The 72,089-nt window shown below is 44.2% G+C and overlaps 1 protein-coding gene across 1 annotated transcript; it reads left to right on the top strand.

Moving 5' to 3' along the window:
* Nucleotides 1-19,755: 19,755 nt before the first annotated feature.
* Nucleotides 19,756-61,954, top strand: DNAAF1 (dynein axonemal assembly factor 1). Its single transcript, XM_040409922.1, has 12 exons — nt 19,756-19,949; nt 21,618-21,705; nt 23,644-23,735; nt 27,496-27,717; nt 30,370-30,536; nt 35,473-35,594; nt 36,074-36,240; nt 38,108-38,419; nt 41,976-42,082; nt 46,334-46,408; nt 49,305-49,572; nt 61,823-61,954. Exons 1-12 carry the CDS (start codon nt 19,838-19,840, stop codon nt 61,927-61,929), a joined length of 1,839 nt encoding a protein of 612 aa, XP_040265856.1. The 5' UTR covers nt 19,756-19,837; the 3' UTR covers nt 61,930-61,954.
* Nucleotides 61,955-72,089: the final 10,135 nt, after the last annotated feature.

Below are 72,089 nucleotides of genomic sequence, written 5' to 3'. Positions count from 1 at the left end.
AATTATATATATTATCACTAGAACAGTGTATTATAGTATGGGGGGGGGCTACAGGGGGGAGCATTATATCTATTATCACTAGAACAGTGTATTATAGTATGGGGGGGGCTACAGGGGAGAGCATTATATCTATTATCACTAGAACAGTGTATTATAGTATGGGGGGCTACAGGGGGGAGAGCATTATATATATTATCACTAGAACAGTGTATTATAGTATGGGGGGGCTACAGAGGGGAGAGAATTATATATATTATCACTAGAACAGTGTATTATAGTATGGGGGGCTACAGGGGGGAGCATTATATCTATTATCACTAGAACAGTGTATTATAGTATGGGGGGCTACAGGGGGGAGAGCATTATATATATTATCACTAGAACAGTGTATTATAGTATGGGGGGGCTACAGGGGAGAGCATTATATATATTATCACTAGAACAGTGTATTATAGTATGGGGGGGCTACAGAGGGGAGAGAATTATATATATTATCACTAGAACAGTGTATTATAGTATGGGGGGCTACAGGGGAGAGCATTATATATATTATCACTAGAACAGTGTATTATAGTATGGGGGGGCTACAGGGGAGAGCATTATATCTATTATCACTAGAACAGTGTATTATAGTATGGGGGGGGCTACAGAGGGGAGAGAATTATATATATTATCACTAGAACAGTGTATTATAGTATGGGGGGCTACAGGGGAGAGCATTATATATATTATCACTAGAACAGTGTATTATAGTATGGGGGGGCTACAGAGGAGAGAGCATTATATATATTATCACTAGAACAGTGTATTATAGTATGGGGGGGCTACAGAGGAGAGAGCATTATATATATTATCACTAGAACAGTGTATTATAGTATGGGGGGGCTACAGGGGAGAGAGCATTATATATACTATCACTAGAACAGTGTATTATAGTATGGGGGGGATACAGGGGGGAGAGCATTATATCTATTATCACTAGAACAGTGTATTATAGTATGGGGGGGATACAGGGGAGAGAGCATTATATACACTACAGGAGGTGCATTGGGACACCACACGTCTGCTGTTTCTCTTTTAGTTGGAAACCTGTTGTAAGAGTCGGAATCCCTCCCCTGTCCTTTCTTGCCATGGCGACCAGACAGACACTGGAACCCATTCCTTTCATGCTTTAGATCCATTGGATGGGGCTATACTGTGAGTGGGTCCGCAGTATTCCTACTGTAAATAGTTGAAGGATGTGTCGACCTCAGTGAGCTGGACAGAGAAATTAGAAAAAGGGCAAACAGCAGGTGGCGCTATACAGATAGATTTCATTGGATAACTGCAATTACAAAAGTATTCAGATCCAGGGGCTGGTATGAAAACTGTAGAATATTTTCCGTGGGACAACCCCTTTAAGAGCTTTTATTAGCTCAAAACGCATCCGAATTTTCTATGTCTGCATGTGGTTTTAACAAGACTTTGACGTTACAGAAAGAAGATGTGCTGGGCTTTCTACATATTTTATCAGACATATAGGGCATATCCTATGAATGTCCAGATGGAAATACTCCTATAATTTTATTATCAGATTTTCAGTATTTTAAAGGGCATCTGTCAGCAGATCTGTCCCTATGACACCGGCTGACCTGTTACAGGTGCCCTTTATCAGCTGAAGGCATCTGTGTTGGTCCCATGTTCATATGTGTCCACATTGCTGAGAATAATGATGTTTTATTATATGCAAATTAGCCTCTAGGAGCAACGGGGGCGTTACCGTTACACCTAGAGGCTCTGCTCTCTCTGCAACTGCAGCTCCCTCTGCACTTTGATTGACAGGAGCAGTCGTGAAGTTTTCACTGCCTTGTCCTGTCAATCAAAGTAGAAAGGCCTCAGCAATTGCAGAGAGAGCACATACTCTAGGTGTAACAGCAACACATATTAAAACATCATTTTTCTCAGCAATGCGGGCACATATGAACATGGGACCAACACAGATCCCTTTAGCTGCCAAGCGCACATGTAACAGGTCAGCCAGTGCCATAGGTGCAAAACTGCTGACAGATGCCTTTTAAAATTCACAAACTTAGTTAAAAATAAAAATAAGCAAGTCCTGTTTTACCATTTACCTTTTTGCTTTGTTTTACAACAATATCCACGTCCGCAAACCAGAAAGGAAAAAATAAGAAACGCACAGACCATTTGATGCTGAAAACTGTTGTTAATAATGGTTTGTTTTTTAAACTTTCATTAAAAACCTCACAACAGAGGAAACCGTAGAACACAACCTGGTCATACATTTGTAAAACCTTACAAACAAGGCAAATAATAATAATAAAAAAAAACTGACTTCCACTGCTGCTCCTTCCAAGCGGACTACAAGTCCCATAACGATAAAATCTAGACTCTCTATACAGCACTAAGATAGTGCTCAGCAGCAGTAATAATAGGCAGTATGTATAGTCATGTATGTATAGGCAGTATGTATACAGTATGTATAGGCAGTATGTATAGTCATGTATGTATAGGCAGTATGTATACAGTATGTATAGGCAGTATGTATAGTCATGTATGTATAGGCAGTATGTATAGTCATGTATGTATAGGCAGTATGTATACAGTATGTATAGGCAGTATGTATAGTCATGTATGTATAGGCAGTATGTATACAGTATGTATAGGCAGTATGTATAGTCATGTATGTATAGGCAGTATGTATACAGTATGTATAGGCAGTATGTATAGTCATGTATGTATAGGCAGTATGTATACAGTATGTATAGGCAGTATGTATACAGTATGTATACAGTATCTATAGTCATATCTGCAGCACCCGCCACCTAATTCAGCATTTGGCGTGCATGTGGACAAACAGGCCAACGGCCGTTTCATGTGTCTCCATGCTTCCTCAAGGCCTTTAAGAAGGGTGGAGACACAAGAAACAGCCGTTGGCCTGTTCGCCCACATGCATGCTGACTGCTGAATAAAGGAGTATATAGAGAGTGGCGAGTGCCGCAGATTTCTTCTTCTGGATATTAATTCACAATCAAGGTAAAATGTCATCCAAGTGCAAAAGTCATTTTTTTCTGCAACCACTTTGGCTTCAGATGGCCGTGTGTGGTCTGGGAAAAAAGGTCTGTGAGATACCTGCATTTCCTGGATTGACAGTAGCTCACCTGACACGAACAGTGACTTCCTACCCAACCACCGGTCTACTATCCGCTATTCACAGCATGATGTGATCACAGTACAGTAGATCCGTGGTCTGGCAGGAACTCACAGCATAATAAATCACTACGATGCTGTGAGTTCGGGTCACACGAGCCGCAGTCGGTCCAAGAAATGCGAGCTTCAGATGGTTCTTTTTTCCTAAACCACAGCTAGAAAAAGGTATATATTTTAGGCTTTCTTTTTTTTTTTTTTTTTTTAACTTAAACCGGCAACATGCCTCAAAAAAGGCTTCATGCCTTGGAGAGGAAACATATACATCTAAAATACAGTAGGATAGTTGTCTTTAGAGGTGCTGGAATAATTGTCCGGATGAGGACCGGACATAGGTACTGCCTTGTTCTTGTGCTGGATAGACTCCTGGAAAAAAATTCTCTGAAGCTCCACGAAAGCCTTGAGGATTTGGTGGCGGGACAGGGGAAACAGACTGCAAACGGAATAACTGTGGTGTTGCTCGAGTGTGTGTGTACGGTGCTGTGTATGGAGGACACGTGGATTGTTGGGTACGTAGAGTACTTTGGAAGTGTGAGTGTGTCTGAAGGCCTGGGATGTATGGGTGCTGGACTGAAGGAGCTGAATGGCTTAGTAGATCGCGGAGCGCGGCATTTACCCTGTCACGAAATATCAGCCTCTTACTGATCGACAGTTGTTTCATCATGGGTACCAGTGAATTGCAGAAGTCAATGCAATCGTCGGGATAATCCCTCTTCCCTAGCAATTGCTGGAATTTCATTTCCATCTTAAACCACATGGTTGCCTGGCCTTCTTCCAATCTACGGATGGCATCTATATAGATGTCGCCCTCTTTGCTTTGTTCATGATGACGTTTACGTCCAGCTCTCTCCTGTTTCAGACTCGCCACCATGGCTTCTGTTACTGGCAGATACGGATGAGTGGTAGAGATGGATGAGGAGGCAAGTGGGCATGGAGAAGCTTTGTCCCCTTTGGCTGCTGGACCTGCACCTTGCCCCTGAGACATGGTTGTTGAAGGCGCTTCTTGGGACCCTTGAGGACCACGTTGTTCTGTAAAGAGGATAAAAATATTAACGCAACTACATTTTTATAAAAAATTTTAACTTACATTTTTAATACTAAGGCCTCATGCACACGACCGTTGTTGTGTTCCGTGTCCGTTGTTCCGTTTTTCCGTGATTTTTTTTGCGGACCCATTGACTTTCAATAAGTCGGTTGAAAACTCGGATAATGCACCATTTGTCATCCGCGTATGTGATTCCAGGCCGTCAAAAAAATATGACCTGTCCTATTTTTTTCCCGGACAACGGTTCGCGGACCCATTCAAGTCAATAGGTCCGTGAAAAAACACGAAGGCACACAAGATTGTCATCCGCGACCGTTTTTTTCCTATCATTTGCAAGGCAAACTTGACTTCGATTTTTTTTTCACTTTTCATGTCTGGTGATCCTCCAAAAATCAAGGAAGACACACGGAAACAAAAGCGGAAACGGATCACGGAACAACGGAACAGCTTTTTGCGGACCACAAAAAAATAGTGGTGTGCATGAGGCCTAACCGAAACACTAAACTCCTTTTTCTTTCTTTTTTTTTTAACTTTAACCGGCAACATGCCTTTTGGTTTGGTGAAACGATTTTTAGCAATGCGTCTATATAAAAAATCTGTAAAACAAAACAATGAAGAAAAAAAACTAAAACAATCACATACTTGCTAAGCAGGGCTTGCGAATGCCCGCTATAACGGTAGTTGGTCTTGCAAGTGGGTGCAAATCCACCTGGGGCACAGGATTGCTCATTCAAGTCTCAAAAAATCTGTCCAGCATCAATCTCCACCTTGTTTGTATTTCCTTTCCTGTAAGGAAACAGATGAATACAATTAGTGAAGGGAATATGTCGCCACATGAATGGCAGAAAAAAAGTCTGCAAAAAGTTTCACATATTTTTAAAGCAAAGTGCATGTTCACTAAGGAGTTGGCATCTGAATTCCATAGATACCAATGTTACAAAACCCTGCAGGACACAATAGTGTGGTACAGTATAATGGCTATTCTGTCCTTAAAAAAAAAAAATTAAGTGTAGCAATGGAAAACAATGAGTCCAAAAAGACATATTCAGCCTCATTCACACGTCCGCGTTTCACGGTGTTCTCCACGGACAGCACACGTCCCCATTCATTTTATTGTGTGTATTCAGACATCAGTGTTATAGCACGGTCCATGGGTCAGTGTTTTTAGCACGGATGCATGCTCTATTTTGAGCGTGTTCGCGGATCCATCACGTCCATTATAGTCTATGGGTCCGTGACAGCAAAAACCGGACACACGGACCCAACACGGATCCTTCCCAGACAGCTTCACGGATGCATCACTGACCACCTGCTCACGGATTTGAGCACGGACACGGACGTGTGAATGAGGCTTTATAGACACCATTTACAGGGCATCTGTCGGCAGATTTGTACCTATGAAACTGGCTGTCCTGTTACATGTGCGCTTAGCAGCTGAAGGCGCCTGTGTGGGGGTCCCATGTTCGTATGTGCCCACATTAATGAGAAAAATGAAGTTTTAATATATGCAAATGAGCCTCTAGGAGCAATGGGGGCGTTGCCGTTACACCTATAGACTCTGCTCTCTCTGCAACTGACGCACCCTCTCCACCCTGATTGACAGGGCCAGGTGTGATAATGTACAGAAAACATGACAGTTGCAGAGAGAGCATAGCCTCTAGGTGTAACGGTAACGCCCCCGTTGCTCCTAGAGGCTCATTTGCATATAATAAAACATAATTTTTCTCAAAATTTTTCTGGAAGAGTAAAAATACTCCTCTTACCATTTTTGAGGAGTATTTTTAGCCAAAGTGAAAGTAAAGTATTACAAAGCAAAAAAAAAAAAAAAACTATACAAGTATGGTATCATTCTAGTGACCTGGAAAATGAAGGTAACAGGTCAATTTTACCATATAGGGAAAGCCGTACAACAAAACCCATAAATCTGTGGCAAAATTGTGTTGTTTTTTTTTTCCAATTCCACCTCATCTGGAATTTTTTTCCAGTTCCCCACTACATCATATGAAATATTAAATACTGCCATTAGAAAGTACGTGTCCCGCCCAAAAAAAAAAAAGCCCTCATAAGGCTTTGTGAATGGACAAATAACAATGGAAAACTGCAATGTCCTCTAAGGGTTAAAGTATTAAAACACACACAAAAAAAACTAATAAAAATGCGATATCTCTATAATTGTACTGACCCAGAGAATAAAGGGCACAAGTCAATTTTTACCGCCTAGGGAACACCGTAAAATCGAAACCCATAAAATTATGTCTAGATTGCATTTTTTGCAATTTGTAATATTAAATGGTGCCATTACAAAATACAAATTGTCCTGCAAAAAAAAGCCCTCATACAGCTATTTAAACATAAAAATAAAAAAGAAGTTATGGCTCCAGGAAGACAGGGACTAAAAAATAAAGATGAAAAATCACTGCGGCATTTTGGGGGGAATTATAGGGGTTGGATAACCCCTTTAAGGCCTCTTTTACACAGGCGTCATGGATTTGGGCCGGATAAGATGCGGGTGCACGATTTTTCCGCGCATTTTAATGCGTTTTGCACGCTCGTGAGAAAAATCGGCATGTTTGGTACCCAAACCCGAACTTCTTCACAGAAGTTCGGGTTTGGGATCGGTGTTGTGTAGATTGTATTATTTTCCCTTATAACATGCTTATAAGGGAAAATAATAGCATTCTTAATACAGAATGCTAAGTAAAATAGGGGGTTAAAAAAAAATAAAAAAATTTTTAACTCACCTTAATCCACTTGTTCGCGCAGCCCGACTTCTCTTCTTTCTTCAGGACCTGGGTGAAGGACCTTTGATGACATCACTGCGCTCATCACATGGTCCATCACATGATCCATCACTATGGTGATGGACCATGTGATGAGCGCAGTGATCACCACAGTTCCTTTTCCTCTTGCACAGCAAAGAAGAAGAAAGAAGAGAAGCCGGGCTGCGCGAACAAGTAGATTAAGGTGAGTTAATTTTTTTTTATTTTTTAACCCCTCCAGCCCTATTGTACTATGCATTCTGTATTAAGAATGCTATTATTTTCCCCTATAACCATGTTATAAGGGAAAATAATAATGATCGGCTCCCCATCCCGATCATCTTCTAGCAACCATGCGTGAAAATCGCACCGCATCCGCACTTGCTTGCGATTTTCACGCAGCCCTATTCACTTCTATGGGGCCTGCATTGCGTGAAAAACGCACAAAATAGAGCATGCTGCGATTTTCACACAACGCACAAGAGATGCGTGAAAATCATTGCTCATGTGCACAGCCCCATAGAAATGAATGGTGCCGGATTCAGTGCGGGTGCAATGCGTTCACCTCACGCATTGCATCCGCGCGGAAATCTCGCCCGTGTTAAAATGGCCTAACTGCCTAGATGCTGCAGCCGCTATTGACTGCAGCATCGAAGGGAGTAAAATGGTTTGGAGTTATCCCCTATCCGTGGCTCTTGTGGTGATCTGGAACGCTGTATCAGCGCAGTCTGTGTGGGGTGTCTTCAGTCCCTGCAGCCCGTACCATGATGAATGGCAGGGGCTGGACCGAGTGATAAAAAAAAATTTGACTATACAATTTTTTTTTTTTTAAACTATATCACCGGGCACAAAAAGGGTAAATTAATTGAATACATATGTTTAAAGGCTTAGCCCTGGTAGATATATTTAAAAGCTGTATCTAACCACCAGACAGCAGAAACACAGTGTGAACCCAGCCTAGGGCCTCATGCACACGACAGCGTTCTTTTCTGCAACTGACCCGCATTTTTTGCGAATCGGATTTGTGGATCCATTCATTTCACTGGGGCCTCAAAAAATGTGGACAGCACCCCGCGTGCTGTCCGAATCTGTATATCTGTGCATCTATTCTATTTTACAGACAAGAATAAGCAGTTTTACAATAAAGTGCCGGATGCACGCGGCTGGTATCCACTGTTTGCGGAGCGCAAAATGGATTTGGTCTTCTGCATGAGGCCTAAAAAAATAGAGGGGCAGATTTACTAATCTTGTCTAATTTTCAGAAAGGCAGTCTAAGGCCTCTTTCACAGGGGCGTTGCGGGAAAATGTGCGGGTGCATTGCGGGAAAACCCGCGATTTTTCTGCGCGAGTGCAAAACACTGTAATGCGTTTTGCACTCGCGTGAGAAAAATCACGCATGTTTGGTACCCAAACCCAAACTTCTTCACAGAAGTTCGGGCTTGGGATCGGTGTTCTGTAGATTGTATTCTGAATACGGAATGCAAAGTAAAATAGCGCTGGAGGGGTTAAAAACAAATAAAAAAAATTTGAGCTCACCTTAGTCCACTTGATAGCGCAGCCGGCATCTCCTTCTGTATTCTTTCTTTAGGACCTGGGTAAAGGACTTTTGATGACGTCACTCCGGTCATCACATGATCCATCACCATGGTAAAAGATCATGTGACGTACCATGTGATGACCGGAGTGACGTCATCAAAGGTCCTGTAACTGTATTTAATGCTCACCACAGGTCCTATTCAACAAAGGAGACAGAAGGAGATGCCGGCTACGCGATCAAGTGGACTAAGGTCAGTTAAATTATTATTTTATTTTTTTAACCCCTCCAGCTATTTTACTTTGCATTCTGTATTCAGAATGCTATTATTTTCCCTTATAACCATGTTATAAGGGGAAATAATAATGATCGGGTCTCCATCCCGATCGTCTCCTAGCAACCGTGCGTGAAAATCGCACCGCATCCGCACTTGCTTGCGGATGCATGCGATTTTCACGCAACCCCATTCACTTCTATGGGGCCTGCGTTGCGTGAAAAACGCAGAATATAGAACATGCTCCGATTTTCACGCAATGCATAAGTGATGCGTGAAAATCACCGCTCATGTGAACAGCCCCATAGAAATGAATGGGTCGGTATTCAGTGTGGGTGCAATGCCTTCAACTCACGTATCGCATCCGCGCGGAATACTCGCCCGTGTGAAAGGGGCCTAAAAATCCACCAGATTTATTACACTGGCTGATGCTGGATGATAAATTCTGCACACGGTACAGATTTGTATGCAGAAAATCCACAAAAAATCCACACCAAAACTGCACCCAAATTCGCACTATTTATTGCGGTTTTGGCGCATTTTTTGTTGCAGATTTTCTATTGATGGTGACAAACCCGTTGTGTGGAAAACCACTATACAGAAGGTACGGAATCACACAAAACAATTGACATGATGTCACAAGGGGTCAATATCCGCACGGAAGAAAAAAGCAAAGTGTACATGAGATTTGTCAAACCTCATTCACTTTGCCGGCACTATAATAAAATAAATCGGCATGGAAAAAAACGCACGTAATCCGCATCGTGTGCAGGTAGTCTTAGGGCTCATGCACACAAACGTATTTTTTTTCGTTGTCCGTTCCAGTGGGGGTTTTTTGCGGCCTGTATGAGGAACCATTCACTTCAATGGGGTCGCAAAAACGGAAATGACTCTGTGTACATTCCCGTGCCCACATGGCCGTTCCGCAGAACATGTCCTATTAGGGCTCATGCACAAGACCATTGCTTGGGTCCGCATCCGAGCTGCATTTTTTGCGGCTTGGATGAGCACCCATTCACTTCAATACGGCTACAAAAGATGCGGACAGCAGTCCGTGCGCTGTCCACATCCGCTGCTTCGTTCCATGGCCCCGCAAAAAAATAAAATAAAATAAATAGAACATGTCTTATTCTTGGCCATTTTGCAGACAAGAATAGGCATTTCTATCATAGGCCATTTGTTCCATTCCGCAAAATGTGAAATCTGCGGACTGCAAAACACGGCGCATTACGGACAAGGCTAGGATCATTCTATTAGGGGCCAGCCCTATTAGGGCAATGCACACGGCTGGTATCCCTGTGTTGCGGATCCGCAAAACATCCAACGGTGATGTGCATGAGCCATTACGGTCGTTTTTCTAGTCTAACTTTTTTCCACCTATTGTCTGGCGTATGGACTTGCATGAATTTTGTCAATTGTCAGCCTGTATTTTGGGGAAAAGCTTGAAAAAGTGCCTGATTAGCAGTTATCTATGCTAGTTAGTGACGTTTGGTGGATTTTTTTCCACCTATACCCATGTATATACGCGCTGGAATACGCACACTTTCCTATGCCTACACATAGGGTTACATATGGGTACATACAGTAAGTGTCCATGCAGGGGCGTAGCTATAGGGGGTGCAGAGGTAGCAGTCGCTACCGGGCCCAGGAGCCTGAGGGGGCCAAAGACCCTTGTGACACATAAGACACTGGCATTATAGAAAGTGCATACTGGTCAATTTACACCTCTGGCTGGAGGGAAGGGGTTAGGTTAAGAATTTGGCGAGAGGGGGTGCCCTTTCAATGTTTGCCTCAGGCAGCAGGAAGGATATGTGCTCCCCTGCCCCTTGCCAACAAGCACTGAGGGACGGGGGCCCAAGCTGAACTCTTGCACCAGGGCCCATGAGCTTTTAGCTACGCCCCTGTGTCCATGTATACTGTACATACCATAATCCTTGGTCAGGTCTCTGCATGCAGTTTTGGAAGCCAAAGAAAGGAGCGAATTCAAAAAAGAGGAGAAGTTTTATCTGTCCTTTCTACTTTCCCTCCTTTAATCCACTCCTGATTTTAGCTTCCAAAACTGCATGCAGAAACCTGATGGTGTGACCGTGCCCTAAAACATAGCTAAAAGACATTCAGTGGGAAAGCTGGGTGACCAGTGAGCTGAGTCTGAAGATGGTTGCAGCAGGTGCAGTCACATCTACCAATGCAAAGAAATGGGAGCAGACATGTAAAAAAAAAGTGGTGGGGGAGATATCTGCAGACAGAGGCATAAAAGAGCACTGGGGCTACTTACCTACTGAGGGCTGGACAGAGGCTCTGGGCTGCAGGGATCTTCTGGTGCAGAGATTCCAAGGAAATCCCCCACTTTCTGTGATGGCTAGACAGAATCCTGACTGCAGGCAGAGGACAGCCAGTGGTACAGAAGGGAGACCCCTAGTGGTACAGAAGGGAGACCCCTAGTGGTACAGAAGGGAGAACCATAGTGGTACAGAAGGGAGACCCCTAGTGGTACAGAAGGGAGAACCATAGTGGTACAGAAGGGAGACCCCTAGTGGTACAGAAGGGAGACCCCTAGTGGTACAGAAGGGAGAACCATAGTGGTACAGAAGGGAGACCCCTAGTGGCACAGAAGGGAGAACCATAGTGGTACAGAAGGGAGACCCCTAGTGGTACAGAAGGGAGACCCCTAGTGGTACAGAAGGGAGACCCCTAGTGGTACAGAAGGGAGACCCCTAGTGGCCCTCACTTTACAGTCATTTTGGTAAATGAAGTGTTTTGGAATTTTGACAGTGGTTATACTAGCTATTAAAAGGGTTTTCTGAGATTTTTGTACTGATGACCTATCCCCAGGATAGATCATCAGTGTCTGATCAATGGGGGTCCGACACCTGGGACCCCCCCCCCGATCAGCTGTTTAGTCTTTAGTCCGCCTTTAGTCTGTCTAGTCTAGCTTTATGCCACCTATCGGCTGGCGTACTGACTTGCAGAATTTTGTCAACCTGTTATTTGGGGAAAAGCTTGAAAAAAGTGCCTGATACTAGGGGTGGGCGATATGGCCTAAAATCTATATTGCGATATAATTTTAAGCATGTGCGATATGCAATATATATCGCGATATATTGTTTTCTATATTGGGGGGGTGTTTAAACTCCCTCCCCAGTATTAATCATTGGTGGCAGTGGCCACAGGGTCCCCCTCCCCCTCATTGGTGGCAGTGGGCAGTTCCGATCGGAGTCCCAGCAGTGTAATGCTGGGGCTCCGATCGGTTACCATGGCAGCCAGGAGTCACGCTACTGAAGTCCTGGCTGCCATGGTATGTTAGTGAGCAGCATTATACTCACGTGCGCCGTGGCCGCCAGTCGCTCCTTCTTCTCATAGGTCTGTGCGGCGCATTGCTAATGCTATAAGCATTAGCAATGCGGCCGCACAGACAGAAGAAGGAGCGACCGGCGGCCACGGCGCACGTGAGTATAATGCTGCTCACTAACATACCATGGCAGCCAGGACTTCAGTAGCGTGACTCCTGGCTGCCATGGTAACCGATCAGAGCCCCAGCATTACACTGCTGGGACTCCGATCGGAACTGCCCACTGCCACCAATGATGGGGCGGAGGGGGACCCTGTGGGATATGGCCGGCACATTCATTGGTGCCACAGTGGCCGCAGTCCCTCCCCTCCTCCTCCTACTCTGTCCTCATTGGTGTTCAGCGGCAGCCGCGCACAGTGGGGAGGGAGGGACTCCTTCTCCACTGTGCCGGCTCAGGAGAAAATGGTGCGCGCAGAGAGCGCGATCATATCGCGGTCCGGCGATATATAGGCGATATGGCTAAAATCCATATCGTGGCCCAAATTTATATCGCATATCGCCCACCCCTACCTGATACAATTGATTAGCAGTTATCTATGCTAGTTGGTGACGTTTGCTGAATCTTTTTTTTCCACCTACACACATGTACACACGCGCAGGAATGTGCATACTTTATTATGCCTACACATTGGATTACATATGTGTACATAAGTGTAATCTGCACGCACTGTACTGTATAGGTCTTTGGTCAGGTTCATGGCCGGTGTTCTGTCAGAAAACATTACCTCGTCAGATTCCCTTAGCCCACAGGACTTCCGGGGGTGTGCGCCTCCGCGCAAGCGCAGTACCACGGCACGGCGCCTCCGTGCAAGCGCAGTACCAGGGCATGGGTAAGGTAAAATTGCACTGAGTGTTGACCCATGGACGCGCACACGGACACCGCGCGTGCACTCTCAGGGGTAAGGAGATCTGACGGTCTTTTGTGACCCCTCCTACAGTATAATAACCCCTAGTGACCCCCAATATGGGGAATCATACTGAATGGGGGGCACTGGGGATCATTATACGGAATGTGGGGAGCACTACTCAGTATACTGTGTAAGGCTACTTTCACACTGGCGTTCTGGTTTCCGTTTGTGAGATCCGTTCAGCGCTCTCACAAGCGGTCAAAAACTGATCAGTTTTGCCCTAATGCATTCTGAATGGAAAAGGATCCGATCAGAATGCATGAGTTCAGTCTCCATTCCGCTCTGGAGGCGGACACCAAAACACTGCTTGCAGCGTTTTGGTGTCCGCGTGACGATGCGGAGGCAAACTGATCACTGACACACAATGTAAGTCAATGGGGACGGATCTGTTTTCTCTGACACAATAGAAAACGGATCCGTCCCCCATTGACTTTGCTATGTTAAAGATAATACAAACTGATCCGTTCTGAACGGATGCATGCGGTTGTATTATTGGTGCGGATCCGTCTGTGCAGATCCATGACGGATCCGCACCAAACGCGAGTGTGAAAGTAGCCTAAGGGGCACTCACAATATATTGGCCCCCTCACTCAGTATAATAACCCTGGCCCCCTCATAGTGTAATGACCCCCCAGTGGCCCCATAGTTATCATTGCTGGAGCACAGTCCTTTCATTCACTTACTGCAGCTCATCTCCCTGCACTCCGGCGCAGCAGTGAGACACACGTCATAACTAGTGATGAGCGGCAGGGGTCATATTCGAATTCGCAATATTTCGCGAATATTTCGTAGAATATTCGAGAATTCGAATATTCGTTAGGAGTAGTGTTGATTGCGAATTTTCGTAATGTGAATTTTCGTAATGAGAATCAATGAGATCGTGAAAACTCAGATCCGATGGTATATTCTAACCCCCAGGCATTCCCATGGTGACGGGGACGCTTGTCAGGGAGGAGTATGCCAAAGTGGAACAACTGTACAGATTTAAAAAATAAATAAAAAAAGACGAATATTCTAGAAAACGAATATATTTGTTTTTTCGAATATTCGTAATATTCTAAAACAAGAATATATAGCAATATAGCGAATATTCTAAAAAAAAATTATGTAGAGCAATTTAGCTAATATAGTGCTATAATGTTCTTTGTCTAATAGTTGTAATTTTTTTCTCATCTGAAGTTCAGATTGGAAAAAAAAATACAACTATAAAAAAAAAGAAAAAAGATTATAGCACTATATTAGCTAAATTGTTCTACATTAGTTTTTTTTCGAATATTCGCTATATTGCTATATATTCTTGTTTTTAAATATTACGAATATTCGAAAAAATGAATATATACGTTTTCTAGAATATTCGTCTTTTTTTCCATCTGAAGTCATGATTCCTCCCTGCTAAAGTTACGGCACATGTCGGGTCTTTAAAGATGGCTGCAACCAGGCACCCTCTACAAATGTCCACGATCTGCGGTAATGCTGACCTGGACATTTAACCACCCCGATGCTGTGGTCAAATGTCACCACGGCATCTGAGTGTGTTAAAAAACGGAAGCGCAGGCTTCCTGCTCAGACGCGCTTACCCTCAGCGGAGATCAGGGAAAGTACCCTGTTCTAAAAACGCAGCCTGTACTAGGCTTCCAGGCTCATTATTAGTATATCTCAGTTCAGGCCACTAGGTGGCAGCACTGAACTGTGATATAGTGATTTCTATACAGAATAGTGGAGTAATTTAATTATTCTGATGGTTGCAAGTTGTGGTCCACTTGGGGACCTAACAAAAAGTAATAAAAAAAAGTAAAAAAAAAGGTTTTGAAAATATATTTTAAAAAAATATTTAAAAAGTAAAATCACACCACTTTCCCCAAAATAAAAATAAACAAAAAAAATTATGGGCATCGCCGCCTGTGAATAAACCCATACTATTAAAATATTAAAAAAAAGTTAGCCCATATGGTGAAGGATATAACAGAAAGAAAATAAAAAAAGGCTGAATTGCCGTTTTTTCATCACTTTATCTCCCAAGAAAATTTAATAAAAAGTGATCAAGTCATACACACCCCAAAATGGTATTGTCAAAAAAGACTGATTTTCCCTCAAATGAGCCCCCACACATCTCCCTAGACATAACTATAAAAAAGTTATGGGGGTTACCGGGGAGCAGGGGTTCTGTTAGGCCTCTTTCACACGAGCGTGTCCGGATAAGGTCAAAACCCGCACAAACCCGCGCGAGTAGGTACCCAATTGCAGTCAGTTTTGACTGCGATTGCGTTCCGTTGTTCAGTTTCTATCGCCCGGGTGCAATGCGTTTTGCACGTGCGTGATAAAAAACTGACTGTGGTACCCAGACACGAACTTCTTCATTGAAGTTCAGGTTCAAGGTTGTGTAGATTGTATTATTTCCCCTTATAACATGGTTAAAAGGGAAAATAATAGCATTCTGAATACAGAATGCATAGTACAATAACGCTGGAGGGGTTAAAAAAATAAAAATTTAACTCACCTTAATCCACTTGTTCGCGCAGCCGGCATCTCTTCTGTCTTCTTCTTGGAGGAATAGGACCTTTGATGATGTCACTGTGTTCATCACATGGTCCATCACATGATCCATCACCATGGTGATGGATCATATGACGGACCATGTGATGAGCGTAGTGATGTCATCAAAGGTCCTTTTCCTCACAGATGAAGACAGAAGAGATGCCGGCTGCGCGAACAAGTGGATTAAGGTGAGTTAAAAAAAAATATTTTAACCCCTCCAGCGCTATTTTACTATGCATTCTGTATTCAGAATGCTATTATTTTCCCTTATAACCATGTTATAAGGGAAAATAAGAATGATCGAGTCCCCATCCCGATCGTCACCTAGCAACCGTGCGTGAAAATCGCACCGCATCCGCACTTGCTTGCGGATGCTTGCGATTTTCACGCAGCCCCATTCACTTCTATGGGGCCTGCGTTGCGTGAAAAACGCACAATATAGAGCATGCTGCGATCTTCACGCAACGCACAAGTGATGCGTGAAAATCACCGCTCATGTGAACAGCCCCATAGAAATGAATGGGTCCGGATTCAGTGCGGGTGCAATGCGTTCAACTCACGCATTGCACCCGCGCGGAAAACTCGCCCGTGTGAAAGGGGCCTTAGGGTTGCCACCTTTCCCAACAAAAAGTACTGGTTACACAAATTAAAAAGGTTGGAATGCGTACTTAAGTTTTAGGCTACGCTTTCACACTGGCGTTTTGGCTTTCCGTTTGTTAGATCTGTTCAGGGCTCTCAGAAGCGCTCCAAAACTGATCAGTTTTGCCCTAATGCACAGTAATACACTCGTATAGATCATACGAGTGTATTACTGTAGTGCAGCGGCGGCATGAAGCGCACGGCGTCATAGCAACCAATGACGCCGTGCGCTCCTGCTCTGAACAGGAATCCAGCCCGGCATACCATGGACCGCTCTCAGCCGTGTGCATTCGGCCTTAGTCACATAGTGTCCCTCTTCCTTCTAGTCTAAAGTTGGGAGGAATGCTAAAGCACTGATGAAATGACACCTGAGGTGCTGCTGTTACTATGGTATCACAGTTGGCCAGGGATGTCATGTGACCGCTCCTCTGAAGATGCTTGCTGTGATGCATGCTGGGATTTTTACTTTCACTTTGCAGCTGCTCCGCCCACACAGCCTCTCATTAATGGGAGCATGCTATGCTAACTGATATATAGTTCCTCTTGGCCTTAGTTATTGTCTGGGGCACTTTATTAGTTTTTATACTTATGGTGGCCAACCCCTTTACCGGTGTCAGACAGTATTGGGTATTTTGAAGTCCACAATGCCCAACCCTGCTTTGCCTCGTCAGGTCACCCCCTACACATGAGATAGCTGGTTCAGCCAACTTTGATTTTAGGTGTATTGCCACCATTTTACTGTTAGTAGGGTTCATGAGATTAGACAAACACGGTTGCTTTCTGGCAGAAACAGCGCCGCTCTTGGCAGCTGGTGGTATCCTGTATTGCAGATCAGTCCCATTTACTTCAGTACTAATGTAATGCAGCTACACAGTTACTGAATTTTTCTGAAGAGATTTCTCCCACATTACAGGGATAAGATATGAGAACTACAACTCCCAGCATGTCCAGGCTGTTATCAGTGGACATTACAGGGAGAGGGGTATAAGAGGAGAGAACTACAACTCCCAGCATGTCCAGACTGTTATCAGATCTGCAAAAACGCTTCTGTTCCAATAATACAACCGCATGCATCCGTCATGGATCCGGTTGTATTATGTCTTCTATAGCCAAGACGTTTTCTATTGTGCCAGAGAAAACGGATCCGCCCCCATTGACTTACATTGTGTGCCAGGACGGATCCGTTTGGCTCAGCTTCGTCAGATGGACACCAAAACGCTGCAAGCAGCCTCCAAAGCAGAATGGAGACGGAACGGAGGCCTTCTGAGCGGATCCTTTTCCATTCAGAATGCATTAAAGGGAATCTGTCACCTGCTTTTAGTATTTTAAGCTGTCACCATTGCCATGTTCAATAAAGTACCTTATTTCCTGCAGTCTTCTTCTTACTTTATTTCGTTTTGTCATTTTGATAAAAAAAAGCTCTTTTTCTGATATGCTAATGAGGCTCCAAAGTGCCCAGATGGGCGTTTTTTTTTTTCCTCTCTGGAGCCCAGTGACGCCCCCCTGCAGTGCCCAGCCCGCCTTGAAGAGGACCGTTCACCGATTATTACACTATGAACTAACTATACAGACATGTAGAGCGGCGCCCGGGGATCTCACTGCACTTACTATTATCCCCGGGCGCCGCTCCGTTCTCCCGCTATGCCCTCCGGTATCTCCGCTCACTAAGTTATAGTAGGCGGAGTCTGCCTTTGTTCTTCTGTAGCGCTGACCAATCGCATTGCAGAGCTCACAGCCTGAGAGAAAATAACCTCCCAGGCTGTGAGCTCTGCGCTGCGATTGGCCAGCGCTAGGGCAGACTCCGCCTACCATAACTTAGGGACTGGTATCTCCGCCTACTATAACTTAGTGAGCGGAGATACCGGAGGGCATAGCGGGAGAACGGAGCGGCGCCCGGGGATAATAGTAAGTGCAGTGAGATCCCCGGGCGCCGCTCTACATGTATGTATACTTAGTTCATAGTGTAATAATCGGTGAAAGGTCCTCTTTAATTTGAATCCCAAGAACGCCTCCTGATCCTGAAATAACAAAACATAAAACGGATTTTTTTCCCAAGGTCAAAACGCAAGAAGAACTATCTGCCGACCTGTAGAATTCGGGTAACTGGTCGGTTTTATTGCACTGAATGTCGTAAATAAAAAACCCATAAAACTGTGGAATTGCTTTTTCCCCCACTCTAATTGGTTTTTGTTTCCCGGTTCCCACTACATCATACGCAATATTACATGGTGGCGTTGGAAAGTACAACTTGTCCCACAAGAAACAAGCCCTCGTACGGCCATGTGAGCGGGAAAACAAAAAAGGCGGGGAGCACAAAGCGAAAAACGCAAACGCCTCCGGGTTAGGGCTAATGCACACAAACTTATTTTCTTTCCATGTACGTTCCGTTTTTTTTGCTGACCGTATACAGAACCATTAATTTCAATGGGTTCGCAAAAAGGATAGGACTGTTCTATTAGGGGCCAGATGTTCAGTTCGGCAAAATACAGAATGCACACGGACTTCATCCGTATTTTTTGCGGATCGCAAAATACATACGGTCATGTGCATGAGGCCTTCGGGCTCATGCACACGACCGTTGTTGTTTTGCGGTCTGTTTTTCACGGATCCGTTGCTCCGTATCTGAGGTTTTTTTTTCTCTGATTCAAGTCCTCTTCTGTTCCGTTATTCCACAAAACATATCCGTATGGTTTCCATATGTGATCCGTTTTTTGCGGATCGGAAACAGTAAATTATTAATCACCAAACACATGAGCAATATGGGCTGCACATCGCATTTCTACAGTATGAAGCCACGAAATACGGATGACGTGTTCCGTGTGCGTTCCGTATTTTTTGCTGACCCATTGACTTGAATGGGGCCTCGGACCGTGATTTGCGGACAATAATAGGACATGCACTACTTTTTTGCGGAAATGGAATGCACATGGAGTACCTTCCGTTGTTTTTGCGGACTCATTGAAGTGAATGGTTCCGCATACGGTCCGCAAAAAAAAAAACCTGAACGGAAGCGGAAAGAAAATACGTTTGTGTGCATTAGCCCTAATGGGTTCGCCAGGACTAGAAAAAGATGGCTGCCACCTTCCAAAAAACAGCCCCACACCTGTCCATGGGTTGCGCCTCCTACGGCAGCTCAGCTCCACTGAAGTGAAGGGGGATAAGCTGTAATACCACAGGCAACCTGTGGACAGGAGTGGGGCTGTTTTGAGTAGAAAGCCGCCATCTTTTCCTATACTGCTTTTCAGCTGTGACTGTCTTGCTGATACAGGACTGCTGGGGGCAAACCACTGACAATAACGTCTCCGTCTTGTCCCAGACTAGGAGCGACGCCCGGGCGCATGCGCCGCTGGCTGTGGGAGGAGTCTCCGCGCGGAGCCTCTTTTTGTCGTTACCAAGGGCTGTCGTTGCTAAGGAAGACACTGTGGCTCCGCGGTGGCTGATGGGATAGGCGTCGTTAGTTTCCATGGTAACGCCGGACGCGCAGAGTTTATCCGAATTAAACGCCGCTAAAAGTTTCTCCTATGTGCAGACTGTGAGGAGCAGATTTACCTACAAGTCATTTTGTCGGTTTCCGTTTTCGGGAGGGTAAAATGCAGCCACTGATAGAACAGTGTCCGGCCGCAGAAAAGCAAGAGGAGTGCAACCGGGAGAAGGACTGTACGGTCCCAGCAGTGACATGTACCGGAGATGTGACCCTGCCCGGTAAGTGACGGTTTGTATAAATGCACAGACATAGCACTGACCAATAGTGTCACTGTCAACCAATCAGATGGCTGCTTTCATTTTTAAAACGTCCAGACTGAAATGAAAGCTGGATTCTGATTGGTTGTTACACTGATACTGTTGGTTGGACTATTCTTGCTGTTTTTTTTGCCCCTGATCCATAAAAAAAAAATAAAAAAAAATAATAATAATCACTGGGGATTAAAGTTGGGTTGATTTTAAAGCAATTCGTGAAGGGGTCCTTGACATAATAACAGCATCTGCATCAGGAGGACCTGTCTGACTTGTTGCACCATTCATATAGGGGTCCTAGGTAGGGACACTTGTTTCCGTAATCAGTGGGGGTTCCAGGTGTTGGACCCCAGACATTATTCATTTATCAGCTATCATGTGAATGTATCCTTATTTTGTGGGTTCAGTCAGATTTTTTTTTACCATGAGGCAAAGGTGGCTACAGTTTGAGTTAATTTCCTCTGGATCAATCAGCCAGGTCTGAGAAGGGTTAAACACGTGTCTTTTTTTTTTTCCCATATGGCGGTTTTATCTTAGATTACACTGTAGCTCGTGTTATACACTGTACCAGCCCATTGAAAAAGTGTTGCAAACTTGGTTTATGAGGAATCTTATAGATTTCCTTCCACATGATTCATCATATAGCAGAGATCAACCGTATAAGAGCAGCTCCCTGACGTCTTCTAACACTGTACTGGTATAGAAAAGGGGTCTTCCTGGGAGTAAGATATTGATGACCTGCCCTCAGGACAGGTCATCACTATCAGATTGGTAAGATTACGACACCCGGCACCGATCAGCTGTTTGAAGAGGCTGCGGCCTCCTCGCAGCTTATGGTACATTGTATAGCGGCTGTGCTTGGTATTGCAGCTCAGGCCCATTCACTTGAATGGGACCGAGCTGCACTTTGGCTCCGTGACCGATGAACGTGATGTCAGTGTCCTAAAATAAGGCCGGAGCACTCACCGGTGCACCACGGTGTCTTCAAACAGCTGATCGGCAATGATGCTGGGGGTCAGACCCCCTCCATTCTGATATTGATGACCTACCCTGAGGATAGGTCATCAGTATTCTACTCCCAGAAAATCCCTTTAACCTCCACATTTAGGGAGACCAGAGGCTTGTGCAGGGAGACCAGAGGCTTGTGCAGGGAGACCAGAGGCTTGTGCAGGGAGACCAGAGGCTTGTGCAGGGAGACCAGAGGCTTGTGCAGTGAGACCAGAGGCTTGTGCAGTGAGACCAGAGGCTTGTGCAGTGAGACCAGAGGCTTGTGCAGTGAGACCAGAGGCTTGTGCAGGGAGACCAGAGGCTTGTGCAGGGAGACCAGAGGCAGGCTGAGAAGCCTCCCCATCATACAGTTATCTGGCGTCTTCAGCGTTCAGCTGAACATGGATTCTCCTTGGATACCCTCCATTAGAAGGTCGTCTTTACATACAGTTCTCTAATAAAAATGTACATATTCCCTTAAGAAATTGTATTACAGGACAGATATACTCACTGCCCCCGACACATTACAAAAATGAAATGACATATACTTTCACTGATATCCACGTCCGCTTTCTTGAAGAAATTTACAACTGTTTTTGCTTCTCATCAAAACTGTGTCATTTAATAATTCTTACTCATTTCTCAAAGGTGAAAACCCCATCTGTACTGAAAGTGGGGATCACAAAGACCTAATGAGCTCGGAAAGTACTCCGCAGGAGAAGGACAGTGGCCTCAGGTAACTATCTGTACATTTACCCCATACACTCCCTACTGCTGCATGCAGGATTAAAGGGGTATTCCCATCTCAGACAATCGGGGCATATCGCTAGGATATGCCCCATTGTCTGATGGGTGCGGGTCCCCCATCTATCTCATAAACTGAGCCGGCAAAGTGAAGGAGGGTGAACTGCGCATGCGCAGCCGCTCTCCAATCATTTCTATGGGGCCACTGAAAATAGCCAGCTGAATGGAAGCACTCAGGTATTTTCGGCGGCCCCATAGAAATGAATGGAGGCCTCCTTCACTTTACCAGCTCAGATTACAAGATAGATGCAGGTCCCATAGGTAGGACCTGCTCCTATCAGACGATGGGGCCATATCCTAGCGAGGTTCTAGAAGTACATTTAAAGTATTGCTATAGCATTACACAGATTTTCCCAGCAGCCAAATGGCTATTGAAACTATTTTAAATGTAGGATTTTATTTGAATAAATTTGTTCCAAGATTTAAACATAATTGTCTGATCATGGGGGGGGGGAAATCCATCTCCACTGGTCACAAATACGGAGTATGACTAGAGCTGCAGTTGAGCTTCCACTCCATTTACTCCTATACTCTGTTGTCCCATAGACATTGAATGGTCATGTATCACCTCTCCAATCACATAGGGGACTCAGAACCCTGTTCCCAGCAGTTGGACCCCCAGGGATCGTACATTTGTTACCTATCCTTTGCGTTCATGGACCAACACGGCCTTCATTCAGGACCCTCATCGGATAACCAGACCGGAGACTGGTTCCAAAGAGCAACTTTCTCCCTGGATAAACCGCCATGACCACACAGTGTATACACAGAACATTGATATAAAACAGATCGCTGTGTAAGGTCTCATGCACACGACCGTGTCCGTGTGCGTCCACGTTTTTTTGTATGGACCCATTGACTTCAATGGGTCTGTGATCTTCCTGCAGAACGGACATACAGATGCAGAAAGCACACGGATGGTTTGTGTGCTTTCCGCTTCCATAGGTCTGTTCTGCAAAGAGAATGTGTCCTATACTTGTCCTCAAAATGTGGAGCAAAAATTGCAGATGCGACATGGACTGCAAAATACATCCGGTTGCCTAAAGTCTCGTGCACATGACCCTAATTTTAGTCAACGTCCGATCTGCATTCTCTGCTTTTCACACACGGACCCATTCACTTATATAGGTCTGCCAAAAAATGCAGACAGCACACGGCCGCTATCCGCAGTTTGAAGACCACAATGTGTGCATGAGGCCTAATGCTTCAATTCCACCGCGGTGGTACTATGGGCAAACTGATCACTTCAGTATTGACTGGATCCACCAGTGATTTAATGCTTATCAGAGGCCTCCCAACAAGAGGATCAGGCATGTTGGACTTCAGCTGGGGATAAGATGCGGTAGAAATGTTTGGCTATAGCTCGTCCCATTCTCTCCATTGAAACAGACGTGCACACTTGGCTGAGCGTACACGTTTGGAGAATGGGAGTAGAGGGTGAAGACCGAGTGACCGGCTGACGGCTGCGCTATGTGTGGCTTTAGTTTGCAGGCCCTGCTTTCAAACAACCGCATGTGGTCCACGAAACATGGTCCTTGTGACCTCTGCATTTCCTGGACTAAGCGAGGCTTGTGCGAGTTGAACTCACTGCATCTTAGTGACTTATAATGCTGTGAGCTCCAGGTCTACCGACCTGCATGTAAGTGATGCTATAGGACAGTAGACTCGCCGCGGTACGGCGGGAACTCACATCATGGGTGACTACGATGCAGTGAGTTTGGCTCCGACAAGCCGCGGCCGGTCCAGGAATTGTGGCCATCCCAGGGACCATGTTTCACAAGCAACACAGCCGTAAACGTAGCTTTAGTTTTTTCTGATTGGATAATAATTACATAACGATTATTTTCTCATCCCTTTTGTCTTGTCCTAGGATAACCAAAAAGTACTTGAGAGAACTGTGCAAGCAGCAGAAATTGTATGTCACACCATATCTCAACGACACCTTGTACCTACACTACAAAGGTAATCCTAATCCTGTACAGTCGGGGGGGTTTATGTACAAACAGTCATAAAATAGCAGCAAGCAAGTCAACAAAAGAGGAATGAGGGCCCTGCTCGCAAGAGCTTACAGTCTACGAGGAGATAGGGGTGACACAAGGTAAGAAGTGCGAGTTTTATACAATGGTCCGGCCATCCTAACACAATAGGGGAGAAGATATAAGGCTGCCTGAGCCGTCACCAGCTGGTATCTGTAGTGCTTCTGAGTACATGGGGTGTGGTGGATACTGATGGATCAGGTTCAGAATGATGATGGGGGTTCGGGTGGATGGAGGAGAGTTAGATCAACGGATGTGATAGGCTAAACTAAAAAGATGGGTTTTTAGGAAGCACCTAAAACTGGATGTGGTTAATTGACCTTATTGCTTGGGGTAGGGCGTTCCAGAGAACTGGTGCAGCTCGGGAGAAGTCTTGGAGACGGAAGTGAGAGGTTCAGATTATGGCGGATGTCATTGCTGAACGGAGAGCATGGGTAGGACGGTAAGGAGGAGTTCTGTCCAAGCGGCTCCTTCATGGAACAAAATAAAGAGATGGAGGCAGCACCAATGAAGTAGTAGTGAAGGAAGAGTGTTCTTTTAAGCTAAAGTTTGGCAGTCCGAACACATGCAACGTTTTGGTGATACCGTAGCCTACCTGAAGCTTGAGGAAGGATAAGGTATAGCCGAAACATCACATGTGTTTGGACTGCCAAAAGATGGATTAAAAGAACAGTCTTCCTTCACTACTACTTCATTGGTACAGGTAGGGTGGTAGACAGAAATGAAGGAAGAGATGTAGGGGGTGCAGCACTGTGTAGAGCTTTGTGATTGAGAATGAGAAGGTTGAATTGAATCCTGTACTGTATGAGCAACCAGTGCAATAACTGGCACAGGGCTGAGGCATCGGAGTAGTGACTGGCACACGGCTGAGGCATCGGAGTAGTGACTGGCACACGGCTGAGGCATCGGAGTAGTGACTGGCACACGGCTGAGGCATCGGAGTAGTGACTGGCACACGGCTGAGGCATCGGAGTAGTGACTGGCACACGGCTGAGGCATCGGAGTAGTGACTGGCACACGGCTGAGGCATCGTAGTAGTGACTGGCACACGGCTGAGGCATCGTAGTAGTGACTGGCACAGGGCTAAGGGATCGGAGTAGTGACTGGCACAGGGCTGAGGCATCGGAGTAGTGACTGGCACAGGGCTGAGGCATCGGAGTAGTGACGGGCACAGGGCTGAGGCATCGGAGTAGTGACTGGCACAGGGCTGAGGCATCGGAGTAACGGACAGACAGATAGATTAGCCTGGCTGCTGCGTTCAGTATAGGTTGGGGGGGAAATTCTGGTGAGGGGGAGGGCAATTAGTAATTAGTTACAATCAAGACGGGAATGGATCAGGGCGACAATGAGAGTTTTTGTTATTTCCACAGTAAGAAAGGGGCAGGTTCTGGAAATATTTTTGAGGTGCAGGTGGCATGAGTGGGCAAGAAACTGAATATAGGGGTGAAGAAAAGATTAGTGTCAAACATAAGACTGAGACAACGTGCTGCCTAGGCGTGATGGAGGTGCCGCACACTGAGATGAGATATCGGGTTTAGGTTAGTAGATGGTGAAAGCACAAGATTCAGTCACTGGTGTTCTGTAATACAGCAGGGGTGAGGTCACCAGATAAAGTGTATCGTTGGTGTCAGTGGAGTACATAGAGAAGTAAGGGCCCCATAGCAAGGATCAAACCAGCCCCCCACACAGGACAGAAGGGTTTCCGCCTAACCCCCTTTCAATGACCCTTGGGCCATTTTTCCACTGCCTCATTTGCTAAAGATTGTTCCTTTAGGGTCCATTCACACGTCCGCAAAATTGGTCCGCACCTGTTCCGCATTCATTTTTAATGGGACCGGAATGTGCTGTCTGCATCCACATTTGCGGATCCGCACTTTCGGATCCGCAAAAAAATAGAACATGTCCTATTCTTGTCCGCAATTGCGGACAAGAAAAGGCATTTTCTATGAGAGTGCCGGCGATGTGCGGTCCACAAAATGCGGAACGCACATTGCCGGTGTCCTTGTTTTGCGGATCCGCAAAACACATACAGACGTGTGAATGGACCCTTAGAGGGTAGAGTCCTGACCAAGCTTTTACCTACAGTAGAAGAGGAGATAATCCCAACTAAGACTGGGCCCCCTCTTGCCCTGGGCCCCATAGCAGTCGCATGGTCTGCCGCTATGGTAGTTACCTGGTTGGTGTCATCAGCATAGAGATGGCACCGAATATAAAATCTGCTCATAGTCTGTTGGATCGGGGCTGTGTAGAGAGGAAAGAGGAGAGGACCTAGGACTGAGCCCTGGGGAACCCCAACAACAAGAGGGAGAGGAGGGGAGGTAGAGCCAGGGAACCATACAATAAAAGGGCGGCCAGAGAGGTTAGGCCTCTTTCACACTTGCGTTGTCCGGATCCGGCGTGTACTCCACTTGCCGGAATTACACGCCGGATCCTGAAAAACGCAAGTGTACTGAAAGCATTTGAAGACGGAACCGTCTTCCAAATGCGTTCAGTGTTACTATGGCACCCAGGACGCTATTAAAGTCCTGGTTGCCATAGTAGGAGCGGGGAGCGGGGGAGCGGTATACTTACAGTCCGTGCGGCTCCCGGGGCGCTCCAGAATGACGTCAGAGCGCCCCATGCGCATGGATGACGTGATCCATGTGATCACATGATCCATGCGCATGGGGCGCCCTGACGTCACTCTGGAGCGCCCGGGGAGCCGCACGGACGGTAAGTACACTGCTCCCCCGCTCCCCGCTACACTTTACCATGGCTGCCAGGACTTTAGCGTCCCGGCAGCCATGGTAACCACTCTGAAAAAGCTAAATGTCGGCTCCGGCAATGCGCCGAAACGACGTTTAGCTTAAGGCCGGATCCGGATCAATGCCTTTCAATGGGCATTAATTCCGGATCCGGCCTTGCGGCAAGTCTTCCGGATTTTTGGCCGGAGCAAAAAGCGCAGCATGCTGCGGTATTTTCTCCGGCCAAAAAACGTTCCGTTCCGGAACTGAAGACATCCTGATGCATCCTGAACGGATTTCTCTCCATTCAGAATGCATTAGGATAATCCTGATCAGGATTCTTCCGGCATAGAGCCCCGACGACGGAACTCTATGCCGGAAGACAAGAACGCAAGTGTGAAAGAGCCCTTAAACGGGAGCTGGTGAGTAGGAGCTGGTGAGTAGGAGCTGGTGAGTAGGAGCTGGTGAGTAGGAGCTGGTGAGTAGGAGCTGGTGAGTAGGAGCTGGTGAGTAGGAGATGGTGAGTAGGAGATGGTGGTCTACAGTGTCAAATGCTGCAGAGGTCTAGAAGAATGAGCAGAGAAAAGTCACTGTTGTGTTTGGTCGTCAGCAGCTCTTCTGTCACTTTGTTGAGGGCAGTTTCAGTAGGGTATAGAGTGCAGAAACCAGATTGTAATGGGTCAAGGAGAGGTTTAACAGAGAGGTAGTGCATGAGGCAAAAAGCACAACTACAAGACTTGTAAATGGAAAAAAAATCATTCATAACTGGTTCTTGCGTAGGTCGGGTCCTAATGAACAATCCTTCAGTGACGTGCTATCCCTTGTACCTTTACATTTCATCCTCATGATGAAGAGGCTTTTTTTTTACATTTTTTGATGTCCTAAAACCGTTTTTACAGACATGTGCATTTTCCTTTAAGCATTGGACTGATCCTAATATTAGTTTTGTTCTCCGCACTTTAGGTTTTCTGCGTTTGGAAAATCTGGAGGAATACACAGGCCTGAAATGCCTTTGGCTGGAATGTAATGGTCTGCAGAAGATTGAGAATCTGGAAGCGCAGACCGAACTACGTTGTCTTTTTTTACATCAGAACCTCCTTCACCAAATCGAGAATCTTGAACACCTTCAAAAACTGGACTCCCTCAACCTGTCCAACAATGACATCAGAACTATAGAAAACCTATGTGAGTGCTGAGCTCGGGATTCATCTGTAGGTTTATGAGTACTGAGGGGTGTTAGTGGAAACTTTATGGATCTGTCTTAGGGCTTGTGGATCCGCAAGACACAGATGGCGCCTGTGTGCCTTCCGCAATTTGCGGAAGGGAACAGGAGGCCTATTATAGAAAGGCCTATTCTTGTCCGTAAAACGGAATCTGTCATACCAACTCTGGACTATTATCTTCAGAAATATATGAGTAGTGTTGCAGATAAGGAGTCCATATCACCATTTATTTTTTTTCTACTGCCCCCCGATTCCCTGTTGTCAGCATTCAAAGCTGCACTGAAATACAGAGTCAGGACTGCTGTGCTGTTCTTACATAATGCATAACGTGCGCTGAAGTCCTGACAATGTATTTCAATGCAGCAGGAAAATAAAATATCGACTCCATATCCGCAGTACTACTCATGTATTATTGTAGATAATGGTCCAAAATCGAAGCGATAGATTCACTTTAAGCTGGCCTTTCACATTAGATAAAAATTGGTCGAACCCACCATATTTTGGCGAGAATGGCCATCCATTGTGTATGCAGTCTCTTGCCTATACCTGGACAGCAGATGTTAGGTGAAGGCAGAATTGGGCAGGTTGGATTTCGACAGGCTTCATCTTTTGTTCCAGCTCTCTTATCTGTCTGCCATTGGTTTATTTCGCTTTCCTCGTTTAAAAAAAAAATGCATGCATTAGTTGGAAGAAATCGCTGTTGGCTGAAGGGACGTCAAGTGTATGGCTAGCTGTGGTCTGCACTCACTACTTGCAGTCATACATGGACTATGGGGTGCATTTATTAAGACCGATGTTTTAGATGCCGGTCTTAATAAGCTCTATACCTGGCGGTGAATCCGCTGCAGTTATGTAGAGGCGCCAGCCTCTTCATAACTTCGACGGATCCACCTCCGCTTCTAAATGTAAGACAGCTTCCTTGTAAGACCATTTTCCACGCCTAAAATAGGCCTAGAAAATGGTGAATGAGATGGGCATGACGGCCTGTCCCCTTCTCTGCCCACGCCGCGCCCACTTTCTTAGACCCGACGTGAGCGAGGAGAAGTCGCAGATTGCGGCACAAAGGACCTTTGCGCTGCAATCTGCTCCAGAAATATGTCTCATTCAGGCGTATTTCTGTTTAATAAAGGACTATGTATTTATCACATTTTATATAGTAATACTTAAAGAGGTTCTCTGGGCTTTTTCATATTGATGACCTATCCTTAGATCAGCACCCCCGAAGATCAGCTGTTTGAGGAGATGGCGCGTTGTGGGCACGTGCAATCTACCTTCTCTCTTTCTGCTCGCTGCTGTATGTCTATGGGACAGCAGCAGCAGCGGACAGGGCACAGTGCACGCCATCTCCTCATACAGCTGATCGGCGGGGGTGTGGGATGTCTGACCCCGCCGATCTGATATTGATGACCTATGCTGAGGATAGGTCATCATCAATATTAAAAAGGCTGGAGAACCCCTTTAAACAGTTTCTCCAGGCTACATATATTGACGACCTCTCCTCTGGATGGGTGATTAGTATCAGATCGGTGGCGGTCCGACATCCAGCAACCCAACAATCAGCTGTTTATGGCTGCTGCGGCACCAGAGTCTGACGGGGTCCTGAGTGGAAGCAGAACGCCTCGTACACTGTGGGGTTTCCAGCGTCAGCGTACTACATCTCAACCACCATTCACTTAAATGGGAGCTGAGCTGTAGGACCCCTGCATGGCCACTACATAGTGTATGGAGCCGTCTGCCCCCATCTCCGTACACAGTATCGTTTCCAGCGGAGCAGCTGCCCAAAACAGCTGATTAATGGGGGTGCTGGGTGTTAGACTCCCACTGATCTGATATTGATGACCTATCTGGAAGGTAGGTCATCAATATCTGTATCTTGGACAACCCCTTTAAACGGGTTATACAAAGATTTAAACTTACCCTCAGGATAGGGAATGAGACTGCTCTGTGGGGGTCCAACTGCTAGGAACCCCCATTGATCATGATTGGGGGGTCCTGTATCTTCCCGTACGAATAGAGCGGCGGTGGTCCAGCACTGGAGATTGCCTTTACTTCTCTTCAGAAGTCCCAGAGAGTTGAATTGAGTGTTAGTGCGCATCCTTGACTGCTGCTCCAGGAAACACGGGGGTCCTGTGACCACCCACCGATCAGATTGGTTTGGGGATAAAAACTTGGCACAAACCCTTATATGGTGTAGAATACTGGAACCACCTCCAGTTTGGAGAATTAAGTTTCCTTGACCTGGATGTGTAAGCATAGGGATGATAAAATAGGGAGGAGAAGAAAGAAGAGCGTAGGCCTGGCGTGTGCACCGCTCTCTCCAGTGTGTGGGAGGTATGGGGACCACCATGGCGCATGATCAGGGGATGTGGAAAAAGTCTGGAGCTCAATTCTAACGTGATTCTGTTTTAATGTCATTGGAGGAGATTTATCAAAATTGGCGTAAAGTAGAACTGGCTTAGTTGCCCATAGCAACCAATCAGATTTCACCTTTCATTTTCCAAAGGACCTGTGAGAAATGAAAGGTGGAATCTGATTGGTTGCTATGGGCAACTAAGCTACTGTAGTTTCCCTTTACGGCAGTTTGATAAATCTCCCCCGTTGTGTTTGTTTCCAGCTTGTCTTCCAGTTCTGAACACTCTACAGATCTCTCACAATCGGTTACAGACAGTAGAAGATGTGCAGCACCTACAGCAGTGCCACAGCATTAGCATCCTTGATGTATCTCACAATAAACTGGATGATCCTGCCGTAATCGACATCCTTGAGAAGATGCCAAACTTGGTAAGTTGTCCTAGAGGCAAGTACCGTTCATGCACGGGTGACTTTCAGTACCAGGCGTCTGTGAGACATGTGCCTTTGGTTTGTTGTATGGGTATTTTCTTGTACCAGCATTTGGAAGTACTTCTTAATTTTGGAAATTCACTGGTATCATGGGGAACCCAGTGAGATTTTTGATGGACTTAAACATTTTTTAATTAACGGAGGAATCTTTTAAAGGGCATCTGTCAACAGATCTGTCCCTATGACACTGGCTGACCTGTTACATGGGCGCTTGGAAGCTGAAGGCATCTGTGTTGGTCCTATGTTCATATGTGTCCGCATTGCTGAGAAAAATATATATTTATATGCAAATGAGCCTCTAGGAGCAACGGGGGTGTTGCCATTACACCTAGAGACTCTGCTCTCTCTGCAACTGCCGCACCCTCTCTACTTTGATTGACAGGGCCTGGCAATGAAAACATCATCACACGTGGCCCTGTTAATCACAGTTGCAGAGAGAGTTGAGTATCTAGGTGTAACATACACTTGAGAAAGCGACCGCGAAGCACGTGTTGGGATCCAGGACTGTTTTGGTCTGTATTCATCTTTATTGCATTCATCTTCCCTGAGCTGAGGCACTATGCACTTTATATATTTTGACTGTGGGCTGTGATTGATTACCTTTCTTCACAGCTTGGGAGTTTTTATTGCAAGTTATATGTACTATAATGTGACAGACCTGTGGAGATCATCCTGTGTGATTTAATGCTGCTTAAGTATATGGATTTCTATGTTTTATGCAAGTGTATGTTACACCTAGATGCTCAACTCTCTCTGCAACAGGGCCACGTGTGATGATGTTTTCACTGTCTGGCCCTGTCAATCAAAGTAGAGAGGGTGCAGAGAGAGCAGAGTCTCTAGGTGTAATGGCAACACCCCCGTTGCTCCTAGAGGCTCATTTGCATATAAATATATATTTTTCTAAGCATTGCGGGCCTATATGAACATGGGACCAACACAGATGCCTTCAGCTGCCAAGCGCACATGTAACAGGTCAGCCAGTGCCATAGGGACAAATCTGCTGACAGAGGCCTTTTAATAAAAAACAGTCACACTTTTGCCCACTTTATCCGACTTCTGTGTTGTGGAAAAAGCAAAAAAGTTGCTTTAGAAATATGGTGTTCAGTCTGAGCATCGTATTTCTTGACAACTGGCATCAATACATTGATAAATCTTCCCCCAATAGCCGCCTCACACACAATCTATATATATGTAAAGAAGGACGTATATACAGTGCTGCCCAGAATTATTCATACCCCTGGCAAATTTTGACTTAGTTACTTTTATTCAACCAGCAAGTAATTTTTTGACGGGAAATGACATCGGTGTCTCCCAAAAGATAAGAAGACGATGTACAGGAGGCATTATTGTGGGGGAAACATTTCTCAGCTTTTATTTACATTTGAGCAAAAAGTGTCCAGTTCAAAATTATTCGTACCCTTCTCAATAATAGAAAAGCCTTTATCTTCTATTACAGCAATCAAACGCTTCCTATAATTGCAGACCAGCTTTTTGCATGTCTCCACAGGTATTTTTGCCCATTCATCTTTAGCAATGAGCTCCAAATCTTTCAGGTTGGAGGGTCTTCTTGCCATCACCCTGATCTTTAGCTCCCTCCACAGATTCTCAATTGGATTCAAGTCTGGACTCTGGCTGGGCCACTCCAAAACGTGAATGTTGTTGTCTGCTAACCATTTCTTCACCACTTTTGCTGTGTGTTTTGGGTCATTGTCATGCTGAAATATCCACTGGTGCCCAAGGCCAAGTTTCTCTGCAGACTGCCTGATGTTGTCGTTGCGAATCCTCATGTATTGCTCTTTTTTCATGGTGCCGTTTACTGTGATTAGGTTCCCTGGTCGATTGGCTGAAACCCCCCCCCCCCCCCCCCAAAGCATTAGGTTCCCACCACCATGTTTGACAGTGGGGATGGTGTTCTTTGGGTTGTAGGCTTCTCCTTTTTTACGCCAAATGAAGGAAACATCATTGTGACCAAACAATTACATTTTTGTTTCATCTGACCATAACACAGATGACCAGAAGTCTTCTTCTTTGTCCAGATGAGCTTTTGCAAAGGCCAAGCGAGCTTTTGTGTGCCTTATCTGGAGAAGTGGCGTCCTTCTTGGTCTGCATCGGTGGAACCCAGCATTGTGCAGTGTCCGTTGGATTGTCTGCCTTGAGACATTGCCACCAGCAGAGCCCACATTCACCAGGATAGCCTTGGTGGTGATCCTTGGATTCTTTTTCACCTCTCTAACTATCCTCCTGGCCAGCACAGGTGTCACTTTTGGCTTCCGACCACGTCCTCTGAGATTTTCCACAGTTCGGAACATCTTGTATTTTTTTTAATAATAATTTGCACTGTAGCCACTGGAACTTGAAAACATTTAGAAATGGCCTTGTAGCCCTTTCCTGACTTGTGAGCAGCCACAATGCGCAGCCGCAGGTCCTCACTGAGCTCCTTTGTCTTAGCCATGACTGTCCACAAACCAACTGCAGAGAGCTGCTGTTTTTCACCTGTTGAGTTGATTAAAACAGCTGTTCCCAATTAATCAGGGTAATTAGGATGCTTTTGATTTTCCCACAGACTGTGACAGTTTGTGAAGGGTATGAATAATTTTGGACTGGACACTTTTTGCTCAAATGTAAATAAAAGCTGAGAAATGTTTTCCCCACAATAATGCCTCTTGTACATCGTCTTATTATCTTTTGGGAGACACCTATGTCATTTCCCGTAAAAAAATTACTTGCTGGTTGAATAAAAGTAACTTTAAGTCAAAATTTGCCAGGGGTATGAATAATTATGGGCAGCACTATATGTGTATGTATGTTCCGTGATCACTCAAAAACGCAACCATCGATTTCAACTAAACTTGGTATACACATCCCTTGCTACCTGGAAATAAATCTTGTGGGGTCATACGCCCCTACACCGCAGCTGCATGGAGTTTTTATGCTCCAACTGTTTTTGCTACACACATATTGCTCTGTAACTCAAAAACTCATCGATCAATTTCTACTAAACTTGGTGCACATATCACTTACTATCTGGGAAAGAATACTGTGGAGGTAACATTCTGGTACACAATGAGTTTCTGTCTGTTCTTTATGCGCGACCAAACAACTGGACCGATCTTCACCAAATTTGGCACACAGGTACACCAGGTTTCCGGGAAGGTTTGAGACTGGGTCTCGGCTCTCTAGGACGTACCGTTCCTGAGATATTCCCAAAAAATGACTGGAATTAGCCAATACAAGCCTGCAAGTCTTTCTCTTCATATCCCAACTGCCATATACACGGTCACATGACCCTTATCAGCCAATAGAAGCTCGCAGGCCCCTAGTCTCCACATACACACAGTTTTACTCCAGGTTTCCATAACAACCCAGCCATTTTTCGTTACTGCTGTAGGACAGCTTTAGGCTAGGGTACACGACGACGGCAATAAGTTGCACAACACATAGGACACAACTACACTGCTACATGTGTCGCGTGACATTGATGTTGCACCAATGTTGCGCAAATTTTTTTATAATGATAGTCTATGGTGTTGCACTGCGACATGTGACATGCTGCGACGCGACAGTCACAGAAAAAATCCATCTTGGATGGGTTTCTTGCAACTGTCGTGTCGCAGTCGCAGCATATCACATGTCGCAGTGCAACACAATAGACTCTCAATATAAAAATTGTTGAGACAAAATGTCGTCGTGTTCCCCTAGCATTAAAGGGGCGGGGCACTGTGGAGGTCACTGTTAGAGGCGTTCACTGTGGATGTTACTATTAAGGGGGCTGTGGAGGTCATTGTTAAAGGGGCAGACACTGTGGAGGTCACTGTTAAGGTTGCGGGCCCTTGAGGAGGTCACTGTCAAGGGAGTGGGGTGCTGTGAAACTCACTGTTAAAGGGGCGGGCTGCTGTTAAGGGGATGGGCTGCTGTGGAGGTCCCATTTTACAGTGGCGGGGCACTGTGGGGGGGGTAGTATTAAGGGGTGGGGGACTGTGGAGTTCACTGTTAAAGGGGCGGGGTGCTGTAGAGGTCACTGTTATGGGGGATACTGTTGATATCTTTTAACGACACATACAGATGTAGCAGGGTTAACACAAACTCAACTCAAATTTCTTAGCTCATCGTGTTATCTTGAATCAAAAGCCATTGAAAAGCAATCGAAGGTGTTTGCTTAAAGCATTTAGTTTAGATAACACGTCTCATAAAACATGCATGTTAACTGTACTACATCTGTACAAGCATTAAATGAAATAGATGAAATATACCCGTGCGACGCAGGGTGCTTCTACTAGTATACCCGTATTCTAAAATTGGTTGTCTGCAGCCACCATTTAATGGAAACTGGAAATATCTCTATGCACTGGGCTCCCCCTAGTGGTGACTGCAGAAAAATGCAGGAGGCAGGAATTCAGTGTACATATATTATCAATAAATCGGCAGCACAACTTGAGCCTCCACCTCAGTGGATTCATTAATTTGAAATCTAACGATGCTCAGAGTGTGAGGCTCCAGCCCACAGGCCTCAGTTAATGCACACTGAAAAACCGCACCAACATTTCGACTATACAAAGTCTTTATGAAGTCTTCCTTGCTTGATAAAGACTTTGTATCGTTGAAACCTCTGTGTTTGGTGAATAAAAACCTTATTGTTGCATTAGAAGAGGTTTTACAGTGTGCACACCCCGTAGCAGTGGCGTTGTCTGCCTCCATGGTAAGTACGCCATTACTTTTTTTTATTACCCCAAGCAAATTCTTTCCGATTTTCGGAAAGCCGTGCATCTTCAACTTTATTCCTAGCTGTCTGCCGGAGATTCTGCGTGAATAATGTAAAATAACAAGAAGTCTACTTCTCCTCTCACATTGATTGCCATCATTCTGTCTTCCCCTGCAGCATGTATTAAACCTGATGGGAAATGAACTCATTAAGAAGATTCCTAATTACCGAAAGGTAGTCACAGTACGGTTAAAAGGGTTAACCTATCTGGACGACAGACCAGTATTTCCAAAAGACAGGTAAAAATATATGCTTTCAACAAACGTGGCATTAATCACTAGTACAGTGTATGTAAATGGGGAATAGCACTATTTCTGTCCATTATATGACTTGTATCTGGCATTTTTCTAGCAGTTTTACATGTGTGCTTGCTGAATATCTAGTTTGCAGCTCTCTGACATGGTGGGTGGAGACGAGCTGCCATCCACTGTGCACAGAAAGTAGAGGAGAATCTGCATCCTAACTGTCTCACAGTCACTCAGAAGCAGGATAATGGAAAACATTACAGAGAAGTAGTGACCAGAATTTTTGTGAATGAAGCAATTGCGCTGAGAGCTAGACGTTTCTCACTGATAAAACATATTACACCGTTTCTTGTGATCGCTTGTAGTATTGATTTATGAAAAGTTGTGTGAAAAGTTAGTGACCATTTGAAGCTCATTCAGTGTCAGAAAGAGAAAGGAGAACCAACAACTCTATGATTATATTCCTTTGACAGAGCATGTGCAGAAGCCTGGTCCAGAGGAGGCAGAGAAGCTGAAGCAGAGGAGCGAGATCGATGGGAGACCAAAGAAAGGAAGAAAATCCAAGACAGTATTGACGCTTTATCTGAAGTCCAAAGGCAAGCTGAAGAGAGAAAGCGCAGGAAGGAGATGGAAAAAGAAGGTATAAAACACCATACTAAATAATATTTCTGCATATAGGACGGCTTTACAAAGGCTCTAAAGAGAATTTGGGGGCAATAAAAATGTTTCAAGGCTAACGTCATGTTTGAATCTAGTGTCATCTAAACAGTAAGTTAAGAAAGGGGTTTTCTGAGACTCGCCAAGGTCACCAAGCCCAGCGCCGTGCTTCAGTGGGGTCGAGCTGTGCCTAGGCCATTTGACCGATGAACGTGAGTGAAATCACATGGCCTAGGGAAAGCTGAAGGCGGCCACGGCGCTACTGCGAGCGTAGTTACCTTCTCAAACAGCTGATTGGTGGGGGTCCCAGATGTTGGGCCCCACTGATCAGATACTCCAGAGGATAGGTCATCAGTATAAAAGTAAAAAAAAAAAACTTTAACTAAGTTGCAGAACATTTTTTATTTTATTTCTCATGTGAACCAAGACCCACAATGCCAAGTTCAGCTTTTAGTGTAGAGATTTGTGGATGGCTGTTGCATTTTCTTCAAGATACTGTATTGCATGCCAGGACATTTTTTCATATTCCTTAGGCAGCATGGTGATATGCAAGAATTAAATGGCATCTGTCAGCAGATTTGTACCTATGACACTGGCTGACCTGTTATATGTGCGCTTGGCAGCTGAAGGCATCTGTGTTAGTCCCATGTTCATATTTGCCCGCATTGCTGAGAAAAATTATGTTTTAATATATGCAAATGAGGCTCTAGGAGCAACGGGGGCGTTGCCGTTACACCTAGAAGCTCTGCTCTCTGCAACTGTCGCATCCTCTGCCCTTTGATAGGGCAAGGCAGTGAAAACATCACAACTCCTGACCCTGACTTCTCCTAAAGTGCAGAAGGTGCGGCAGTTGCAGAGAAAGCAGAGCCTCTAGGAGTAATCGCAGCACCCCCATTGCTCCTAGAGGCGCATTTGCATATTGTAAAACTTTTGGGGCAAATTTATTAAGACCAGCGTTATAGATACCCGTCTTAATAAGCCCTATAGCTGGCGGTGGATCGCTGAAGTTATAAACAGGCATCGGCCTCTACATAACTTCAACGTATCCACCGCTGATTCTAAATGTAAGATGGCTTCCTTTCTGTCCTACATTTAAACCATTTAATCTTGAATGAGACGGGCCTGCCAGCCCGCCCCCTTCCCCGTCCGCACCCACTTTTTTAGACCTGGTATGAGCAGGGATTAGGTTGTAGATTCTGCCAGAACATGATGTGCAACAGAATCTTGTGCCAGATATATACCACAAAAGTGGTTTATATCTGGTCAATAAATGTCCACCTTAATTTTTCTCCACAATGCTGGCACAGGTGAACATGGGACTGGGAGACATGCCTTTAGCTGCCAAGCGCACATGCAGGAGATCAGCCAGTTTCATAGGTACAAATTTGCTGACAGATGTCCTTTAAGGGGTTTTCCAGTAGCAGAATATTGATCAATATCTCACCATGGAGGTCTGTCACTCGGCATCCCCACGATGAACTGTTTAAAGAGGCCATGGTGCTTCAGTGAGCGCTGTGGTCTTCTCACAGCTCACCAAGCACAGCGCCGTACATTGTATAGTCGCTGTGCTTGGTATTGCAGCACAGATCCATTGACTTTAATGGGACTGAGGTGCACGTAGGCCATGTGATCAATGAACATGACATCAGCAGGGACGGACTGGTCCTACATACTAGCAAGCAGTGAAGGTCTCAGAATATGGACCCCTGCCAAGGTTACATTATCCATGACATGTCTGAAGATGCAGGTGTCCATCTTTACCTTTGCTTTATTTTAGTTAAAGGGGTCGTGCCACAAAAAAAAAATACTCTACGTTTTGCATTATTCATATGTTGTCTTTTGTTGCTTAGGAAATCAGCCGACAGATAACTCAACAAACCATGAACTGGAGGAGAAACACTGCAGAAATGAAGAGTCTCAAGAGAAGATCCAGAGATTCGTTGAGGAGACTTTAGAGGCTCATGAAGAGTTGACCAATGACATAAACAGTGACTGTCCAAGAAGTTCGCGTATACAGATTCTGGATGCTGATGAGCCGAAGCAGGTTGAGATATCTCCTGGCGTGGATGCTGATCACCACACGTTTACAGAAAGAGACCACAATGCTGGGAATAAAGACAAATTATGGCGTGTGGATACAGATTCTAGATGTCTCATAAATGGTAAGCAGAATGATGACCAATGGGTGACTACTATAAAGATTTAATTTATAATACCCTAGCACACGCTACGAAAAAAGTAATTTTCAACGTGAAATGGGATTGAGATTATTACTGCCTATGTACACATTTGGGGGCAATTTTTTATTACATTGTGCTCGTTTTGAAAATCATTTTCTCAGTTGGTTGTTATTAGAAATTTTGAACCCTTGTCTTTGTGCAGACCTGAGTTTCTCTAGCAGCAGGATCTGAATTATCACTCTGTTCCGTCAGGCAACTCAGCTGACGGCTCCTTATCTCTGATATCTGACCTTATAAACACTCATTATAGCTCAATTCTTATCTCACTGATAAGAATGTGACTTAAATAAGTGTTTATTACCTTTTAGTAATTTACAGATCAGAGTTATTAGATGACCGACACATTGTGAAAGTAAAAAGTACGACTCACACAGCTAGAAAAAACTGTTAACCTTTTGTGACAGAACGGCTCAATATTTTTATTAAAGGCCAATTGAAAAAATTATTTTTAGCCCAAAATGAGTAAAATGCAATCATAAGAAAATTGCCCCTGAAGGTGTACATAGCCTTTAAAGTACCAAACAATGCGACAAATCATAAATGCCCAAGTTTATTAAAAGGTGCCATAGACCATACGCTTGGCCAAGTGTGTATGTGTGTATGGGGAAAGATAAGAAAGCAGCTTCCAGATACCTCTGGTGGCAGCCTATTTCCTGGGAGGACAAAAGAATCGGACTTTGAAATTCAACATGCTCGATCTTTCTGTCCCGAGAGAGCAAGAGAGTCATAGACTAGGAGCTACTTGATGAAAATAAACTTTAGCGTTAAAGTTGATGGCACAACCCTTTTAAGAATGGTGCATCATATGCCAGTCTAGGTAAAAGGGGTAGTTGGAGTTGTTTACACCAAATTTATTAAAAGGTGCTCATGTCTAAATTTGGCACATTTCAAACTCTGATAAGAAGAAAAATTGTGCCATAATTTGCTCTGTTTTCATTTTTTCTTAAAGGGGTTGTCCGGGATTGGGGACATTGCTCTAATAGTACAAGTGTGGCATACACATTACATACAAGCATGTAGTACCTTTTGGCACAGATTTCTGCAGCCCTGTATTCATCTTTGAAATTCATTGCCGGAAGTTACTGTTTTCTTCTCCTCATTGATGTACCGGGTTCCTTGCAGGCAAGCAAAGCTTCCTCTTCCGCTGCTCAGGGAGCCCGGTGACGTCACTGGCAGCGTAAACAATTTATGCAGAGTGGATGAAGGGGCGGTAACTAGGCCGGCTGACATCGCGCTAAGCCACGCCCCTCCAGTCCGGTGACGTCACCGGGCAAGAAGCTTTAGAATGAATGTAGGTGAATATTGATGAGGAGCGGAGTTACAGCAGCTGGCCAACATCCCGCTAAGCCCCGCCCCTTGACATCCCGCTAAGCCCTGCCCCTCCAGTCCGGTGACATCACCGGGCAAGAAGCTTTAGAATGAATGTAGGTGAATATTGATGAGGGGCGGAGTTACACAGCAGCTGGCCGACATCCCGCTAAGCCCCGCCCCTTGACATCCCGCTAAGCCCTGCCCCTCCAGTCCGGTGACATCACCTGGCAAGGAGCTTTAGAATTAATGGAGGTGAATATTGATGCGGGGGCGGAGTTACAGCAGAGCAGAGAGACCGCTGTAACCACCTGATGCCGCGCTGCCCCAGGACCCACAGGGAAGTGCAGCTGGAAGTTAGGGAAAGATAAACAGATATATAAACAATGAGTGGGGGACCGTTGGAGCCACATAAAAGTGGCGAAAATAGTTGAAAATATATGGAGGCACCTTTATTTAGATGTACATTGTGAGTAAACGTGTTTTTTTTTTTTTTTTTTTTTCAAACATTTGGTCCCGGACAATCCCTTTTAATAAGTGTGGCTTAAAAAGCACGTGTCACCTCTCATGATATGTTTTTCTTTTTTAGTAACTTAGTAACTCTTTGCCATGTAATAACAATTCTGGAGCATCTATTCTTAGCTGTACAATTTCTCTATTATTCCTGCTAGAAGTTAGGAATTAATTGCTAGCAGTTTGCATTGAAGGTCCAGTGGGTGTCACTAATTGGGTGTGTCCCCACACAGTCCGACATTACCCAATCAGGGCTGCCAGTGTCAGACTCTGCAAGGAGACACACCCACAACTGGTAACACCCATCTGGACCTTCACTGCAAACTGCTAGTAATTCAGTCCTTATTTCTAGCAGTGATAATAAAGGAATGGTACATTATAGCGTCAAAAAAACAGATGCTCCGGATTTGTTATTACACAGTAGTTTACTAAAATAACAAATCACTGAAAATTTCAATACTATGAGCATGGTCCAAAATTATTTACTGAAAGTAGAGCCCTATCTTAAAATGTAACCTTTATTCTAATCAAATTAAAGCCCCCAATAAACATAAGTCAGTGGAGAAGAAACTAGACGTGAGGGTGACTACCAAGTTCATGGGAGTACAACCATATAAGATACTGTTATGCCTTGGGACAAAATACAATAGCCAGGATGTCACATCCACAACTTTATAAGGATCCATCACTATCTGCCACGAAAAATGGCTTTACTCCCGATCGGATGACCCTCTTGTTGGGGATGTGATCCATCCAATTCACCCTTTTCTATGTCAGGTTAGAAGCTTGTAACGCACAATGGTTGCGCCTTTGTGGTCACATTCGTCTTCTTGAGTTGGTCTTTTATCCCAGTCGGGTCATAAGCTCTTTGTGCGCGGTGATTGTGCATATGTGACAAGGTGTTCTTCTTCTATTGGTCCTAAGAGCAGACAGGTCAGTAGGTGATGGCCTTCACTTATTAGGCGTGGGGTCATAGGACTGGTATCCTTATTGCTGACAAACTTTCCCTGCCTAAAAGAGGAGTAATCGGCCTGAAAGGGACGACCCCACTTATCGGTGGTTTTCCCTATCGCGAAATCACCCTTCCTACAATAGTAGAGTCCTGACGCGTTTCCCCTGTGCGTTTAAGACACTGGTTCATCAGGGGACTACCGCCTGGTAGCAAACATCGTATAGTGCCCACATAAAGATGCGTGGTGTGGCAAGTCGTTTAAAGATAGGGCTTTACTAATGACTAAAATAGACATGTTAGGAGAGGTTATGGGTCCTTCTTGGAGACCATGCTCACCTTTCTGGTCTGCGGCATGATGAGAAGAGTCTCAAATTTGTCCTGCTAATTTGTCCCACATCGCTGTTTCCACTTTTTAGGCACAGTTTACACCAAAATGTGGTGTAATCTGCTTAGTTCGTGTGGGCCAAAGTGTGAACCCGGTTTTAGGGTGGTGTTTTTTGAGTCAAAGTCAGAAGGAAATAAAAAAAAGGAAAGACATCTACTTCTATCTGCTGGATCCACTTCTAGTTTTGGCTCAAAAAACTGCCAGAAAAACCTGTGTGAGGTGTGTTTTTTGCAGAAACAGTGCCATTGATGCTGTGCTTCCTCTCTTGTGTATGCTCATCCATATTCTCGATCATCGATTTCCCTTTATTTTGACCTTAGACTCCAAGGAGGAGATGAACAAGGAAGGTTCTCTGACCACCGGATTGGTTGATGCTGAAGATCTAGAGATTGTTCCTCTGAACACCACAGAAAAGCTGTATATTGAAGTATGTGAGATTGACTACAGACTCCCCTAAATATCGGCCATCATGCTTCCTTTCAACGCTCTGTAAAGTATACACTAGTACAGAACTGGATAAATTAGCATTTACCTAATGTAATGTTATTATCAGATTTACTTTCGCAATGTGAAGAACATAGTAGTGAGAACTAGATTGAATTGAACATCTCCAATGTTCACAGAGGGGGGAGAATTATTAAAAGCTATAGTATGTACACCTTTGGGGGAATTTTTTTTTTATTATTGAATTGTACTCATTTTGAGCAAAAATCCGTTTTTTTTAATTGTTTTTTATTAATATGGCGTCCTTTTTTCTGTACAGAGCTGAGAGGCTGTAGTAGCAGCCTCTGGATTTCTCTTTTCCGTCAGTTGGAGAGCTGATGGGCTCCTTATCTCTGATCATTGACATTATAAACACTCATAGCTCAGTTCTTATCTTACCGATAAGAATGTGTCTTAAATAAGTGTTTATGAGCTTTCAGTAGTTTTAGAGATAAGGTTTATTAGACGGCCCAAAGTGAAAGTTAAAGTACCAGTCACACAGCTAGAAAACCAGTTAACCCTTTGTGACAGAACAGCATAATATTTTTAATAAAGGCCAATTGAAAAAATTAGACAAAGACTGGCACGCTGCCATGTTCCAGCCTTGATCCTTGTATGCCGGAGTGAGAGGCGCCTAATTTATTAGGAGGCACATGCCTAAATAATATATTACTGCAAGAAAATTTAGACAAGCACATCCAAAGTCACAGTTGCACATCCATAAAGCTAACATACAAACAGCAAACAAAATACGGCAGCACACTGTTATACATGCAAACAATAGAATTAGGGATTATTCTGGAGTACAGTGGTACTAAGAAGGATGGAAGATCTTCGCACACATTTTTGATCAAATGTGTGTCAGGCCCATCTGCCAACGTGGCTTCTGCAGATGGGTACCTAACACTAACAGGACTGCCTCTCCTGGGCCTAACCTAAGCCTACAATGTTCACAACGATGTAGAAACCAGCTACATTTATACTTTGTTTAGAAACCCTGGGCAGATGGGCGGGGAGTGCTCAATCTAAAGGAGGGAGCTACTCTCCAAACATACTACAAGAAAATTTAGACCAGCACATCCAAAGTCACAGGTGCACATCCATAAATGTAACATACAGACAGCACACTGTTATACATGCAAACAATAGAACTAAGGATTATTCTGGATTACAGTGGTACTATACATGAAAAATGGAAGTGCTCTGCACACATTTTTGATCAAACATGTCAGGCCCATCTACCAACGTCAAGGTGGCTTCTGCAGATGGGTACCTAACACTACGTTTTTCTTTTCCGGCGCTGAGTTCCGTCCTAGGGGCTAAAATCCGGTAAAGAACTGATCAGTTTTTCCCCCATGCACTCTGAATGGAGAGCAATCCGTTCAGGATGCATCAGTTCAGTCTTTTTTACTGATCAGGCTTTTCAGAAAACCGTAGAATGTTGTATTTTTACCTCCGGCCAAAAATCTGGAACACTTTGACTGAACGCCGGCATTTTCCCCATTGACTTGCATTAATGCCGGCTCCGGCACCGTGTGTTCCGTCAAACCAGATCTGGCTTTTGCATGTTAAACCCGAAAAATGTGAAAAAAAGTTAGTCTATAAATGGCGGATCCGTTTTTTCCAATGCATTTTTTCATTGTGATCAGAATCCTGATCAGGATTCAAATGTAATCTGTTTTCACACGTTTTTCCGGATCCGGCGGGCAGTTCCGGCGACGGAATTGCCCACCGGATTCAAACAACGCTAGTGTGAAAGTAGCCTAACAAGGCAGCCTCTCTTAGGCCTAACCTAAGCCTACAATGTTCAGGGCGGTGTGGGAACCAGTTATATTTATACTCCGCTGAGAAGCCCTGGGCAGATGGGTGAAGAGTGCTTAATCTAAAGGAGGCAGCTACCTTCCAATCACACTGCAAGAAAATTTAGACTAGCACATCCATGGTCACAGGTGCACATCCATGAAGCTAGCATACAAACAGCAAACAAAATATGCCCTGAACATTGTAGGTTTCAGTTACACCCAGGAGAGGCAGTTCTGTTAGTGTTAGTTACCCATCTGCAGAAGCCACCTTGATGTTGGTAGATGGACACGTTTGATAAAAAATGTGGGTATGAAGAGCTTCCATGTATAGTAGGTATAGAACCACTGTAGTCCAGGAAAATCCATAGTTCTATTGTTTGCATGTATAAGAGTGTGCTACCATGTTTTGTTTGCCATTTAAATAAGAAATTAGGCGTTCTATGGCATTCTGTGCGCCAAAAACTCAATTTTATGCCAGCTAGGGACTGACATAGATTTGAGCTATACCTTCACACCAGTTTCTGGTGTAACAAAGGAGTGACCCAGCATTCGTAATGTGTAGAACCTTTATTGAGATGAGATAAAATCCACAGCGGGAAAACGGTACCGCTTACGTGTTTCGACCTACACCGAGGTCTTAGTCGTGCCGAGGTAGTGGTGTATGGATTCATAGGCAGTCCATAGACTTTCTATCAATCCATTCGCAACTCGCTCTGTTCTTCGTGGAGAGCCATACAGACATGAAGAGGCATGGCGCAGAGCAGAGTGCTTTTGCCACCTAACTTTAGTGATAAGTCTCAGAGACCCCAAACAATCAAAGCCTCAGAACATTGTAAAAATGATTGATATCCTTTAATTTTCATTCATTGTGAAACATTTCTCCAAAGCCCCTTCAATATTAAAAGCGGCACTGAGCTTTCAACCAACTTTGCATTAATCATTAATACAGTGTGTGTACATGAGGAATAACACTATTTCTGGCCACTGTATGACCTATCTGGCATTTTTATCTACTTGTATCTGTGCTTGCTAATATCTAGTTTGCAGTTCTCAGAGATGGTTTCTGGAGACTAGCTGCCATCCAATGCACACACAGATAGTAGAAGAGAATCTCCTTCCTAACATTCTCACATCACAGTCACTCAGATGCAGTCCCAGGATAATAGAAGACATTAGAAGTTGAGTGAAGTGAGTGAAGCACTTGTGCTGAGCTATAACCTTCCTATGAAGTTATGCAGTCACTCATTATCTGTGCCCGTCTCCTCAGCTCCTGCTCACTCCTCCCCATAGACTTGCATCGACATGTGTAATATGATCCGACTGCAGAGATGATCCTGGATGGGAAATATGCATTTTTCAAAGTGAAAAGTGGGGTGGGTGGGGGAGCTGGTACACAGCAGATAACAGGAGAACTAGACATTTCTCACTGATGAAACCTATTACAAAGTTTCTTGTGGTCGCTTGTACTATTGATTTATGCAAAGTTGTGTGAAAAGTGACCATTTAAGCATTATTGGGGTCATTTATCAAACTGCTGTAAAGTAAAACTGGCTTATTTGCCCATAGCAACCAGTCAGATTACACTTCATTTTTGACAGCTCCTTTGGAAAATGAAAGGTGGAATCTGATCGGTTGCTATGGGCAACTAGGCCAGTTCTACTTTACATCAGTTTGATAAATGACCCCATATGATTACATTTTCTCATGTCTTTTTATGTTGCTTTTTTTATCTAGATTTATGTAGATTTTCAGTATGGGATCGACAATAAAAATATACAAGAGTGTGAATTCACACATTGAGCCCTTTTACATGGATTGATGCCCAGGCAATTATTGGGTATGATTTAAACATTCCCGATAATTGCCTGATCATGAGTGGAGATGATATCTGTGTTTACCTACATGATCGCTCACCCTCCTCCAAATAAATTTTTTGCCAGATTATTTTATGTGCCCCATAAAAGATGTGATCACCCGATAAACGAGGCTTTGCTTGCTCATCATGTGATCTGCAGCACATAAAGAATGGGCGATTATCGGGAACCAGCGTTTGCACCAGAGCTATAATTGCCCTGATCCTCAGCCCATGTGAAAGCGCCTTTAAATATTTTCTTCATGAGATTACTGTGCAATGTCTTGTGTAAAGATTAGGATTAAAGTGTAACACTTCTCAGGATACAAATCACAACAGTAATCTCCTAATCTCTGGGAGATTTCCTCTGCAGATCTGTACTTAAATCGTAAACTCTTAATGATAATGAAGGATGTAACTCAGAATTAGTGCAAGATCTGTAATGCATTTACAATATGGCCAGATTTTACCGATAAACCGCCTCTGCTGTGTTACATAGCTTTAAGGGTAATATTTTTCTCCCTAATTGTTTATTGTACAGGATTTGCCAGATTTAGAAGATGTGGACCTTAATGAGCTGCCCCCAGACATGGAGGAGAACATCCCTACTAATAAGGTGAGTATTACTTTTGGAGATTTCACTTTTGAATGTGTGAAAAGATAAGTGTTTCCTCAGATGTCTACACAAGATTTTAGAGTTTCTAATTACTCAGCTGACTTCATATTTACTGATTGAAGACATAAGATACAAGACAAGGAGGGTACCACCTACATAAAGGGCATCTGTCAGCAGATCTGTCCCTAAGACACTGGCTGACCTGTTACATGTGCGCTTGGCAGCGGAAGGCATCTGTGTTGGTCCCATGTTCATATGTGCCCGCATTGCTGAGAAAAATGATGTTTTATTATATGCAAATGAGGCTCTAGGAGCAATGGGGGCGTTGCCATTACACCCAGAGGCTCAGCTCTTATTGCAACTGCCGCGCCTTCTCCATTATGATTGACAGGGCCAGACAGTGAAAACGCCCCCGTCAATCAAAGTGAAGAGGGCGTGGCAGTTGCAGAGAAAGTGGAGCCTCTACTTGTAATGGCAACGCCCCCATTGCTCCTAGAGGCTCATTTGCATATATAAAATCCATTGTGCTGCAATGGACCATAATCTCCTATCCCCCTGATCACTAAAATAGGGGCCCCAAGTTCTTCCTCTCTGCGTGACTATAGTTAGAGGAAGAGTTTAAATATCAAACATGTGTCCACTGCTCCATTCAATCTGTGGGCCCAACACAAACCGGCAAGTGCGTCCGGTGGGTAGGCGATAAATGTCAATTGAGGCACAACCCCTTTATCTAATGTAAAAGTTAAGGGTTCAGTATGTTCGCACGGCAGACTTTTCATGCATATTTCGATTTGTATCAAACCCTGAAATCCCCATGCAGTACGCAGCCCTGCAGGGTGAGCGAATGTGAGGTCACAGGGGTAGTTAACAAACCGAGGGTTGCTCTTGGTACTCACAGTTTTTATATACCCTGGGCAGGCGTACAGCCGTGATGGAGAGCCTGGCACATGGATCCTCTGGGGCACTCTCTGTGTATAGGGACCAGGCCAGGTGGTAGGTGAGGTGCCCTAGGTGTTGGAAGTTTAATGTGCCTGTGGCAAGATCCCTTAAAGTTCGTGACGCCAGTGACGGTAACGGTGGCACACCGAGTTGTTGTAGGAATAACTGAGGTACACAAAGTTGCAGTGAACCAGAACTTTTTACTGAACAGTTCAACTATTTACAGTCCTCAGTTAGTTCCATATGCATAAGGTTGAATACAGGCAGGCTTGACATAAATGGCAGGCAAAGTCTTTGCAAGATACTCAGAGGGAATAACACTTACAGATCAGGCTGCACTTTTCCTCAGATCCTGTCTGCCTTCCTCCAAGGCCCATACCCCCTATTGCTGGCTTTATCCTTGGGTAGAGAAACCTTCCTCTGGTATATATCCTCTTGCTGTAAATATCCTTCTGCCCTTCAACTTTCTATTTGGCTGGATGAGAGTGGCTCTGCACTGTACTTTTAAAGGTGCTAATTATCCTCAGGAGGTAACTTCTTCCCCTGGTGACAAGCTAGGAACCTGGGCTATCTAGCTGCATGTCAGAAGCAGCTCATCAGCTCCTGCTTGGCTGAAGTGACTCTTGGCTTCTGACTACACTCTCCTCTCTCTGTTCTGGACCTGACTATATATACTAGGGGGTTCCCTAGCTCCCTCTACTGCCTAGGAGGAGGAACTACACCCCTAACAGGCCTGGTACACAGGAGAAAACATGACATTATACATTACAATATAAAATACCATGACCATGTTCCACAGGAGGTGGAGAACAACGTGACCCAATTGACCCTTGAGTAGTGCCCACATTTACAGAGTGGGACACTACACCCATGTCTCCAGCGTCTGATTTCAGTGGGAGTCCGTGCTGAATTTTTCACTCTAGGTTTTAAATTTGTGTCATGAAAAAAAGAAAGTAATGTCACATCTTGATGTGGAATCCATATGAAATCCACTAAGTAAGCGTCTCTGGATAGCAGCACGTGAATTAGTAACATTGAATGAGGCCAATATGTGGCTCTGTGGCACATCATGTATTTTCTGGGGAAGTTACAATAAAACTGTCTGGCTGTGGTGCCCTCATCCCCTTCCACTAAGTCCTCTCTACTTTTTAAAGGGGTTCTCTCACTTCAGCAAGTTGCATTTATCATGTAGAGAAAGTTAATACAAGGCACTTGCTAATGTATTGTGATTGTCCATATTGTCTCCTTTGCTGGCTGGATTCATTTTACCATCACTTTATGCACTTCTCGTTTCCATGGTTACGACCACCCGGCAATCCATCAGCAGCGGCCGTGCTTGCACACTATAGGAAAAGGTGCTGGCCTCTCTGGTGACCCAGACTGCGGGAGTGCGCATAGACATACGCTTTTTCCTATAGTGTGCAAGCACGGCCGCCATTGCTGGATTGCTAGGTGGTCGTAACCATGGAAATAGGGAGTGTATCATGAAATGGAGAAATAAATGAAGCCAGCAAAAGAAGCAATATGGACAATCACAATACATTAGTAAGTGCCTTGTGTTAACTTTCTCTACCTGATAAATGCCACTTGCTGAAATTAGACAACCCCTTTAATAACAAAGTGATAGAAGTGGCAGAAAAATCTATGGGGGTCATTTTTGAAACCGGTGTAAAGTAGAACCGGCTTAGTTACCCATAGCAACCAATCAGATTCCGCCTTTCATTTTTCACAGCTCCTTTGGAAAATCAACGGTAGAATCTGATTGGTTGCTATGGGCAACTAAGCCAGTTCTACTTTACACCGGTTTGATAAATCTCCACCATAATGTTGCAATTTTTTATAAATTTTTTGAAAAAAGGCATGTGCCAAATGACTTGAGTGCCAGAAAACTGAGGAACGGGATTTAGTAACCCCCCCCCCCCCCCGATATCTTTTATTTTACTGTCTCTTGTAACAGGTTTATCGACCGAAGATTGAAGTGATATCAGGGGACAGTGATGAGAGTGACAGCGAGTGGGAGACAGAAGTGGCTGCAGGCCTGGGGGCCGATGAAGAGCCTACACGCCATCTACTAAGTGTAATCTCTAACAATGATAAGGGATTGTCAGAGTCTACGGCGTCCAAGCCTACAGGACCTCTCATTCAGGAAATAGCCGATGGTCACATGGAGGAAAACAGTCCACATAGGAATACCAGTCTGGATTCAGTGGACGTAACACCGCGGGGTAATTAATTATAGTTTATGTAATACAGTATCAAGGAGGACTGAACGGCGGTATAGTCACATATATTTCCCCTGAAAACATTGCTTCTAGAGCAACCTCGGTCTGACCCATGGCACCCAATGTAGCATGCGGCTGTTTATATGCAGACACCGCATAAAAGCAATCTTCATTTACCACAATAGGGTCCATTATAGGGGTTGGCTGCTTTATGTCATGTCGTAATGTGTGAATGTTAATGTACATTATATGGCGCTTACTAACATACTGGTGTAAAGTAGAACTGGCTTAGTTGCCCATAGCAACCAATCAGATTCCACCTTTCATTTACCAAAGGAACTGTCAAAAATGAAAGGTGGAATCTGATTGGTTGCTATGGGCAACTAAGCCAGTTTTACTTTACACCAGTTTGATAAATGACCCCCACTGGATCTTCTTTGGGGTTTTGTAGATAATTGAAGCCATGTCCTATAAAAACCCTCCCCAGCTCCTCTTTAAACTGTCTTAAAGTCTTCAGGACTCCGATATTGTTAAAGGGGTTATCCAAGACCATAAAATGCCCCCGCATATGTCGGGCCTCTCACAATGAATATACTTACATGGCTCCCCGCTCCCACAGAGAGCGGAGAGCCAAGTAATTATATTCAATGTGAGGGGCCCAGGAGTATGGGGGACATTTTATAGTCTTGGATAACCCCTTTAACACCTATGGCAAGGCAGGGAGCCATAGACTCTCAGTGCTGCCATTCTCTTGGCAACAGGCCGCTTTAGGCTTGTGGCCTCAAACTACAGAGTAGTGCTTTACTGTATGGTGGTTTCATCTGGTCCCAGTATAGCGATATTATTGGTGATGTCGGTCTCTGTACAGAAGTTTTTAGTCAATAACAGCATGGTGGTATCATTAAAGGGGTTGGCCACTTTCTGGTTATTGTTGACCTATGCGTTTGTAGGATGACTATGTGACACTTACTGATATAGCTTTTGTTGAAATTATGCGCCATTTTCTATATTTCATAAGGTATAACTTCTTGTTGGCCAATTATTTTGTTCTGTTCATAAAATGGCTGCTGATGGAGGGTCATGTGACCAAGCAATTCGATCAGTCTCCTCCATTCAAATACACTGCTCCTGCCATCTGCACTGGTACTGTTGGGAATTTAGTTCAGGTGCAGTGTATTTGAATGGAGGAGACTGAGTGATGCTTCTGGTCACATGACCCTCCATCAGTGGCCATCTTATGGACAGGACCTCTGTGTACAGAGCACAGAAGACTTACCCCACAAGTGGGACGTGGTGTCACGATCAGTGTGGGGGAAAAGCTCCACACTAAACACAGGAGGGAAGGGGAACAGTAACTGGGCCTGGAAACTAGAGAAGGAACAGGTCACCTCCTAAACAACCCTCTTCCGGGCCCTAACTACCTATCAATATTGAATAGACCTTGAAGGTAGGAATATTCATATGCTGGATACCTAGTCCCTTATATCCCTATAAGTCCCTGGAATGAGGTTAGGACCAGAGACAATCCGTTCCTCCCCAGATGCACGAATGGAAGTCTCTGTCTCAGGCCCAGATACAAACAACAGGGAATATAACAAACACAAAACAATAAGAAAAGACAAGAATTATCTGAAAGTAGAAAACTGGCAACTCCAGAAGCACCACAGAATACAACTGACCAGCTAGTTAGAAGGCAGGAAGAAAATCTATAAACCGTACCTCCAAGAGTGAGAAGCGGCTACTTATGGGAAAGGTAAATTACCAACAAGCAACACCTGAAGCAAGGGGTGTGGCATTCACCAAAACACAGACACAATAAGATCCTCAGTGAACTTGTCAATTTAACCCACGAGTTGCCAGTCTCTCCGATCTCCTGGTACCTGCCAGGGGAACGTCCGTGACACGTGACTTATGAAATATAGAAAACGGCATGGAATATTAACAAAAGCTCTATGGAGAGATTTATCATCTCCCTTGCACCAGAAAAGTGGCTTAAAATTTCGCAAGCTGCGTGTTTGTTCCTTTTTAAACGGGACTAAAAATAAAATCGCAAGTTACTCTTTTTACACTGCCCTCGCCACTTTTCCAAAGGGGTGTGACCAATACTCGATAAAAATGTATCTACATTTACACCAGTGTTCTGGCATATAGTTGCACGGACTGCCGGAGGATGGGCTTAGTTTATGACCATGCCTGCGCCTCGTCATAAATTTGGCGCATCCGCCAGCAGCTCAGGGGATATCAGGACTGGTGAAGAAAGTGCCAGTCTTGATAAATCTCCACCTATAAAGGTTCATGCACACAACCATATTTTTATTCCGCATCCAATTCACATTTTTTACAGTTCAGACGCGGACCCATACATTTCTATGGGTCCGCAAAAAATGCGGACAACACACAGATGTGATCTGTTGCTGTCCGCATCCGTCCGTCCATCCCGCAAATTATAGAACACGTCCTACTGTAATCTTTTTTGCGGACAAGAATAAGCATTTCTACTATTGGACCTGTGAAAAATGCGGCATGCACGTGGCTGGTATCCTTATTTTGCGGGTCTGCAGTTTGCCTAAGTAAGGGTACTTTCACACTAGCGTTGTTTGAATCCGGCGGGCAATTCCGTCGCCGGAACTGCCCGCCGGACCGGAAAAACGTGTGAAAAAAAGGATTACATTTGAATCCTGATCAGGATTCTGATCACAATAAAAAAAATGCATTGGAAAAAACGGATCCGCCATTTATGGACTTTACCTTTTTTTGCACATTTTTCGGGTTTAACACGCAAAAGCCGGATCCGGTTTAACGGAACACACGGCGCCGGATCCGGCATTCATGCAAGTCAATGGGAAAAATGCCGGCGTTCAGTCAAAGTGTTCCGGATTTTTGGCCGGAGGTAAAAATACAACTTGCTACGGTTTTCTGAAAAGCCTGATCAGTAAAAAAGACTGAACTGGATGCATCCTGAACGTATTGCTCTCCATTAGGAATGCATGGGGATAAAACTGATCAGTTCTTTTCCGGATTTGAGCCCCTAGGACGGAACTCAGCGCCGGAAAAGAAAAACACTAGTGTGAAAGTACCCTTAGTGCCATATGGTCATCTTACATACACATAGGTCAACAGTAGCCAGAAAGTGGACAACCGCTTTCAGTCGCTCTGTAGTGGTAAATTGTAATAATCATGGTGTAGCGGTATTATTTGGGCCTTGTATAGTGGTATTATTGATGCTATTGGTCTTTATATACGGTATGAGTTTTGTTTAGTCACACACAGTATGGTGGTATTTGATAACCATATATTTATGTAAATTATTTTTTGGGTGGGTGGGGGACAAATACGTTAAAGCTTGTGCCCCTAATCTTTTGAGATCCTGGCAAAAGTTCACTTATTTCACCAATTGCTCCAGAATCGTGCCAAAATGCTGTGATTTTACCATATATTGCTACAACATGTCAATGCACTCTTTGATTAAAGGGCTTCTGTCACCCCACTAAACTCATTATTTTTTTGTGTACTTATAATCCCTATCCTGTCATATTGCCATACATTATGTTATTAATAATTTTCGTTCACTAGATTTAGCAAAAAACTTACTTTTATGATATGCTAATTACCTTTCTACCAGCAAGTAGGGCGTCTACTTGCTGGTAGCAGCCGCAGAAAACCGCCCCCTCCTCCTGTTGATTGACAGGGCCAGCCGCGATCTCCTCCTCCGGCCGGCCCTGTCAGCATTTCAAAAATCGCGTGCCTGTGTTGATTCGGCGCAGGCGCTCCTAGATAAGGAGGCTCGCCTCCTCAGCACTCCCTCAGTGCGCGAATGACGTCACCGAAAGAGAAGAGGAGATCGCGGCTGGCCCTGTCAATCAACAGAAGGAGGGGGCGGTTTTCTGCGGCTGCTACCAGCAAGTAGACGCCCTACTTGCTGGTAGAAAGGTAATTAGCATATCATAAAAGTAAGTTTTTTGCTAAATCTAGTGAACGAAAATTATTAATAACATAATGAATGGCAATATGGCAGGATAGGGATTATAAGTACACAACAAAAAAAAAAATTTGTTTAGTGGGGTGACAGAAGCCCTTTAAGTCGCTGGTGGAGTTATTTGTAGGGGCTCCCTGGAGGCTGCATCTGGTATTGCAGAAATTGTTTTGAATGCCAAACGTGGGGTGGTGAAATTGCACAGTGAATAATAGTAGGCAGACACAATACTGAACAAAGTGCAGGGCAACCTTTCTCCGAAAGGACGTGTAGCGGTTATACTGTAGTAGGTACTACAGACAGGTGCAGTGCTTTGTGCTTAAAGGGGTTATCCAATCCCTATAATGACCCTCAGAATGCCCGGGGCCCCTCCTCTAGAGCATACTTGCCTGCTCTCCGGCACCAGTGTCCCTCCGGATCCCTGCACGGCCGCCGCTGCATCTCCACGTCGTGCGGATCAAAAGATCCGGTAATGGGGGGCACAGCCAATAGAGGGCCGCGACTGTGATCAACCTCCCTAGCGCCACCCGCTTTCACAGCACCTGAGAAACACCGGAGACCATCAGAAACCTGCCAGGCAGCTGATGCTTTAGGGTGCGTTCACACATGGCAGAATGTTCTATCACTGAAAATCCGTTTCGATAATCTAAGTGAAGCTTGCAGAAAACCATGTGCTTGCTGTAAAAACAACCCCCATCAGATAGTGCCAGGGCACACACTGCCGGCCAGGTTAGCTTCCACTGGGCATGTCAGTATTCATGTGCTCAATAGAAATAAAAATCAATGACAGGAGTTTTTTCTGAGGGAAGCTATAGATGGTGTAAACGAAGACCTGTTCTTACAGACTGTCCGTAAATTAATGGACGGTTGGCAACAAAGAAGTAATGTATCCGCAGTCACATAAAAGATGGTGAAATCTTTTATAGATGGAAGGATGTTTTTTCTCATCAAATAAAGAAAAGATGCAGAATTTTATTTTTTTATTATTTTTATTATGGGGGATTGATGATAGGGAAAGGGTAAGGGATGAAGATAAATGATGGAGATGGTTTGTTTTGTTTTTATTTTTTGTTATGAGGGATTGATGATGGGTAAAGGGTAAGGGATAAAGATGGATGATGATGAGATGTTTTTTTTTCTTTTTCTTTTCTTTTTTTATGGGGGATTGATGATGGGGAAAGGGTTGGGATAAAGAAGAATAATGATGAGATGTTTTTTTGTTTTTTGTTTTTTTTATGAGGGATTGATGATGGGAAAAGGGTAAGGGATGAAGATGGATGATGATGAGATGGTTTTTTTTCTTTCTTTTTGGGGGATTGATGATGGGGAAAGGGGTTGGGGATGAAGATGGATGATGAGATGTTTTTTTCATTTTTTTTTTAATGAGGGATTGATGATAAGGAAAGGGTAAGGGATGAAGATGGATGATTGACATTTTTTTTTTCTTTTTATGAGGAATTGATGATGGGGAAAGGGTTGGGGATGAAGATGGATGATGATATGTTTTTTTTTTCCTTTTTTTTATGAGGGATTGATGATGGGGAAAGGGTAAGAGATGAAGATGGATGATGATGATGAGATGTTTTTTTGTTTTTGTTTTTTATGGGGGATTGATGATGGGTTGAAGAATATGATAATGATGATTACAAAGACTCTTCTGTCCTTGGCTCCTCAATGCTCATATCTTAGTAGATGGGGTGTCCAGATGTTGTGGACTTGCCAGGATCTAGGAGTCTGACGATGACATTGAAGATGATGAAGACGATGATGATGTTGTTGAAGATTGTCTTCTCCTTTCCATTTGTGGACTGTGATATGGTTGCTGTAAGAGGACACACAGACATCTCCAGATCAGTATCTCATATTATTAGACTTACAATGCATCAAGTGTGATTTGTCTACAGCCATGAAGGTAGATCATGGGCCATAATAATAATTATACTGTATGTGTGGATGTCACAGAGTGGGATGATAACACTATGGGTGTCACAATGTATTACACTTACAATTTCCATATGAAAAGGTGGGTGGGTGCTGCCGGACTCCACATCGGCCCAGTTTACTGGTCTGAAGAACGGGTGGGATCTGATGGTAGATGTTAATGCCAGGCGGCTACATGGGGACTTACTGAGGAGCTAAAAACATAATGAGAGACCATTAACCAATATCCTTTTGGGTTATAACTGATATATATATATATATACACTGAACAAAAATATAAACGCAACACTTTTGGTTTTGCTCCCATTTTGCATGAGCTGAACTCAAAGATCAGTCAGAAACGCATAGAGTTGATCAGGTTGTTGATTGTGGCCTGTGTAATGTTGGTCCACTCCCCTTCAATAGCCGTGTGAAGTTGCAGAATATTGGCAGGAACTGGAACACACTGTCGTATACGCCGGTCCAGAGCATCCCAAACATGCTCAATGGGTGACATGTCCCGTGAGTATGCTGGCCATGCAAGAACTGGGATGTTTTCATCTTCCAGGAATTGTGTACAGATCCTTGCAATATGGGGCCGTGCGTTATCATGCTGCAACATGAGGTGATGGTCGTGGATGAATGGCACAACAATGGGCCTCAGGATCTCGTCACGGTATATCTGTGCATTCAAAATGTCATCAATAAAATGCACCTGTGTTCGTTGTCCATAACCCCACCTCCACCATGGGCCACTTGATCCACAACGTTGACGTCAGCAAACCGCTCACCCACACGATGCCACACACGCTGTCTGCCATCTGCCCTGAACAGTGAAAACCGGAACTCGTCCGTGAACAGAACGCCTCTCCAACGCGCCAGACGCCATCGAATGTGAGCATTTGTCCACTCAAGTCGGTTATGACGACGAACTGCAGTCAGGTCCAGACCCCGGTGAGGAGGATGAGCATGCAGATGAGCTTCCCTGAGACGGTTTCTGACAGTTTTTGCAGAAATTCTTTGGTTATGCACACCGATTGTTGCTGCAGCTGTCCGGGTGACTGGTCTCAGATGATCATGGAGGTGGACATGCTGGATGTGGAGGTCCTGGGCGGTTACACGTGGTCTGCGGTTGTGAGGCCGGTTGGATGTACTACCAAATTCTCTGAAACGCCTTTGGAGACGGCTTATGGTAGAGAAATGAACATTCATTGAATGGGCAACAGCTCTGGTAGACATTCCTGCAGTCAGCACGCCAATTGCATGCTCCCTCAAACGTTGCGACATCTGTGACATTGTGCTGTGTGATCAAACTGCACATTTCAGAGTGGTCTTTTATTGTGTGACATCTAAGGCACACCTGTGAAATATTCATGCTGTCTAATCAGCACCTTGATATGCCACACCTGTGAGGTGGGATGGATTATCTCGGCAAAGGAGAAGTGCTCACTAACACAGATTTAGACAGATTTGTGAACAATATTTGAGAGTAATGGGTCTTTTGTGTCTGTAGAAAATATTTCAGATCTTTGAGTTCAGCTCATGCAAAATGGGAGCAAAACCGAAAGTGTTGCGTTTATATTTTTGTTCAGTGTATATACACGGTCTATATGGCAATATATTGAGATTCCACCATCATATTAATTTCTCTTCTCGCTTATTGTCCAAATCTATCCTTCTACTACTTCTTCTATTCCCTGCCTCATTCTTCTCCAGATGATCCTACTCACCCCTTCTAGGATGTTGATGGCATCTGGGCACATCCATGCTGGATAATAAGGCTCATCCTCTTGCAGCGATCGTTTGTACTGCATCCTTGTCCCGTAGCCGTTGAATGGCTGATCACCTGTTAGCATCTTAAATAAGGTGACGCCAAAGGCAAAGGAATCCACCAGATGGTTGTAAGGTTCTCCGTTCATCATCTGTAATGACATCAGTTTAGAGATAAGTTGATGCAGATACTGTAAGCGTATATGCCCAAAGGAACATCTTGGATTATTGTTATTTCTGAGATTACAAGGATCCTGTCTCTCACCTCTATCGTTATGAGTATAATGCTATACTGACCGTATCTACCCTCATACAGACTCAGAAATGGGGCTGAAGACATGGTAGCACTTCTACAGCCCTCAGATACTAAACATTACACAAATAGATATGATCTCATCCTCCATTACACATTGACATCTCTCTTTTCATAATGAATGCTCCTTACCTCTGGGGCGATGTATCCAACTGTCCCTGCATAGCCTGTTTGCTTGTCCTGCCCAAATACGCCAATGGCACATAGTCCAAAGTCAGCGATTCTGATGTGTCCGATGTTATCTAGGAGGACGTTAGCAGGCTTTATGTCACTGGGGAGAGAAACATTCTAAAATTATTAGACGGGGGATTAGATGAAACTAATTTACAATCCAGGAAATGATAAAAGAAGCTAAGTTTGGAGAAATATACACTGTAAATGTCTTCCTCTTTTGGCCTATCATCAAATGTAACCGCTGTACTTACCGGTGGATGATGCCGTGTTCATGCAGGAACTGAAGTCCGCAGACCATTTCTGATGCAAAGAATCTGTGAAGTGGAGAAGAGAGTTAATCAGTGTTATATACAGGAACATACACAGAACACACAATGATGAGACATCTATTTCCAGTCATCCAAGACATGTTTCTTTCATTCTGAAACTTCAGTGCAAATACAGTATATCAGTAAGACATTTACCTTGCTGTGTCCATATTTAGGGGCAGTTTTCCTGCCATAAATTGGCGCAGGTCTCCTCCGGCCATATAATCCATGACAATAATGAAATATTTTGCTGTCTCCATAGATGATCGCAGGTAGGTCAGGAAGCGACTCCTGATAGCCAGTTCCATGATCTCAAGCTCTACTGAGATTTTGGTGTTCATGAGCTTTTTCTCCATTATTTTGACAGCCAGAAGCTCCTCGGTGTCTGGATCTCGTGCCAGGAGAACCTGTAGAAGACACAAAAATGATCAGACCAGGCACAATGAATAATGATTGGAATACATAGTATAACCACAATGACTACTCAGAAATGAAATTGTATTTCTGCATCTCCGGGCCACTTAATAATGTTGGTTGGGGCTTTGATGATTCTTGAGTATTATGAACACACAGGTATCATGCACTTACCTTTCCATAGCCTCCCTTTCCAAGCTCTTTAAGGAAATGGAAGTTCTCATGGTCAATAGATGTTTTGGTGGTAATAAGACCAGATGAAAGACTTTCTTTTACTGGCACGTCCCGGTTCTTGAAAGAGCCATTTGCTGGCATGTCCTGGTTGTTAGCGCCCTTTGATGGCATATCCCAGATATCAGAGCTGTCTGCTGGCATGTTCCAGATGTTTGGGCCTTCACCTGGCATGTCCATGACGTTAGAGTGCTCCGATGGCATGAGCCAGATGTCAGGACATGGCTTTAGGCTTGCACCTGCTGAGATAATAATTACATTATTAAATATACTTCAAGGTCCATTATCAGGATAGTTACAATTTCTTTTTAACGTAATGATTGAAAAACAAGTCCGATAAAAGTGGAAGATTTTCCCATAGCATCCACATCTGATGGTGTCTATTTATCTATGTATGTAATAGCTGGAAATGCTCTCTATAATAGGCCCTCATTAAAACATCACTTTAAGTGTAATCACTTTAAAAGGAGCTACAGTACAATGAAATATACATTTTCATAAATAGCTTAAAAACCATATATATGTATAAAACCTTTAAAATTTGCCACAAACATATGCCCTTCTCTGTCCAGTCAGTGATCTCACTATCATAACCGGTCAGTGTGTCTCTCCTAGCCATTATAGCAATGATTTCAATTATGCTGATAATTTGTCTCCATAAGGAAAATGTAGGGTCTAGTCTGTAGGGTCAAACTTTACAGGGCAGGTTCTCTACAAGATTCGGTGCAGAGACACTTGCCTAGGGACAGTGATGTCACCTTATCTAAAGGCATGGCTGGATCTATGAACTTCTACCACCCGCCCGTCTACCATATACCACTACTGGAGATCGTACATCTACACATAGTCGGTGTTAAGAAGAGAGGTCTGACCACTGGTAGTAGCATACTGACTGGTTGGGCATCTATTTATTATAAGTCACCAAGTCACCAGCAGTGTTGGAAAAACATATTATATGTGCTACCCTGATACTAATTATCATCATTATTGATATTACTGCTATAAGGGCGAGTAATGACACACTGACTGGCTGGCTATTATTGTCTGACCTCCGGACATGCCGTAGTTTATATTTGTGGGTAATTTAGAGTTCTATACATGTGTACGGTTTATAAAGTATCAATTAAAGTTTATGTCTTATTGTACTGTAGCTCCTATTCCAGTAATTATTTGATTTGAGGTGCAATTATTGTGTACTGCTGACATTTCTGTGCATTGTATTATACGCTGTCTACACTGGATACATTATGTAATGATGCAACAAGTATCAGTACAACCCCCATCATCAACCTCCAGGCTGATTCTGTTTCCCCTCTTACCTGATGTATTGGCTGGAGACACCATGCAGCTGTGATGTTCATATTGTCTGGATGTGATGGTGACAGATGATGGCCTGGACGTGTTTGCGCCATTTTTGTCTTCCACTGGGCTCAGATATCTGAGTCCCCTCCTACTCTGGAGAACCCAGTCTCTGTTGTTCTTAATCCTCTTCTGGGTTTCCAATCTTCGGAGGTTTAGACTCTCTGAGCTTTCAGATCTGGGGCAAGTGATGCTTTTTGGTGGTATTTGGAGAAGCTCTTCTGGTTCTAACTCTGCGCTGTTAATATTTCTGCGCTGTTTGAGGATGTTCTCCTTGTTGATCCTCCGTCTTGCAGGGACCTCTTCTCTGATGTTCTTTCTGTTGTTGAGAATGGTCTCCTGCAGTTGTTTATAGGCAGAGATTGCAGAGTCGGCCTCTTTGAGGTTCTCCATTTTCCTCTTTTCGGTGAGGATCGCATCTCTCTTGATCTTTCTTTCTCTCTCCAGATCTTTCCTTTTGGACACCACTTCTGAGGTGTCACTATCCATATCCAGTGGTTTCTGACTACTTTGTCCAAAAGTGAACAAAGCTTCCGGATCTTCCATGATCCTTCTCCTCCTCTGAAGAACCCGTTCTCTTAGGATTCTTCTTCTCTCCTCCATGAAAGTCATTGTATATATCAATAATCGCTTTGTTTAAAAATGAAACACAGAGCGACCACCTCTCCTATTAGAGTCGCAAGAGGCAGTGATTTTGGTGAAGTGGTTTGACTTGGAAGTAGAACGTGATGATGTCATCACATCACTTATGGCATATTTCTTGGTGATTGTGAGGTCACAGTACTGAAGTTCTACAAGTGCTGAGACATATCTCTTACTATGAGGTCACAGTTCTGTGGTTTACAAGTTTTTTAATGATATAGGGACACAAAGTATAATAATATACAATATCAAATATTTATTTATTTTTAAATCATATATAATATTTTGCCTGTGGAATTCAAAGAGGTTATATGGGAATAGAAAGGGGAGGCTTTTTTATCTCCAAAACTAATGTCTGACTTGTCCATCATTTATTGCGATACCATTACCTTATGTATGAGCAAATATTCTATAGCTAAACTTGTATTGCTACAAATTACAAGAAGGCTCTAGTACCTGTTGGGCCTTCTCTAGCCTGGATAGTAGATGAGATACGGTTGGACATGGAGGCATACAGGTTCTCAATGGTATCGTGCGGCACTTTTGCCCACAGATGTTGCAGCTGGACCTGTAGATTCTCCACGCTCGTAGGTTGCTGAAGCTGGTGACCCAACTGCCCCTATAAATGCTTGATTGGAGATAAATCTGGGCAGCCAAGAAAGTGTTCTTGGTGGAGACATTCCTGGGAAAGCCTTGCTGTGTGTGAGCATTATCCTGCTGAAAAATGCTACTTGTCATTTGTTTTTAAAAGGCTATTCACACGACTGTATTTGCAGTCCACATACAATCTATATTTTTTTTGTATATCGCAGACAGACCTATGCATTTCAATAGGGCCGCAAAAAATACGGACAGCACACAGTGTGTTGTCCGCACTCTTATGTCCATTCCACAGCCCCATAAAGAAGATAGAACATTTCCTATTCTTGTCCGTTTTATGCTGACAAGAATAGACATTGTGACAGTGGGGCCCGAGAAAAGTGATGCACACTGGCCACATTCCTATTTTGCAGATCTGCGATTCACGGACCACAAAATGGATACAGTCGTGTGAAGAGCCACTTATATAGTGGATTTTGAATATGACCTTCCCCACCAATAAATTTGTATTTATTGCTTCATGAACTTTACATTGTGTTTGTTTTGCAGAGAACTGTAACAATGTGGACAAGACTCCTGAAGACCCCTCAACTCTTGGGAAGAAGACTACAGAAGATTGTATATATGATTTGGATAAAAACCTTAAAATTAAATAAATAATTTTTTTTTTTTTTCTATATTTTAATTTTTTTCTCAAGCTGTTGATAACAGTAAAATGTGTGACTGGCCAATAATTGCAATGCTGTATGCGCTGAATACTTTCCACTCAGTAAATACTGTACATAACTATAACTCTTTGGGGGTTGAAGTTAAATAAACACTGACCCAGGGCCATAGACTATCAGTTAAAAGGGTTGTCTCACTTTCGCAAATGACATTTATCATGTAGAGAAAGTTAATACAAGGCACTTACTAATGTATTGTGATTGTCCATATTGTCTCCTTTGCTGGCTTCATTCATTTTTCCATTACATTATACACTGCTCGTATCCATGGTTATGACCACCCAGCAATCCATCACTGGTGGTCATGCTTGCACACTATAGGAAAAATCGCAGGCTTGTGCACGCTTCCATGGCCCTGACCAACAGAGAGGCCGACACCTTTTCCTATAGTGTGCAAGCATGAGCACTGCTGATGGATTGCAGGATGGTCGCAATATGGACAATCACAATACATTAGTAAGTGCCTTGTATTAACTTTCTCTACATGATAAATGCCATTTGGTGAAGTGAGACAACCCCTTTAAGAAGCCTTTATCCTTTAAGAAGCCTTGATTTGACCAAGTGAAGAACGAGTCCTTATTCGAGTCATTAATTTTCAAACCCTTTAGCCGTGCAGAATATCATGTAAAAATGTGTGAGTGCGATCGTGTAATAGATTGTTTGTCAGGCAAACACCCACTGTGGACTCTTCTGTGCTGTAAACGATACACTTGTGGAATTCTGGATGACGAACGATGATTTACCATATTTTTCGGACTACAAGATGCAACTTTTTCCCCCCAAAATGTGCGTCTTATAGTCCAAATGATAATGACCACTTCCATTATGGAAGCAGTTATCAGCATGCAGGAGGTGCGTGGAGCGGTGAGGGAAGTGCTGCGCTGTCTCTACTCACCCTGCCTGGTCTTCTTCCGGGCGACACGCTGCACTGTGTCCCGATTTGTTTACAGTGGTGACTCCTGGATCTGGAAAGTGACAGCACCGTCCAGAGCAAGCAAGGTAAGTGTTGATTACTTTCGCCCAAATAAAAAAAAAAAATTATGTACTCAAGTAAAGGAGTTTATAGCGGTCACAACTCAGCCTTGCTGCCAGTATTATAAATGGCACATGGTAGGTGGGGACCCTTTTATAGATTTTGCATTAACCCTTCCTGTGATTACCCTGAACTGGATTTGTTCAAGCAGAACAGGCCAATACTGTTTTTAACAAAAATACCTATAAAAGGATTGCCAGACCGCTTGAAATCAATAATAATTTTATTGATAAATAAATTCATAAGTTAAAAACAAATATCACTGCATGGAAAAGGCAACATCAACCAGAGGAGAACACAATGGAAACAGTTCATATCTGTCCGCAGAAAACAGAGAATCAAAAATAAAATGCAAGTGCAACAAGTGACAATGACTAAATAGATACAGGACAGGAATCAGTTACCCATAATGTGTCTCCTCTGGGATGGTGCCAACCCCGACACGTGTTTCGGCGAACCTTCGTCTGGGGGTGGTGTCATCACCGAGGGACACACACTATATATTCCCAAACACCAATTATAACGCTCCAGATACTGGATACAGATACTGTTTTTAACAAGTCCAACTCGGCTGCAGAGTGGCAGGGCTCTATTTCAAGCTAAAACAAATGCTGCTAGAGCTCAAAAAATGGTACCAATGGAACTACAAGTCATCCCGCCAAAAACATGACCTCATTAGATGTGTATTGACTGAACCTGACGATTTTGGTGGGTTTAGATAACCATGTACGGTAAATTGTTTATGGTGGCCTCCCAACTCTCCCTCGACATCAGCCAAGGGGGAGGGTAAGGATCAGGCACGTTGGATTTCAATTCCTCAATCCTTTATTTCTCCAGACTAAAACTTTCTCATGCTAGTTCATTGGGTGAAAGCATCATTAAAGGGTTTCTACCACCACATTTTGACCTAATTAGCTGTCAGACACTAGCGATCTGCTAGTGTCTGCTCTACCTAACCATGCTATTGTAATTCCTTTCTCTGCAGCGGTTACCCTAAAAAACGTAGTTTTATTGGTATGCAAATTAGCCTCTAGGTGCTATGGGGGCGTCTTTTCAGCACCTAGAGGCTCCATCCACTCACCATTTCTGCCGCCCAGCGCGCTCCAGCCCGCCCCTCTACTCTAGATTGACAGCCTACTTCTCTCCATCTCGGCCGAATTCTGTTTTCGGTGCAGACGCAGTGACTGTCTCCCTGTGCCGGCATCTTCACTGCGCCTGCGCCGATTACAGCGCAGGGAGCAGCCCAACAGTCACTGCGCCTGCGCCGAATACAGAAGCACACGGCGCAGGCGCGAGTAGGCTGTCAATCTAGAGGAGAGGGGCGGGCTGGAGCGCGCTGGGTGGCAGAAATGGTGAGTGGACGGAGCCTCTAGGTGCTGAAAAGACGCCCCCATAGCACCTAGAGGCTCATTTGCATACCAATAAAACAAAGTTTTTTAGGGTAACCGCTGCAGAGAAAGGAATTACAATAGCATGGTTAGGTAGAGCAGACACTAGCAGATCGCTAGTGTCTGACAGCTAATTAGGTCAAAATGTGGTGGTAGAAACCCTTTAAAGCAGCACCCAAAATTGTTGTTTCTGGGTAGCAGATTGTTCTGTGTAAACAGGGATCTGCTGCCCTGAAACAATAAATCTGCCTGCAATTGCTTGTTCTCATACAGTGATCATGATTGCAGCGTGTAAATGCAGCTCTCACCTGCGCTAATGAGCAGGCAATTATTGGGAGCAGATAGTTAATTCCCGATAATTGCCTGCACATTCAGCCCAGGTAAAGGGGCCTTTAATCTAGTATTCCAGTATCCTTCCTATGCTTTTCTTGACAACTATTGGCATACACAGAAAAAGACACGAGGGGTGAGGACAGAATTGGTGCAGCAGAGCTGGTACACAGTGGGGCACATTCACTAATTTGTATGCATGTACTGTCTCCTGGTGCATGTCAATTGTAGCATATTAAACTGCAGACAATCACTGGCCTCAGCAGCCACGTGTCGTATTCTGCTGATGCCTTTTATTGGCTGCACAATGACCTGGTGTGCCCAAGATGTCACCGCTGCAGCCAGGAAGATATCACTGCTGCAGGACTAAAGCGTAATGCTGGAGAGTGTTTAGTATGACTTCTATAATTGTTATTTTATCACAGTCACTGTTGCTGCCTGTGTTTTTAGCAAAAATGTTGATATGTCGTAGTGAGATATCAAAGGTTTTGATCAGTGGAGGTTAGAGTGCCGAGACCCCCACCAATTGCAAAAATGAGGAGAAAGAAGCACTCTCACAGAGTACTTACTGTCTCTCCTCACAGCTAAAGATGGGCTCTATAGAAAGTCTATTTCGAATATAGTGCTATATATTCGCTATATCGAATATTCGTAATTTTTTTTACCTCTGAAAACATGATTTCTCACTGCTTCTTGCTTGTGGGCCAATGAGTCATTGGCCCACAAGCAACTTAAGCAGGAAGGAATCATGTTTTCATATGGGAAAAAAAAATACGAATATTCAAAAAAACTGATATATAGCAATATAGAGAATATTTTCATTATTTAGAATATTCGTCTTTTTTTTTCCTAATCTGTACAGTTGTTCGCATACTTCTCCCCGACAAGCGTCCCCATCACTATGGGAACGCCTGTGGGTTAGAATATACTATCAGATCTGAGTTTTCCCTGCGATTGTGAAAACTCATATCCGATGGTATATTCTAACCCACAGATGTTCCCATAGTGACGGGGACGCTTGTCGGGGAAGAGTATGCTGAACAACTGTACAGGTTGAAAAAAAAAAAGCTGAATATTCAAAATAACTAATATATTCGCTATATTGCTATATATTAGTTTTTCTGAATATTTCTGTGCTGATTCTCCTTTCTCCCTTTGTGAGAACAAAGCCCAAGTATTCAACTTGCTTTTTACACCATTGCATTTTCTTGCATGACACCTTGTGTCCACATTCAGACAACCATTTCAACAAAGATAAACCATCTGTTACATTGGCCTCCTCTGACACACTGCACAATAACAAATAATCCACGTATTGCAAGAGTACAGAACCCGGGGGGAAGTGTCATGGTTTTAAACTGGCTTGGAAGACAATGCTGTATACTACAGGTGAATCAGCATATCCCTGGGGCATCCTGCACCAGGTGAGTTGACGACCCTCAAAGGAAAAAGCAAAAGAGTCTGGTCTGCTTGTCAACCGGGATAGAGAAGAAAGCATTCTTCAGGTCTATCATGCTGAAACAGACAGCATCTGCAGGGATGGTTGAAAGCAGTTGTGTCACATCAGATACAATAGGCGCAATAGGGATGATTGCCCGTAAGTCTTGTACAAATCTTACCGTACCATCGGCCTTCGTCACCGGATTTATGGGTGTACTGTATGGTGAGACCGTAGGAATTCCTGTATCATGGGTCTTAACCTTTCAATTTTCTCTTTCGATAGTGGGTATTGTTTTTGGTACACCGTGGTTGCATCTGCTCTGAGTGTGGCCCTATATTGAGTACAGTCAATGAATCCTGTGTCTCCGGATGACCACAGGTTAGGGTCAATGTCCTCCAATTCTTGTGACTCAAATGTGGTGAGTGTAGGAAAAAATGATGATGATGAGGGTTTGGCAATGGGTATGAGATCTGATCGCACATCCAGTCCTCCCTGAGATGCAAAAACCTCAAGTTTCAACTTGCAGAACAAATCTCTACCTAAGAGGCTTACCGGACACTCGGGGATGATGCTGAAAGTGTGGTCAGTGATGTAATCTCCGTCTATGGTTTCAAGTGTCAGTGGGTCAGTTTTGTATGTTTTTGTATGAACCCCATTGATTACCATGGAAGGATCGGACTTTCTTAAAGGACCTTTGTAAAAATCCCTACACAGGACACTGGATGGGGCTCCTCTATTTACCATGAAACCTACCTTTCTCCCTGCTACTGTTAAGAGAATGACAGGTCAGTCTTTCCAATGTTCTGTGACCTGTGTGAAAGTGGGGGTACCGTCCTCTGGGCAGCATCAGTGTTGACCCTGTTGGTTCCAGTCAATGGGAAACCTTGGGTTCTGGCTATCCCTTACCTGGGGCTGAGTGCCAGGGTTTGAGTAGCGCTGTCGTCTGGGCAACGGGCATTGCCTCGCCCAGTGTCCCTCTTTACCACAATTAAAACATACAGTGGCAGATGGTGGCTGCTGCTGCTAAGGGGTTTGATTTGGGCTGTAAGGTTTCTGCTGAGACTGGGGTGGACCTCTGTTACCTTGACCTTGATAGCCTCTGTTCCTGTTCCCCCGTCCCCTCTGGTTTCTGTTGCCGGCATACGCATGAGTAGTAGATGTCGCGTTGATGAGACACTAGGGGGTGATTTGTTGAACCTATCAATTTTATCCCGAACACTGGGTGATTCTATTGGTGTGGACGCTTGTCCTCCTGTTGCTTCAGTGGAAGAATCAGGTTGTTGAAAGGCAGACGCTGATATCTGTTCCACCTAGGACACTGGCGGGCAGGGTGCTGTGGGCACTGGTTGCAGGACAACATGACCCGCAGCCAATATTTCCTCCTCTGAGAAAGAAGGGTAGAGCTTCTGAATGCTCGATTTCTTTTCAGTCATCGTGTGGTTTTTGGTTACACTCAGGGTTTTGTATGGCGGTGGTTTTTCTAGGATTTTGTTCTCTCTTCCCTTTCTGAGGTCTGCCTCAAGATCGTGTTTCTTTGAGTCATTGGGTACATTTTTAGGTGATTTGGCCTTTTTTGTGGGCCTATCATACCAATGACATGCTATTTCTAACCATTGTTCTCCTTCTTTTTGCATATATGTTGTGTCCCACTGTTGGTCTGGGTCAAAGTGTGGCCAGGCGACTTTGTCTCCCAAACACAGTCCTTTGACCATATCCATGTGATATGGACTATTGTCACCGTCACGTGGAAATGGACTACATGCGTCCATAAACTCTGTCCATCCTGCCAAGTTATCTACCCACGGATTGATGAGGTAGTAATTTGTGGGACTAACCCTTGCAACATATTCTTTACATGTTTCCTCCTACATTTGGAGGAGGAAACTCCACTTTTGAACCTTGTCCACCCATAATAATATATGACCATACACAGCAATAGTAACAAGCAGGTATGTCTGTACACTTACCACCCAGACAAGACCTCCAGAAAACAAGACAGATAATCAATAATTGATCTTATCACTTTATAGTAATAGTAATCTTATCTATATGGATTAAACCAAGGTAGGTCAGTCTCCCTGAGACTTTTTGCCGTGCGTGGCACTCCAAGTGCCGGCATCATTCATGAAAGTACTCCAAGTACTTATTATAAACTCCCTGAGTCTATTTTTAAGGCTTAACAATGTATCCCGGATACATAAAGAAAACTCACGGGTAGAGATGTGGCCAGTGCCCTCGGACCGGGCAGTGGACAAAAGGGATGTCTCTCACCGGACACGAGGATGGCCTTCTCTATCCCGGACGGAGCCCACAGACTGAAAGGATTTGGACTTTTCTGGACCTCTACGACCATCTTTCTGGACCTCTATGACCACATTGGTTTGATCTTACTGACGTCAGGAGAGATATTTCACAGCCGGCAATAACATGACACACACCCAGGTATCACTGAGAAATACTCTAACTTTATTATGCTATAGCTTGGCCTTATATAGGCAGTAGAAAAGTTTGCATAACAACAGTGCATGGGTGAGAGGTTATCACAATTCTTTACATATTTAGAGCAAACAAGATGGAGTCACATTTCTCTTCAACTTTTATTCGAGCTCCATATCACATAGAGAAATAATCATAATACACGGTTATCAATTTCAAAATCATTTATTAAAACAAAATCCCTGCAGAAAAAAATTGTGATTCAGAAGAAGGCAAAAACCTGGACACATTTGGCCAGTTTGTGTCACAGGGAAAAAAATCCTTCTTGACCCTGAGAAAAGGCCATCGGTCGGAAGACTCTGGATCAGAGCCATTGATAATTCCACCTGGTTGGGGTCTACTTACCTGTATATCTCACTTACCTATTGTGAAGGATGGAAATATATTGAAATGTGCCCATTTGACCTCCATGTTGGATGTGCACACGGAGACGAAGACTGTTGTGATCTCTGTTGACTCTTGGTTTCTCCATCTGGGACGCTGGTCTGGGGCTTGTATCCTGAAAGCTTCTTGCCTTAACTATCAGCCTGGCGTCCACCGGCATGCCACGCAGATAGGAAGACTGTTGTAACCGTCTCCATGTGGTTGGTGTTTGAACCTGCTTGGTCGCTGCATCATAAATTTTGGTGATGCTATGACTGCTGTGTGTTTAATCCATAAAGTCGAGTTCCTATAGAAGCACAGAAAAGCATAGTAAATATGTGGTTGGAAACCAACTGTTTCAGATTGATAGACAAAACCTGCGCTGCGGGGTAAAATATCTGCCCATTAACGGCATATCCATATATAAAATGTCACATCCGAAAAGAGCGGAGCTCGCCTACTTGGCTATTATCTTAAGCCCCACTAAAGTGAAAGGAGAGAGCAGCACAACGTCGGCCACTTCCCCCTTTCCTGGCTGTGTGTGACAGGGTCCCGTTCTTGAGACAGCAGCAGGTGCCAGAGGTAGGAACCTAGACAATGAAACCTAGGAATGTGCCATAAATTTCCAGATAGAGCAATCCCTTTAATAACAGAGGACACAGCACCCTCTAAGCAGATCCTGGAATGTCACCTTCATTATGTTGTAGGGCTGGTAGGACATACGCACGTACACAACCAGTTCTGGCTGCTATGGCATGGCCACATGGGGAAGATTGCCCAACATGGAAATTTTACTGCAGATTTTGCTGACATTCCACAGTGGATTTCGGTGCGGATTTACCAAAGATCTAACTCTACGCATTGCAAATGGTGAAATATACAGTGGAAATCTGTAGCATAAATTAAACCAATCAGATTCCATCTTTTATTTTGGACAGCTCCTTTGGAAAATGAAATGAGGAATCTGATTGGTTGCTATGGGCAACTAAGCCAGTTCTACTTTACACCAGTTTGATAAATGACCCCCTTAATTCTTCTCTGTACCAATCATGATTCCTATTTGTTTTGAATGTGTAGTCTTTGTGGAAGCTTCCATGCTGATTTTTTTTAGATGAGGTATTGGTCATTTCAAAGACAATGTATAAGAAACTGGTTATACTAAAAACTTGTTAATGTGATAGTTTGGTAGATCACTACTTATTGGCACCAAAAGAAAAGTCCACTGGAATCTGTGTAAATTCTGATGTGTGGCATGCCAGAACGCAGGGGTGACACGTGAGGTGCACGGTGGGCCGATAAGGGGCCAGTAATAATACAGTTCATCGGTTTACTCCCTGGGCCGGCAGCACAGTGATCAGGAAGACAGCACGAAATCCTCCGGGGCACACTCTGTGATAGGGGAGCACCAGCCAAGATGGAGGTTGAGGTGCCCTTGATGACAGCGTTGTTTTAGGGTGCTTGTTGCGGCTGGGTCCCTTGATTTGTCGTGACGCCGTGGTGGTATTTGTCGTTTATGGTGGTACAACCAGTTGTAGTAATATTGAACAATGAAGTAGACAGTGGTAGGATACAACTCACAACTTTTACTGTAGCCCTGACGTCACTCTGGAGCGCCCGGGGAGCCGCACGGACGGTAAGTACACTGCTCCCCCGCTCCCCGCTACACTTACCATGGCTGTCAGGACTTTAGCGTCCCGGCAGCCATGGTGACCACTCTGAAAAAGCTAAATGTCGGCTCCGGCAATGCGCCGAAACGACGTTTAGCTTAAGGCCGGATCCGGATCAATGCCTTCCAATGGGCATTAATTCCGGATCCGGCCTTGCGGCAAGTGTTCCGGGTTTTTGGCCGGAGCAAAAAGCGCAGCATGCTGCGGTATTTTCTCTGGCCAACAAACGTTCCGTACCGGAACTGAAGACATCCTGATGCATCCTGAACGGATTACTCTCCATTCAGAATGCATTAGGATAATCCTGATCAGGATTCTTCCGGCATAGAGCCCCGACGACGGAACTCTATGCCGGAAGACAATAACGCAGGTGTGAAAGAGCCCTAAGGTATTTATATAGACTAAGTGCTATCCCCCTCTAGTGGTGGGATGTATAAAACACACCTTACCAGCCTATGAACAGGGATACAACAGGTGATGTAATGCAAAATGACATGCAACACAGTAATGCAGTTTTACAGTAATTTTGCAGTTCCGACGTGTCCTGAGTGGGACGCTGCAGATGTAGCAAATGGACTTGAGGCCATGGATGTGCATATTACACCTCAAATCTGTCATTACACTCCCTAACTTACTACAGGGAGTGCAGAATTATTAGGCAAGTTGTATTTTTGAGGATTAATTTTATTATTAAACAACAACCATGTTCTCAATGAACCCAAAAAACTCATTAATATCAAAGCTGAATATTTTTGGAAGTAGTTTTTAGTTTGTTTTTAGTTTTAGCTATTTTAGGGGGATATCTGTGTGTGCAGGTGACTATTACTGTGCATAATTATTAGGCAACTTAACAAAAAACAAATATATACCCATTTCAATTATTTATTTTTACCAGTGAAACCAATATAACATCTCAACATTCACAAATATACATTTCTGACATTCAAAAACAAAACAAAAACAAATCAGTGACCAATATAGCCACCTTTCTTTGCAAGGACACTCAAAAGCCTGCCATCCATGGATTCTGTCAGTGTTTTGATCTGTTCACCATCAACATTGCGTGCAGCAGCAACCACAGCCTCCCAGACACTGTTCAGAGAGGTGTACTGTTTTCCCTCCTTGTAAATCTCACATTTGATGATGGACCACAGGTTCTCAATGGGGTTCAGATCAGGTGAACAAGGAAGCCATGTCATTAGATTTTTTTCTTTTATACCCTTTCTTGCCAGCCACGCTGTGGAGTACTTGGACGCGTGTGATGGAGCATTGTCCTGCATGAAAATCATGTTTTTCTTGAAGGATGCAGACTTCTTCCTGTAGCACTGCTTGAAGAAGGTGTCTTCCAGAAACTGGCAGTAGGACTGGGAGTT

The sequence above is a fragment of the Bufo bufo genome, chromosome 10 (genome assembly GCF_905171765.1).
Source record: "Bufo bufo chromosome 10, aBufBuf1.1, whole genome shotgun sequence".
Classification (NCBI taxonomy): Eukaryota; Metazoa; Chordata; class Amphibia; order Anura; family Bufonidae; genus Bufo; species Bufo bufo.
The sequence above is the reverse complement of the archived record's forward strand: the minus strand, read 5'-3'. Positions and strand labels throughout refer to the sequence as shown.

Coding starts and splice junctions, on each gene's coding strand:
- DNAAF1 (XM_040409922.1), top strand. CDS start 19,838: ATGCAGCCACTGATAGAACAGTGTCCGGCCGCAGAAAAGCAAGAGGAG. Junction 42,083..46,333: donor CAGAAAAGCTGTATATTGAA/GTATGTGAGATT, acceptor TTTATTGTACAG/GATTTGCCAGATTTAGAAGA. Junction 46,409..49,304: donor AGAACATCCCTACTAATAAG/GTGAGTATTACT, acceptor CTCTTGTAACAG/GTTTATCGACCGAAGATTGA.